The 57,563-nt window shown below is 48.2% G+C and overlaps 1 protein-coding gene and 1 long non-coding RNA gene across 3 annotated transcripts; both read right to left on the bottom strand.

Moving 5' to 3' along the window:
• Positions 1 to 6,386: 6,386 nt before the first annotated feature.
• LOC116984470 (uncharacterized oxidoreductase YjmC-like) lies at positions 6,387 to 24,114 on the bottom strand. 2 transcript variants are annotated; one of them, XM_033038597.1, is made up of 11 exons: positions 21,728 to 21,776; positions 20,025 to 20,173; positions 19,012 to 19,200; positions 18,541 to 18,602; positions 18,393 to 18,446; positions 17,247 to 17,345; positions 15,081 to 15,216; positions 11,518 to 11,636; positions 8,773 to 8,868; positions 8,126 to 8,236; positions 6,387 to 7,628 (listed from the first exon to the last, which is right to left on the bottom strand). In XM_033038597.1, the coding sequence occupies exons 1-11, from the start codon at positions 21,733 to 21,735 to the stop codon at positions 7,566 to 7,568; spliced, it is 1,086 nt and encodes a 361-aa protein (XP_032894488.1). In that variant the 5' UTR covers positions 21,736 to 21,776; the 3' UTR covers positions 6,387 to 7,565. The 2 variants fall into 2 exon arrangements, with proteins under 2 accessions (XP_032894488.1, XP_032894487.1); XM_033038596.1 differs by lacking the exon at positions 21,728 to 21,776 and adding an exon at positions 23,943 to 24,114 and having other exon boundaries at positions 7,256 to 7,628.
• Positions 24,115 to 47,738: 23,624 nt separating this feature from the next.
• LOC116984476 lies at positions 47,739 to 51,971 on the bottom strand. The gene is made up of 3 exons (XR_004415040.1): positions 51,961 to 51,971; positions 50,927 to 50,931; positions 47,739 to 47,775 (listed from the first exon to the last, which is right to left on the bottom strand). It is a non-coding gene; the product is annotated as an uncharacterized LOC116984476 (long non-coding RNA).
• Between the last annotated feature and the right edge of the window lie 5,592 nt (positions 51,972 to 57,563).

The following is a 57,563-nucleotide window of genomic DNA, read 5'->3' as shown; positions in this document are numbered from 1 at the left end:
CCCAGCTGTGGTCCTCTTGCAACCATGTCTCTGTAATTCCCACATCATACTTGCCAATTTCTAACTGAGCCTTAAGCTCATCCACTTTATTTCCCATACTCTGTGCATTCATATATACTTTTAATTCATTACTCCCCTCACCCTTCACATCAATTCCAATTTCATTTGGCCTCACTCTCCTATCCCTTCCTGAGCTTTCTGCCCCGTTAATTGTGGTATTTTTCTTAACTTTTCCTATATTCTCTTTCCTTTTAACTCCAGCCTTATATCTCGTTTGTCTCCTCTCCCACTATTTAGTATAAACCCACCCGTGTGGCAGTGGCAAACCTGCCAGAATGATGATCCCCCTCCTGTTAAGGTGCAACCTGTCCTTTTTGTACAATGTACCCTTCCCCACAAAACAGATGCCAGTGGTCTAAGAATCGAAATGCCTGCCTCCCGCACCAGCTCCTCAGCCACATATTCAGATCATCTATTAGTCTATCTCCCTGTTACTGCCCTCACCCGCTCGTGGAACTGGAAGCAAACCAGAGATAACCACCTTGGAGGTCCTGCTTTTCAGCCTTCCTCCGAGTTCTCTGAAGTCATGCTGCAGATTGTCTTCTCTTCCAACCAACGTCATTTGTGCCGACATGCACTACCACTTCCGGCTGCTCACCTTCACCCTTGAGGATGCTCTGCGTGACGTCCTGGATTCTGGTACCAGGGAGGCAACACACCATCCTTGACTCCCACTTGTTGCCGCATAAACCCGTCTGTACCTTTCACGATGGAGTCGACTTCCACGGCTCTGCCTGAAGTCTGTCTCTTTGGTTTTGACTCGCAGACCTGTCCCCTGCTCATAATGGCAGTGTCTTCTCTCCCGACAGCTTCCAAGAGGGTGAACTTGTTTTCAAGAGGTACATCCCCTGGGGTCTCCTGTACTCCAAGCTTCCTGCCCTTCCCCATCGTCACCCACATTCTCTCTTCCGGTATCTTCGGTGTAACAATCTTGCTGTAGGTCCTGTCCAGGAAGCTTGTTTTCCGAGGTCATCAAGTGGCATCTCCAGTATCCCCACACGGTCCTTCAGGAGCTGAACCTGGACACATTTTCCACAGTTGTAGCAGCCAGAGGCATCATCAGTGTCCCTGACCTCCCACATCCTGCAAGTCTCATACTGAATCAGCTGACCCATCATATCTTCACTGCGTCCCGTCCTCCAACTTTTGGCAGTCTCCTCGCCGAAGGCTCGAGCCAAAGACTCACACTTTTCTCACAAGGCACTTCCCTCATGGGAGTAAACAGCTGGAGTGAGGGTTGACACCCGCATGGAAAACAGCTGTCTGTGAACAGCTGGAGGAAGCCCTGCTGCCTCATCCCGGAACGACTGTGACTCTCACCATCCCCGTCAGATGCTCTTTGCCGACATTGGATACGATCCTGGCGGCTGGGACACGCTGTTGGAGCGGCGGCAGCAACAGCCGCAGGGCCCGGGCAACAGGGCGCCTCACTCGCCACATCTCCCGCACAATGGGCCGGACTGGCGGGCGGGCAGGGACCAAGGTCGGTCGGCTCAAGGTCAGCGGCAAAGGCACAGACTTTCCCCGTACCAGCTGGAGCGGGTATTACCGTGACTGGCTGGTTATTACCGTGTAAGGGCAGTAACTGGCTCCGGTCTGATTGGAGGGACGGACTGTCTGGGCAGCTGTCGACATGACCTCGTGTTTGGTGACGAGCCGATACTCGCGTTACAGTTCCGCTCCTGAACTGCTCCGGGTTTAACGCATGTTCAATATACACCCCATAACGGGTTTAGTGCAACACCACTTTATTCCCAGGCTCCTTTCCCGCCATTGACAGAACTAGATTGTTCAGCCCCTCCACGTCTCCCAGTCTCTGGAACCCTGTTTGTCCCGACCAAGGAGAGTTGCTGCAAATGTTGGCAATTCTCCCCAAGTCTAAGTCACACCTAAGGTACACAAAATTGCTGGGGAAACTCAGCGGGTGCAGCAGCATCTATGGAGCGAAGGAAATAGGCGACGTTTGGAGGGAGTACAGGAGAAACCCTTCTTCAGACTGATGGGGGTGGGAGAAAGAAGGAAAAGGGGAGGAGCCCGAGGGCGGGCGGATGGGAGGGTGGGAGGAGACAGCTGGAGGGTTAAGGAAGGGGAGGAGACAGCAAGGGCTAGCAAAATTGGGAGAATTCAATGTTAATGCCATAAGGACGCAAGGTCCCCAGACGGAATATGAGGTGCTGTTCCTCCAATTTCCGCTGTTGCTCACTCTGGCAATGGAGGAGACCCAGGACAGAGAGGTCGGATTGGGAATGGGAGGGGGAGTTGAAGTGCTGAGCCACCGGGAGTTCAGGTAGGTTTTTGCGGACTGAGCGGAGGTGTTCGGCGAAACGATCGCCCAACCTACGCTTGGTCTCCCCGATGTAAATCAGCTGACATCTAGAGCAGCGGATGCAATAGATGAGGTTGGAGGAGATACAGGTGAACCTTTGTCGCACCTGGAACAACTGCTTGGGTCCTTGAATGGAGTCGAGGGGGGAGGTGATGGGACAAGTGTTGCATTTCTTGCGGTTGCAACGGAAAGTGCCCGGGGAGGGGGTGGGAAGGGAAGAATTGATGAGGGAGTTGCGGAGGGAGCGGTCTTTGCGGAAGGCAGACATGGGGGGAGATGCGAAGATGTGGCGAGTGGTGGGGTCACGTTGGAGGTGGCGGAAAATTATGTGTTGTATTTGGCGGCTAGTGGGGTGAAAGGTGAGGACCAGAGGGACTCTGCCCTTGTTGCGAGTGCGGGGATGGGGAGAGAGAGCAGTGTTACGGGGTATGGATGAGACCCTGGTGTGAGCCTCATCTATGGTGGCGGAGGGGAATCCCCGTTCCCTGAAGAACGAGGACATTTCCGATGCCCTGGTGTGGAATGTCTCATCCTGGGAACAGATGCGGCGTAGGCGGAGGAATTGGGAGTAGGGGATGGAGTCTTTACAGGGGGCAGGGTGGGAAGACGTGTAGTCCAGATAGCCATGTGAGTCAGTGGGTTTGTAATGTATGTCGGTCAGGAGTCTGTCCCCTGCGATGGAGATGGTGAGGTCAAGGAATGGTAGGGAAGTGTCGGAAATCGTCCAGGTGTATTGGAGTGCCGGATGGAAGTTGGTGGTGAAGTGGATGAAGTCAGTCAGTTGTGTGTAGGTGCAGGAGGTGGCCCCAAAGCAGTCGTCAATGTAACGGAGGTAGAGGTCGGGGATGGGGCCCTGGTACGTCTCGAACAAGGATTGTTCAACGTACCCGACAAAGAGGCAGGCGTAGCTGGGGCCCATGCGTGTGCCCATAGCTACGCCTTGTGTTTGGAGGAAATGGGAGGAGTCAAATGTGAAGTTGTTGAGGGTGAGGACCAACTCCGCTAAGCGGAGGAGAGTGTCAGTGGCTGGGTATAGGTTGCTCCTCTGGTCGAGGAAGAACCGGAGGGCTCCGAGGCCATCCTGGTGGGGGATGGAGGTGTAGAGTGACCGGACATCCATGGTGAAGATGAGGGGGTGAGGGCCCAGAGAGTGGAATGCGTGGAGGCGGCGGAGAGTGTCTGAGGTGTCTAGAACATAGGTGGGGAGGGATTTGACCAAGGGGGATAGGATGGAGTCAAGGTATGTGGAGATGAGTTCGGTGGGGCACGAACACGCAGAGACAATGGGTCTGCCGGGAGAACCGGGTTTGTGGATTTTGGGGAGAAGGTAAAAACGGGCCGTGCGGGGCTGGGGAACGATGAGGTTGGAAGCTTGGTCGGGCAGGGCGTGGGAATTGATGAAGTCGGTGATGGTGCTAGAAATGGTGGCCTGGTGCTTGTCAGTGGGGTCATGGTCCAAGGGTAAGTAGGAGGAGGTGTCCGAGAGTTGGCGCGTGGCCTCAGCTTTATAGAGATCGACGCGCCAGACTACCACGGCACCTCCCTTGTCGGCTGGTTTGATGACCCAATCTGGGTTTTTGCGGAGTGATTCAATGGCAGTGCGTTCAGCGGGGGAAAGATTAGAGTGAGACAGGGGAGTGGAGAAGTTGAGGCGGTTGACGTGGCTGCGGCAGTTCTGGATAAAGAGTTCCAGAGCCGGGACTTTATGAGGGGGGTTCCACGAGGAGGGGGTGCGTTGGAGACGGGAAAAGGGGTCATCATTGGGGGGCGAGGACTCCTTCCCATGGAAGTGCGCTGTGAGGCGGAGACGGCGGTAGAAGCGCTCCAAGTCATGGTGGGCGCGGAACTCATTGAGATGGGGACGGAGGGGGACAAAGGTAAGACCTCTGCGGAGGACAGACCGTTGGGTGGTGGAGAGGGGGAGGTCGGGGGGGATGGTGAACACCCGGCAGGGGTGGTAGTTGGGGCCAGAGGAAGGCAGGTGGGTAGACTTGGGACGGGGCGAAGTGTGGGGGGGGTTGTGGGTGTTGGAGGAGTGGTGGGTGGTCAGGGGGTGGGGGGGAGAGAGGGCTGTAATGTGGGTGGGGAAGAGCGGGGGTGACATGGTTGGGGGGGACAGTGGAGCAGCCACTGAGGTTAGCAAGGCTGGGCAGACGGGCGCTAGGAACCGGTGGAGTTAAGTCCAGGAGAGTGGGAGTGAGCAGCGTGAAGGCTCCAGGCCCAGTGCAGAGTCCAGGCTCCAGGTCAGGCGACGGCTGTGGGTTGCTGGAGGGGGGTGGAGTGGCGACGGTCACCGGACCCGATGGTCGGAGTCCAGTGGTGGTTGAGTCGGGGTCCGCGGGCGATGCGTGGGTGGTCCCGGTGGGCGGAAGGTCGGCGGCGGATGAATCGGGTGCGTTGCGGCGGCCTTGTTGAGAGAGCCCCGGTTCGGCGGCGATGTCGGGTGGGTCGGGTATGTTGCCCTGATCTTCCGGGAATCACTCTAACAGAGCCCCGCTCAGGCATCGAGCTTTCTCTCGCTGCCGAGAGGCCGAGCCCCCTGCGGCCATTAGGTAGGTATGTTGCAAAGCCTACCTGAAGCGTCGCTGGAAATCTGTCCGCAATGTGAACGTTCTAAACCAGCGCGTTCCACAGGGACCCACTGGAAAGCTGATTTAAATGGGCATTTATTTACAGCAATTGAACACTAAATTCCTTCCATTTGGCCTATAAATTAATGTAAATGAGATTTAAAAATCATGTTTTAATGTGAATTATTTGTGAATATTATTTGGACATTTAGGCTATTTAAAAATGTTAATCATTTATTAAGAAATGGATAGATGTTTAGATCTAGTAATTGAAGTCTGAAATTCGCTACAATTAGGTAACTAACTAATTATATGCTTTAATTTAAGGTCATCCAAGTAAGATTATTTTATATTTGTTTCAGAATGCTTCAATCTATGATAACTGAAAATTTCATTCAGTTCTCTTAATTTTTAAGAAAGTTATGGGCTTTTGACTGTTCACGATCACAGCTTTTTTGTTATGTCCATAGAAAATCAATAGGGAACAAGATGCTCATTTCCCAGTATGAAAATGGCCATAACTTTTTAAATGCTTGAGATATGAAAGTGAATTAGGTGTCAAATTAAACTTATTTTTATGCTTTATCTGATGGGATAAATTACAGACTTGATTTTTAAAATCTCAAAATTTTGTAACATTGCTACATTAGGTTTCTGCAAAGGCACGGGTTCGGCCCTAACCCTATTTCACGTTGGTGTGAGGCCTCTCTCGCCCTGGGCTTTGTTCAAACTCCGGCACAGTCAGGAGATGCAGCGGAGCTGCGGCCAACCCGTTACACCCTCGCCCGCTCCAACACGCCCCAATGGCGGTGCTGGCTCGAAGGGCAGAATGGCCTACCTCTGCACCTATTGTGTATTGTCTAACACAGCTGAGGTGCAAGAATGAGGTAACAGGTGGAAACTACCTCCAACCTGACACCCCGGACAACGGGGACGGAATGTATTTCCCAAGGGGTGGCGCAGCGGTCAGAGACACGGGTTCAATTCTGACTAAGGGCGCTGTCTGTACGGAGTTTGTACGTTCTCGCCGTGACCGTGTGGGTTTCCTCCGGGTACTCCGGTTTCTCCCCACATTCCAAAGACGCGCAGGTTCGTAGGGTAATTGGCTTCGGTAAATTGTCCCTAGTGTGTGTGGGATAGAATTAGTGTGCGGGGATCGCTGTTCGGCATAGATTCGGAGGGACAAAGGGCCTGTTTCCGCACTAGCTCTAAACTAAATTGAAGAATCTCCCAAATAAATATGGGCGATGTGATTTAAATTAATGCCGTATTCCGAAGCACAAACCACAATGAAAACAGCTGGATGGGGAGAAAAGTGGAAGCAATGGAGCCAACATCTGCAGCGCTCATTCTGGCCACAGGGAGATGACTAATCACCTCCCCTCCCTCCCTCCACTACCCAGTCCACTGACACCCCCCTTTATCCCCACTATCTCCCCCACCGGCAGTGGCAATAAAGGGGTCTGTTTCTGGTTGGCTTCCAGGGACTAGCGGAACTCTGGGGCTCGGTGCTGGGGCCGCTGCTCTTCACGTTGTATATTAATGATTTGGACGAGGGGATTGAAGACTTTGTGGCCAAGTTTGCGGATGATACGACAATAGGTAGAGGGCCAGGTGGTGTAGTGAAAGCAGGGACTCTGCAGAAGGAGTTGGACAGGTTGGGAGAGTGGGCAGAGACGTGGCAGGTGGAATATAGTGTAACAACGTGTGGAGTCATGTATTTTGGTCGTAGGAATCAAGGCGTAGACTTTTTTCAAAATGGGGAGAAAATACAGAAATCGGAGGTGCAAAGAGACTTGGGAGTGTTGAGGCAGGATTCCCAAAAAGTGAATCTGCAAGTTGAATCGTTAGTAAGGAAGTCAAACGTAATGCCAGCATTTATTTTAAGAGGTCTAGAATACAAAAACAGGGATGTAATGCTGAGGCTCTATAAGGCGCTGGTCAGGCCACATTTGGAGTATTGTAAGCAATTTTGGGCACCATATCTGAGGAAGGATGTGCTGGATCTGGAGAGGATTCCGAGGAGGTTTACAAGAATGATCCCAGGAATGAGTAGGTTAACCTATGATGAGCGTTTGACGGCACTGTGCCTGTACTCACTGGAGTTTAGAAGAGTGAGGGGGGACCTCATTGAAACTTACAGAATAGTGAAAGGCTTGGATAGAGTGGGAGAGGATGTTTTCACTAGTGGGAGAGTCTACGACCAGAGGTCACAGCCTAAGAATTAAAGGATGTTCCTATAGGAAGAAGATGAGGAGGAATTTTACTCGGAGGGTGGTGAATCTGTGGGATTCTTTGCCAGTCGGCTGTGAAGGCCAAGTCAGTGAATATTTTTAAGCGTGGAGATAGATAGATAATTGATTAGTACAGGTGTCAGAGGTTATGGGGAGAAGGCAGGAGAATGGGGTTAGGAGATAGGTCCGCCATGGTTGAATGGCAGAGTAGACTTGATGGGCCAAATGGCCTGATTCTGCTCCTATCACTTATGACCTAACTAGAAACATGCGCTGGACACCGAGGCACCGGCAGGAGCACGTGAGGATGTGGACCTGGTCCTGCCCCACCGCCACTCTCTGGGAGAGCGAGGTGGTCGTGCCAGCGGCTGCAGACTAGGGGTCAATAGTGCGGGTTGTCGGCAGCGGCTCAACCCCCAGCTCCCTCGCCATCGAGTTCTGCAAAACACCATGACAGAAATGTCCCGATTATAGCGGCTCTATACTCTGCCCTACTCCACACCTCCCCCATTACCCCATTTCCCCTCCCTCACACTCCTCTACACTTACCCTCTATTTCCACTCTCCCCTCCCCCACTCACTCACCCTCACTTCGTCCCCTCCGTGTACACTCTCCCCATCCCTTGTGTACTCAGAGATACCTTCTCTCCCCACCCTCTACTCTCCCTCAACTCTCCTCTCCCCATTTCATTCTCCCCAACATCTCCCCCTTTCCCAATCCTCTTCCTGGAGTCTCAATGCCGGATCCCATGTTTCCGATACTGACACACAAGGCTCTGCACCCGCTTCCCGCCCATCTCCCCCTGGGGCCGTGAGCTAACCTATGGCCGGGCCGAGGGCTGGGAGCCGAGTTAGGGGCCGTGTCTAGGCCGGGGCTGGGAGTCGGGGCCAGGGACCGAGTCTGGGGCCCCAGGCTGGGGGAGAGCTGCTCTCACCATGTGGTCCACCACGTTGACATGGTATGGAATGGCGCCGTGACGATCACACTCGGCCATGTGCTGCTGCTCCGGGTCTCCGGGCACGAGGACACCCAGCCCCGGCTCGCTCTGTAGGAAAAACACAGGCTGCCTTAGCTCAGTGTCCGTCCCCAACCCACCAACGATGGAGGAACAGTGATTTACTTCCAGAATGGTGCAAGGCCTGGGGGGGCCACAGAAACCCCAGTCCCCACCCCCCTTACAATAAAATGTTCTACCATTATCACTCCCACTCCCTGGGGGAAGAGCATCTTGTGGATTCACAACCCTCTGTTCTAAAGGTTCTTGAGCTCAGCCCTCCTGGTGAACTGTTTGTTGAGACCATGTTGTTTCTGGTCAATGCCAGGTCATCTGGTTCTTGGCTTTGCCTTGGCGATCTCTCCCTCAGTTTCTGAGCACTATTAATATTAAACTCATGGGCTGCTGAGTTGTGAGAAACATCTGCAACCAGGTTGTTCTGGGTGATCTCAAAAAGCATTGATCAGATAAAGAGTGATATCTGTTAGTATTAAAATGGTAAATCTGATGATGGTTATCTTACTTTAGCCACCACAAGTATGTCTGCATGGTTAATACAATATGTAAGAGTTGCTGATAAAACTGACCGGTTCCAGGTTTCTGTGCAGTTTGAGCAGATCTGACATCCTCGACTCGAAACCTGGAGCGAAACATTCTGGATCCAAGGCAAAGAAACTCTGTCCCTGGAGAATGTGAGCACAGGAGTGGGATTAGTGAGTGCATCAACACTACCCAGCTAAGCTGCAGTGACGAGTGATCACAGGAACACCACCAGGCACTAAAGGGAAAGTTCCAGAAATCTCCCAGGGGTGGCCGTGTGGGATCTTGCTGTGCTGTGATCGTTCATGATGTGTATGTGCTGCTAGCTTCTGGTGCAGTCCAAGCCTACATGACCACATGAGGGGTTTGCTCTTTTGGGGAATAGTGCCTTACATCTTCAGCTACCTCTGGACACTGGTGGACACAGAGCACTGGAGTAACTCAGCGGGTCAGGCAGGTATCTCAGTAGAACGGGTGATGTTTTGGGTTGGGACTTTTCCACAGACTGGTGTTGGGTGAGGTTGGATCCAGCATTAGCCTCTCCCTCCACCCCTGCTCACTGTTCTCTGACAGCCTCCAGTGCCAAGGCATGGAGATCTGCTGACCAAACTTGTTCTGGCAAAGTGCAACTTCAGACATAGCACTGAACTCGGGGCAACAAGGGCAGAGAATAAACTGTGGCCAGTAAACACTCTGCATGAATGAGGAAACTGAAACTTTAAAACTTAACTAATTGCACAAACTCTGGTCTGGGTGATCAAATTCCAAACCTTTGTTTACCAACATCTAGTGCTGGCAACCCTCAGAGTTGGTGTCAAGTTACCTGGGTTGGGGGTAGTGCGTAAGTGGGTAGAGATGGTGGACTTTGAAGGTGGTGTCTGGTGAGTGTTGGAGAGTTGCTACAGTACATCCTGTAAATGCTACACACTTCTGCTACTGTGCATTGCTTGTGGAGAGAGTTAATGTTGTGATGGTATCCGGCTGTTATGTCCTGTAGGGGGTTGTGCTGTTTAAGTCTTGTTGACGCTGCACTCATCCTGTGTACCTTCACATTTCTGACCTAGACCTTTAGTTGGTGGGTGGGTATAGGGGTGTTAGGAGAGTTACGTCCGTACCACCCCTAGCCTGTGACCAGCTCCAGTGGCCACATAGAGAAGCAAAGGAATGGGGATCTAGAGATCAGGGGTACATAGCAGCACACAGGGTGGGTAAAAGGTGTCAGGGTGCTGGTATCCAAGGGCAAGGATATAAGGGAGTGAACCTTATGTGTAGTTAGGGGAAGGGGCATGGGAACACGGTGTTCGGGTGCAGGGAGCAGTGGGTACAGGAAGTTCATAAAGTGGCAGTGCGGAGAGAGGGGGCAAGCCTTCTATGTCATTGAGATATGAAAAATAAACCTGAAGATATTTCATTAAAAATTCAACATTACTTATAATTAAACAGCAGAGGGAGCGAGCGTACAGGATGGAGGGGGATGTGGTGCAAGCAGGGAGAGGGTGAGGGACGGGGGCAGGGAGAGAGGTGCAGGGTGTTGGTGAGGGGTGCAGGGTGTGGGTGAGGGGTGCAGGGTGGGGGTGAGGGGTGCAGGGTGGGGATGAGGGGTGCAGGGTGGGGATGAGAGGTGCAGGGTGTTGGTGAGGGGTGCAGGGTGTGGGTGCAGGGTGTGGGTGAGGGGTGCAGGGTGTGGGTGAGGGGTGGGGGTGCAGGGTGTGGGTGGGGGTGAGGGGTGTGGTTGAGGATGGGGGTGAGGGGTGCAGGGTGGGGATGAGGGGTGCAGGGTGTGGGTGGGGGTGAGGGGTGTGGTTGAGGATGGGGGTGAGGGGTGCAGGGTGGGGATGAGGGGTGCAGGGTGGGGATGAGGGGTGCAGGGTGTGGGTGAGGGGTGTTGGGTGAGGGTGGGGATGAGGGGTGCAGGGTGGGGGTGAGAGGTGCAGGGTGGGGGTGAGGGGCGCAGGGAGAGGATGAGGGCGCAGGGAGAGGGTGCAGGGAGAGAGGTGCAGGGTGTGGGTGAGTGGTGCAGGGTGGGGGTGTAGGGAGAAGGTGTGGGTGTGGGGTGCAGGGTGTGGGTGAGGGGTGCAGGTGCAGGGAGAGGAAGCAGAGAGAGGAGAGGGTGAGCAAGAAGGGATGGGGTAAAGAGAGCAGGGAGATGGGTACGGATGCAGGGAGCTAGGGAAGAGGATACAGGGAGCAGGAATATAGTGGCAAGCATGGAGAATGCAACAACTGGCAGCGATGCAGGGGTGGGCTGAAGGTCAGGGTTTTCTTTGAAATTAGAGAATTCAATGTTCATGCCATTGCATTGTAAGCTATCCAAGCAAAACATTATGTGCTGTTCCTCCAGTTTGCGCGTGGCCTCATACTGACAGTGGAGGAAGCTAAGGAGAGAAAGGTATGTATGGCAATGGGAAAATAAGTTAAAATAACTTGCTCCCAGTGGCTAGCCATTATAACTACCCTTCCCATTCCCTTAGCGCCTGCTTCGAAGCTATGCTGTGTCACATAGGGCAGGAGTCAGAGGGCCACGATACTTTGGAGGGGTGTGAGACAAGTGAGCAGTATAGCAGGGCAGTGACACAGGAATGGTATTGGGGATAAGGGTGTATGTAGTGAAGGAGAGGGATCAGATCACACTTTCATGTAACTACAGAGAGGGGGTACTTGGCAAAGATGCACATGATGAAGGTGAAGACACAGGGTAGGTAAGCAGAGGGAGAGGATACAGTAGCTGAGTTTACATAGGATGAGGGTACACAAGGTGGGGGGTAGGTACGGGGGGAGAGCCATGAGCTTACCAAGTCAGCCACCGAGTCTGTCTCCTTCCAGCGGCGGACGTTTTTACTGTAATGACCTCCCGCTAGAATTCCACAAAATATCTCCACCATCATACTCAATCCATAGCCTTTGTATCCACCTGGGAAACACAGCATAGACAATAGACAATAGGTGCAGGAGTAAGCCATTCGGCCCTTCGAGTCAGCACCGCCATTCACTGTGATCATGGCTGATCATCCATGTGCTGGTCAGATGGACAACAGTGGGCAAAGATATACTGCTCTTCCATGGGCAATACCTGGACTCAGGCCAGTGTATAACATCAACTGGACAAAGCTACACTCAGGCAGGGAAGGTCAGTGTCCATCTATGCTTTCCCTATACAAGTACCCGTCCAAACACCTTTTGAACTTTGTATTTGTATCTGCCTTCACTACCTCCTCAGGCAGTTTGTTCTAGATATTCCCTTCCCTATTTGTGAAAAACCTATCCCTCAGATATCCGTGAAATGTCTTAACAATTCTGGGAACTGAATATCCAAGGGTATTCCTCCTATCGAAAAGACAGACAGGTGGACAGAGGGGGTGGGGTAGCTCTGTTGGTGAGGAATGAAATTCAGTCCCTTGCAAGGGGTGACAATGAAACAGGAGATGTGGAGTCAGTATGGATAGAACTAAGGAATTGTAAGGGTAAAAATACCCTAATGGGACATCTACAGGCCCCCAAACAGTAGCCTGGACACAGGGTGCAAGTTGAATCAGGAGTTAAAATTGGCATGTAGCAAAGGTAATGCTGTGGTTGTGGGAGATTTCAACATGTAGGTAGACTGGGGAAATCAGGTTGGTACTGGACCCCAAGAAAGGGACTTTGTAGAGTGCCTTCGTGATGGATTCTTAGAACAGCTTGTATTGGAGCCTACCAGGGAGAAGGTAATTCTGGATTTAGTGTTATGTAATGAGCTGGATTTGATAAAGGACCTTGAGGTTAATGAGCCATTAGGAGGTAGTGACCATAACATGGTCAGGTTTAATCTACAATTGGAGAGGGAGAAGAGTAGATCGGAGGTGTCAGTATACAGTTGAATAAAGAGGACTATGGGGCCATGAGGGAGGAGTTGGCCAAAGATGACTGGAAAGATACCCTAGCAAGGGTGACAGTGGAACAACAATGGCAGGTATTTCTAGGAATAATACAGAAGGTGCAGGATCAGTTCATTCCTAGGAGGAATAAAGATTCCAAGGGGAGTAAGGGGTGACCGTGGCTGACAAGGGATGTCAGGGACAGTATAAAAATAATGAGCAGGAAGAAGAGGATTGGGTAATATTTAAAGAGCAGCAGAAGATAACTAAAAGACAATACGGGGAGAAAAGATGAGGTACGAAGGTAAGCTAGCCAAGAATATAAAGGAGGATAGTAAAAGCTTCTTTAGGTATGTGAAGAGAAAAAAATTAGTTAAGACCAAAGTTGGACCCTTGAAGACCAAAAATTTGAATTTATTATGGGGAACAAGGAAATGGTAGATGAGATGAACAGGTTGTTTGGATCCTTATTCACTAAGTCGGACACAAACAATCTTCCTGATATAGTAGTGGCCAGAGGATCTGGGGCGACGGAGGAACTGAATGAAATCTACATGGCAGGAAATGGTGTTGGGTAGACTGATGGGACTGAAGGCTGATAAATCCCCAGGGCCTGATGGTCTGCATCCCAGGGTACCTAAGGAAGTGGCTCTAGAAATCGTGGATGCATTGGTGATAATTTTCCAATGTTCTATAGACTCAGGATCAGTTCCTGTGGACTGGAGGGTAGCTAATGTTATCCCACTTTTTAAGAAATGCGGGAGAGAGAAAACGGAATTATAGACCAGTTAGTCTGACATCGGTGGTGGGGAAGATGCTGGAGTCAATTATAAAAGATGAAATAGCCGCACATTTGGATAACAGTAACAGGGTCGGTCCGAGTCAGCATGGATTTACGAAGGGGAAATCATGCTTGACTAATATTCTGGATTTTTTTTAAGATGTAACTAGGAAAATGGACAAGGGAGAGCCAGTGGATGTAGTGTACCTGGACTTTCAGAAAGCATTTGATTAGGTCCCACATAGGAGATTAGTGGGCAAAATTAGGGCACATGGTATTGGGGGTAGAGTGCTGACATGGATAGAAAATTGGTTGACAGACAGGAAACAAAGAGTTGGCATTAACGGGTCCCTTTCAGAATGGCAGGCAGAGACCAGTGGGGTATCACAAGGCTCTGTGGTGGGACCGCAGCTATTTACAATATACATCAATGATTTGGATGAAGGGATTCAAAGTAACATTAGCAAATTTGCAGATGACACAAAGCTGGGTGGCAATGTGAACTAGAGGAGGATGCTATGAGAATGCAGGGTGACCTGGACAGGTTGGAGGAGTGGGCAGATGCATGGCAGTTGAAGTTTAATGTGGATAAATGTGAGGTTATCCACTTTGGTATCAAAAACAGGAAGGCAGATTACTATCTAAATGGCGTCAAGTTGGGAAAAGGGGAAGTACAATGGGATCTGGGGGTCCTTGTTCATCAGTCTATGAAAGTAAGCATGCAGGTACAGCAGGCAGTGAAGAAAACGAATGGCATGTTGGACTTTATAACAAGTGGAGTTGAGTATAGGACAAAGAGGTCCTTCTGCAGTTGTACAGAACCTTAGTGAGACCACACCTGGAGTATTGTGTGCAGATTTGCTCCTAATTTGAGGAAGGACATTCTTGCTATTGAGAGAGTACAGCGTAGGTTTACAAGGTTAATTCCCGGGATGGCGGGACTGTCATATGCTGAGAGAATGGAGTGGCTGGGCTTGTACACTCTGGAGTTTAGAAAGATGAGAGGGGATCTTATTGAAACATATAAGATTGTTAAGGGTTTGGACACGCTAGAGGCAGGAAACATGTTCCCGATGTTGGGGGAGTCCAGTACCAGGGGCCACATTTTAAGAATAAGGGGGTAAGCCATTTAGAACATTTAGAGCCGAGGAAACACTTTTTCTCACAGTGAGTTGTGAGTCTGTGGAATTCTCCGCCTCAGAGGGCGGTGGAGGCCGGTTCTCTGGATGCTTTCGAGAGAGAGCTAGATAGCTATCTTAAAGATAGCGGAGTCAGGGGATATGGGGAGAAGGCAGGAACGGGGTACTGATTGTGGATGATCAGCTGTGATCACATTGAAAGGCGGTGCTGGCTCGAAGGGCCGAATGGCCTACCCCTGCACCTATTGTCTATAATTCAGCCTTGTATGTGGAAGGATGACATATAAATTGGTGGTACACAAAAATGCTGGAGAAACTCAGCGGGTGCAGAAGCATCTATGGAGCGAAGGAAATAGGCAACGTTTTGGGCCAAAACCCTTCTTCAGACTGATGGAGGGTGGGGGGGGGGGGGGGGAGAAGAAAGGAAAAAGGTGGAGGAGCCCGGAGGCTGAGGGATAGTGAGGAATATTAATCCTTTAAAGCAAACTTAAATCATTAAAGTGAGAAGTGATCCAACAAAGGGAGAGATGAGGGTTGGAATCTCCCTCATAAACACCCGTACAAAAGGTAAATACAATTCTTACTTGTAGCCTCGTTTCCTCCCAGAGGCAGCAGACCCCCTCCACTCAAAATTTTTGCTGGATCAGTGGTGTCCTTGCCATCAGGATCACAGCCCCATCCTACCGGAACCTCCTCTCCACGTCTGTGTTGAAATTCTATCTAAAGAGAGGCAGGAGAATGGGGTTGAGAGGGAAAGATAGATTGTTGATCAGTAACATCTCATGTTCATGTTACAGGATGTTACAGATCGATAAGCAGGCCTTGGTAGCAGTGGGCTTCCACCCACCTTGCATTTCTGAAGTACCTTTATCCCAGTAAAACCTCACAGAAGCTTCATTAAAACCAAACTGACATCAGACCTTATGAAGATGAAGGGTGACTAAATTCTTGCCTAAAAGGACAGGTTTTAAGAAGGATTTAACAGGAGGAAAGAAAGGTTGAGTGTTTTACAAACCATTGGAGTTATAGATCTTGAAAGCTCAGCATTACGATACGATAGAATATTTATCCCAGGAGGTAAATTAATTTGCCAACAGTCATAAAAAAACACAAAATACATGAAACATAAAAATAAAGTGACGAGTGGTAAGGTTTTGGGGAAGTGCAAAGATTGAGGAGGTGGGGGGGGGGGGGAGGGATGTCAGTCTCAGTCTCAGTCTACCCCACAACAGAAGGGGGAGGAGTTGTAAAGTTTGATAGCCACAGGGAATAAGGATCTCCTGTGGCGTTCTGTCCTGACGAAGATGTCTCGTTAGCCTTGTTCCATTTGTCTACTTTTAGCCCATATCCCTGTAAACTTTCCCTATCCATGTACCAAATGATAATTTAAATGTTGCAATTGTATCAGCCGTAGCTGCTTCCTCTGGCGACTCATTCACTATATCTACCACCTAATCTACCACCTACATTATTGACAATTGGTCGTTAAAAATTGACTGTCATATGCTGAGAGAATGGAGCGGCTGGGCTTGTACACTCTGGAGTTTAGAAGGATGAGAGGGGATCTCATTGAAACATATAAGATTGTTAAGGGTTTGGACACGCTAGAGGCAGGAAACATGTTCCCGATGTTGGGGGACTCAGGGGCACCAGTTTAAGAATAAGGAGTAAGCCATTTAAAATGGAGACGAGGAAACACTTTCTCTCACAGAGAGTGGTGAGTCTGTGGAATTCTTTGCCTCAGAGGGCGGTGGAGGCAGGTTCTCTGGATGCTTTCAAGAGAGAGCTGGATAGGGCTCTTATAAATAGCGGAGTCAGGGGATATGGGGAGAAGGCAGGAACGGGGTACTGATTGTGGATGATCAGCCGTGATCACATTGAATGGCAGTGCTGGCTCGAAGGGCCGAATGGCATTCTCCTGCACATGTTGCCTATTGTCTAAAACCAAGTCGGACTTAAAGACGTCAGAGATACAGAATGGAAACAGGCCCTTCGACCGAACAAATCTGCGCCAACCAGTGATCACTACGTACACTAGTACTATTCTACGCACTAGGAACAATTTGCAATTTACAGAAGCCAATTAACATGTAATTTACATGTTTACAATTTGTAATTTACTGAAGCCAATTAAATACAAACATGTACATGTTTGGAGTGTGGAAGAACCTGTTTCTACGCGATGTAACTATGAAATTAAATCCCTTCAGCCTGCACTGGTTTCTCAGCCACTAATCTCTCCTATTTCTGCCCTCATTAACACATGACACAGGGAATAATACAGAGGTTACAATCCTAGAGGTCCTGCTGCTTGCATCCCCATATTAATTCTGCAGGATCTCATCGATCTTCCTACCCAAGTCTGAAAACAAGGACTCTGCAAAGTGGGCATCCAATGAGCACTTGCTTTTCCAATGTAGAGATCACACCACAAACACTGCATGCAGAATTCTAAAGTCAAAGAAGTGCAAGTGAATCACAACACATCTGTAAAGACTGTCTGAGTTCTGGAAAGGTGGGAAGGGAAAAGGTGAAAGCAAAATGTTGTATCTCCTGCAGTTGCAGAGGGGGCTGCCGCAGACAGGGGACTGTTTGGTGCAGATGAAAGAGCTGACCAGGGGGTTGTGAAAGAATCTATTCCTTTGGATTGGGAAAAAGGAGGGAGTGTAAAATATATCTGGTGATTACACCTTGTCCAAATGTAATTATACTACTTACATCGAAATGCACATGGTGAAAGTATGCCTTACCTTTCCCAAAGCCACTGCTGATGTGGCCATATCCAATACAAAGCTATCTCCATCCAGGGCTGGAGCTGCCACACTGATAGGATTGGTTCCCAGAGTACACTGGAAAATAGATAGAGGTAGTTGAATGGTTATCTTAAAGTGTGCCGAACAGAACAACCAAGTATTTCACGGTACCTTGGTACACGTGAGAATAAATAAACCATACAACCAGTGAGGATGCACGCAATTAAACCACAAAAGTCGAGGATGGTCAGTCTTTTTTTCCAGTATAGAAGTGTCAAATTCTAGATGACGCACGTTTAAAGTGTGAGGGAGATGTCCAAAGCAAGTTTTGTTTTACAGAGAGTGGTAGATGCCAGGAAACGCAAGAGGCAGGAAACATGTTCCCGATGTCGGGGGAGTCGAGAACCAGGGGCCACAGTTTAAGTATAAGGAGTAAGCCATTTAGAACGGAGACGAGGAAACACTTTTTCTCACAGAGAGTGGCGAGTCTGTGGAATTCTCTGCCTCAGAGGGCGGTGGAGGCAGGTTCTCTGGATGCTTTCAAGAGACAGCTAGATAGGGCTCTTAAAAATAACAGTCAGGGGATATGGGGAGAAGGCAGGAACGGGGTACTGATTGGGGATGATCAGCCATGATCACATTGAATGGCTCAAAGGGCCGAATGGCCTACTCCTGCACCTATTGTCTATTGAAAGCACTGTCAGGGGAGGTTGTGGAAGCAGATAGCATAATAGTGTTTGAGTTGCATTCTCAGTCAGTTCAGGAAGATGGAATTAGATTAGTTTGGCATCTTTGTCATCTCAGACATGGTGTTCTGAAGGGCCTGTTCCTGTGCTGTTCTGTTTTCTGGGGAACAGGCAGAAAGTCGGAAATAAGAAAATCAAATTGTTTGGATTAATGTCAATAGATGATTGGCAAATGCTCGGTGGGTCGAAGGGCCTGATCCTGTGCTATTCTTATATGATTCAGGTCAGCCATGAACTTACTGAATGGCAGATCAACTCCCGCTCTTATTTATTACATATTCTATTAATCCCTTGAACAAGAGGCATTCTTTGTGACACCATGTGAGCAGAATGCCCTGTGCACTAAATGCTGGATAATGAACATCGTCATAGGAATGTTGGTTTGCAAATACTTTACCTCCTTTCCTCGGGTTGGCACCACCAGTGGAGAGGTGTTGGTACAAGACATCCCCTATTGGTTACAAATACAAAATATTATCACAAACTGTGTGTGTGTGTGTAACGGATTAAAGTACTAAATCAATTTTGATGCAAATGTTACTCACAATGAGACCACATTTCAGAGCTTGCATGGAATAAAATCCAGCAATGCCAAAGTGGTTAGAACCTGTAATGAGATTCAGACACATTAAACAACTGAGGCCATTAAATATATTGCTGACGGCAGCATGGTGGATGCATTTCCAATGACATTGAAGTGGGTGGTATCATAGATAACAAAGGTAATTATAAAAAATTGCAGCAGGATTTTGTTCGGTTGGATAGGTGAGCTGAGAAATAATTAGTGGAGTTTAATGCAGATAAGTGCAAGGTGTAGGATTTTGGGATCTATACATAGATGGTGAGAAGAGGTGAAAGGACAAAGGTTGTGATTGGATGGGAAACTATGGTAAAAAGGAGGATGGTTGGGGAATAGTGGACCAGGCAATCACAAAATGGAATAGTCTTGAAAGGAGGTGTTGGGGCAGATTTTGTCCCTCGCTGTATTTCTTTTTGCATGTAGCTCAGTCACTCACCGTAAGCTGACACCCAGCCTATTCCCACTTGCTTGGCCTTTTTGATGGCAAGTTCCATGCAGAAGTTCCCAACAATGGGTCCAATCAGGTTATTGCCATTCACCAGTGCAGTGGCTGCCGTGCACTTTACAATTGTTGGGTCTCCATCCTTTGCGCAGATTCCAGTTTTCAGATCCTTCACGTACATATCTGTGATGTTGACAGAGTGACAATGAGATGCATATGCCTGTCTCTCACTGCAAACCTGATATTAACCCTGACTCTTGGCCTACATTGCCCAATCCCAAATGTAGGCACAGGCCCTTTGGCTCCTCAAACCTATGCTGACCATGGTGAAATCTAACTATTCCCATGAGTCTTGAGGTCTGAATCCCGTTCCTCCCTGCTTGTTCAGGAGTACAAAAGCCTCTTAAATGTTGTTATCCATTCTGCATCCACCACCTCCCTTGGCAGTGCCAACTAGCCCCCACCCACTCTGTAAAACCTAAATTGTCTTATGGATCCTCCTTACATGTTTTCCTTCTTTCATTAAATTTATGCCCAGGTATTCTGACATCTCCACACTGGGGGAAAAATTATCTCTACTTTATCTGTGCCACTCATCATTTTATACATTTTGATCCAAATGGAAGCATACCCCGTATCTATTACTGTGGGGGAGAAGCGGTCTCTTTACAGTTGTGGAGAAAGAGGGAGCAGATTCGGGAATTGCCGGAGATGGAAGCTGAGGAAAGGAGGAAGGTGAGGGATGGCAAGGGGCGAGTTGGATGCTGTAGTGGAGAGGTGTTGTGAAGGTAGTAGGGATGAGTTGAGAAAACATGAATGAAGATTAATTCAACAACTCGCCAATAACCTCAACCACTCAGTCCTTTCTCTAAACTTCATCCTATGTTTTGCATATGTACCTGTAAATGGTATTTAATATTTCAAGTGTGAGACAGTGGAGAGTTGCCTCATTACCACTGGGCTAACAGCTACACCCCAACCTGTCACTGGAAATTCCATGCACACACCAAGTCTGTTGAGTCCGTGGCTGTAATGTCCTCGATAATCTCCCTCCACCAGCACATCGGCCAGTGCTGCCCCATGACAGCTCCTGGCACCGACTGCACTCATACAGCACTCGATGAACTGATGCAAATCATGCCGTGTCACCAAATACCTGCAACACAAAGCACCACAACCTCAGAGCCCAGCCAGATAGGCCAAGGGAAGGTGGATAGATAGAGGCGCGTATTGGAGTAAGAAACAGAAGCCCGAGGCTACTCGACCCCTTGTTCGTTCTCAATACCATACTTGATCTTTTCCCTCGTTATTAATTTCCTACACTAAATTAATATCCTTTATCATTTCTATCGAATATATTCAGCAACAACATTGAGAAAATCTTTGTGGAAGAGAATTTCTGAGATTCTGCGCCATCCAGATGTAGAGATTTCTTCTCGTATCTTCCAGATTGCTCATCCCTTTATTCTGTGAATGGGAGCTCCTCGGTCTGGTGGAATGGTAGATTTGTGATATGAGATTTCAGCAGACTTGGTCTGTACGCTTCATTTGAAAATTGAGATGAATCTTGTTCAATGGAAGAATTCTCAGGTGTGAGCACATGTAGAGTTGACTCCCTTTAGGTGGGTTACAAAATAACTGAATGGGAAATAGAGGGACTGCAAATATTGGAGTGGGTGCTTCTGTATCAGCATGAACCATGTAATCTCAACTCCTTATTCCACGCTTTCTACTTGCCAAGTAACTCTCTGTCTGCCTTTTGACTCAAATCTCTGGGAAATAAATTTGCGTCATATCTGTCTTGAGTGGTTCCAGAATTTCCTACAACAAAACGTTCGCACATCCACTGTGGTAAGAGCCTGCAGGATGCTACACGTCTGCCTCTGGTGGGAGGGAAAAGGTGGATGGAGGGGGTGGGCAGCAGCATAGGAGGCCTGTAAATATGATACACATGGATAATATACAATATACAAAAATTCAATAAATTAATGACACCAATACGAATTCACAACACGACATCGGTCCATCGACGGTCTAAAGAGCGTCCATGGTAGCAAATGGAGGGAGGAGAATAAGAGGGAGGAACCACAAACATGTGTGTGTGTGTGTAGATGGGGAAATGAGGTTCATGCAGGTAAAGGGACAGTACAGAGATGGATGGAGAGGCCTGAGATGAGAATGATGGTGGGAGGAACTGTGGGCAGAGGGAGCGGTGATGGTAGTGGAGGGACTGAGCGCGGAACTGGGGGGTCACCGGGCATTGGGAATGTGGGCAGAGGGGGAGGTGATGGAGGGTCAGTGGGCAGGGGGAGAGGGATTGTGGGTGGAGGGTGTGTGGGAAGATGATGGGAGTGTGGATGGGGGGGGGAGTGAGGGGGCAGGAGGAGAGCACAGACCCTGGGGGTGGAGGGTGTGAGGCGGCCCGGACTGATGTGGGGGGGGGGGGGGGGAGTGAGGGAGGGGGGGGGGGCGGTAGGAGGGGAGCACAGACCCTGGGGCTGAGACAATTTTCCACAGACGAGGCCCGGGATCAGTGAGGGGGCGGGGGAGGGTGTGAGGCGGCCGGGAGTGAAGGGGGGGGGGGGGAGGGGGGTGTGAAGTGAAGGGAGGGGTGGGGGGAGTGGGGGAGGGGTGAAGGGGGGGGGGAGTTGGGGGGAGGGGGGGGGGGAGTGGGGGAGGGGTGGGGGAGTTGGGGGAGTCGACGCCTCACCGAACCATTTCCCGCCCTTTTATGCCTCACGAGCGCGACGGCGGGGAGGATGATGGGAAACCCGCGGCCCCGCCCCCTCACTGATCCCGGGCCTCGTCTGTGGAAAGTTGTCTCAGCCCCAGGGTCTGTACTCCCCCCTGCCGCCCCCCCCCTTCACCCCCCCCCCTCACTCCCTCCCTTCACTCCCCCCCTCACTCCCTCCCTTCACCCCCCCTTCACTCCCCCCCCCTCACTCCCCCCTTCATTCACCCCCCCCCCTCACTCCCCCCCTTCACCCCCCCCCTTCCCCCCCCCCCCTCCACTCCCCCCCTCACTCCCCCCCTTCACTCCCTCCCTTCACTCCCCCCCTTCACTCCCTCCCTTCACTCCCCCCCCTCACTCCCTCCCTACACTCCCCCCCTCACTCCCTCCATTCACTCCCCCCTTCACTCCCCCCCCTCACTCCCCCCTTCACTCTCCCCCCTCACTCTCCCCCTTCACTCCCCCCTTCACCCCCCCTTCACACTCCCCCCTTCACCCCCCCTCACTCTGTCCCTTTACCCCCCTCCCATCATCTTCCCACACACCCTCCATCCACAATCCCTCTCCCCCTGTCCACTGACCCTCTATGGACCCAATTTCCTCATGTACACACACACGTGTCTGCGGCTCCCCTCCCCCTCCTCGCCCCCATCCCCCCCTCGCCCCCACCCCCCCCCTCGCCACCACCTCTCCCCTCCTCCGCCCCCATCCCCCCCTCGCCCCCATCCCCCCTCGCCCCCACCCCCCCCTCGCCACCACCTCTCCCCTCCTCGCCCCCACCTCCTCCCCGCGCCCCCCACCTCCTCCCCGCGCCCTCATCCCCCCATCCCCCCCCCTCGCCCCCCCCCCCCCCTCGCCACCACCTCTCCCCCCCTCGCCCCCACCTCCTCCCCGCGCCCTCATCCCCCCACCCCCCCCTCTCGCCCCCATCCCCCTCTCGCCCTCATTCCCCCCTCGCCCTCATCCCCCCCTCGCCCTCATCCCCCATCCCCCCTCGCCCTCATCCCCCCCTTCGCCCCATCCCCCCCTCGCCCCCATCCCCTCCTCGCCCTCATCCCCCATCCCCCCTCGCCCTCATCCCCCCCTTCGCCCCATCCCCCCCTCGCCCCCATCCCCCCCTCGCCCTCATCCCCCTCGCCACCATCCTCACCCTCATCCCCCCCTCGCCCCCATCTCCTCCCCCCCTTGACCCCGTCCCCCCCCTCGCCCCCATTCCCCCCCTCGCCCTCATCCCCTCCTCGCCCCCCTTGCCCCCATCCCCCCCCTCGCCTTCATCCCCCCCCCCACCCATCGCCCCCATCCCCTCCCCTGCCGAGAGCCAGCACTTCCTGGTCTTGCCAGCCACACCCACCCCGTTCGCTGTCTGAATTCCTGTACAGTCAATGTCACCTTGAGCAATAACACTCTACCTTACAACTGGCATGTGGCAGCTTGCAGGATTCAACATCAGCTAACATCCCACGCTGAGCCCAATGGCCATTTCTGCTGCCGGTCGTCAATGTTTTATTTTAGCTCAATATCTCTCTCTCGCTTCGTTCAGTCTGACCTGTCTTGCTAATTCCAACATGCAACAACAGCAAAGCATTAATGCCATCTAATTGACCCGTTAACCCACCTCACCCTGTCCCACCCTATCACCCCTTTGTTCAATCCACCATGTTCCAGCTTCCTCTGCAACATAAAATTAATTAATTTTACTTCCCAGTTTTGGTGAGGGGCATATTGCTGAATCTCTACAGAGACTGCCTGACCTGCTGTGTTTTGTTTGATGTACAATGAATAACTACTCATACCGTACATCAATGTCAAACTCCCTCAGTGAAGAGTTACAGCTTGAAAACCAATTTTGAAGTCGACATCAGGCTTTACAAATGTTAATTCAGTCTCGGATCAATTGAAACTCGCAGGGACTACAGTGTTTTGAGGCCCAGGGCTTGACAAGGCTTGCCAAATATGTGCAGGAGTTCAGGTTTATGAAAGTATAAATTGAAAATACTGGAAACTCTTAGCAGACCAGGCAGTGTCTGTGGAGAGATAACCATGATTTTTCTCTCCAAAAAGAAACAAATGTGAACTCCCCACATTGCCTGCTCCTGATACACTGGTCTGGATCCCACCCTGAGGCAGCACAGGGAAGACCCCCATAGTGGAGGGAACTTTATATTTTCACTTCACGGCAGAAGCTGAAACTTACCTCATGATGGCTCCGTACGGGTCGGTGTTCGTGAGTTTTCGAGGTCCCTGTACGTTCTCTAATTGGCCAGGGGGGTATTGACACCTCATACCAGCTGATGTTTTGCTTTGAAGCCAATTTGGTTGTTCCCAACAGGTAACTCCCAAAGCCTGCTCCGTACAATCAGCCTGGCAACTAGCTCAGCAGCTTCAACCGGTTTTAAATTAAAATTAACACGTAATGATAGGTTGATTCTGGATTTGAATGAACCCTGTGACTTAATGTATTCAAATTTGAAATCGCTTCTTTAATATAAACTGCATCTCATATAGGTCCGCGGGAGAATGAAGAAAGATTATTGCCTTCCATCACAGTGGAGAATGGGAAGGAGCCCCTGTGGAGGATGTTCATGTCAAATTTTTATGTAGTTATGTATCTTGTTGCTTTTTAGGTATGACTTGACAAACCAAATTCCTCATATGTTGCAAAACATACTTGGCTAATAAATTATGATTATGAGAAGAAAGTCCATCAGGACAGAATGTGTGGCCTTTCTGAAAGCTTTGTCAAAATCCTGTGTGTTGAGATTTGCAGAAGATGAAAAGGAAATGGAGAGGTCTGTGGAGAAAGGGTAGGTGTGTAAGTCTGTTAAAGTTCACTAAAAGACAACAGAACACATTAGTCATATATCATCAGAAGTATTGATTCTTTATTACAGGGGCCACAGAGTGTTTTTGAAAGTGGGAGGTTGAGCGATCACTACCCACCGTCTTGAGGGAGGGTGTGTGAGGGGGACAACCCCCTCCCCCCCCTCCCACGGTAGGAACCTTTTTGAAATATAATGTTTTAAAATTATGTTTTAGTTCATTATATGATTTGAATGTTTATTGTTTGAAGTATTTTTAAGATAATGTAGGGCCTACATGAGAGATAGGAGCAGGTGATCCAGAGATCCATGTTCTCTGGAGATGCTGCTGGAACTCAGCAGGTGTGTCCTTTGGTGTATTAACCAGCAGCTGCAGTTCTTTGTTTCTTCTCTTTCCCTCTGTTTGACTATAATCTGCAGAATTGGCAGGGCAACAACTTTTATATTAAAAACGTCCACGAACTTCTATGTGTTCATAACTGGAAAACCCCATCAGAGATAGACACAGACTGAAGGGTCTCGACCCGAAACGTCACCCATTCCTTTTCTCCAGAGATGCTGCCTGTCCTGCTGAGTTCCAACCATAGGATCACCAGCAGTTTAGGGCACAGGAAGAGGCCAATCGGCCCATCAAATCCCTACTGGTGAATTAGTTATAAGGCAGAAGGTGTGTTTTCATTCTGATTCCTGGTAATCGGGAGTGTAAACCATGCCTTTTGCATCAGGACATGTCATCTCCAGGGCAAGACTTAGTGGGAGTGGGAGTGGGGGGGGGGGGGGGGGGTGGGGTGGGGGGGGGGGGGGTTGGGGTGGTTGACCAGGAGACAATGGGCCAACAAGTTCCTTATGGGACCAGTTACTGACTGGGGACCTTTGGCAGTTAAATGAAGTGCTTTGAGAGGTTGATCATGGCGCAAATCAACTCGTACCTCAACAAAAACCTGGACCCACTGCAGTTCGCTTACCGCCACAACAGATCAACGGTGGATGCGATCTCACTGGCTCTCCACTCTGCTCTGGACCACTTGGACAACAAAAACTCATATGTCAGGCTGTTATTCATTGATTACAGCTCGGCATTTAATACAATCATCCCCTCCAAGCTGGTTACAAAATTCGCAGAACTGGGTTTCTGCGCATCCCTCTGCAATTGGATCCTAGACTTCCTCATTCACAGACCACAGTCTGTTTGTATTGGTGGAAATGTGTCAGCCTCGATAACAATCAGCATGGGAGCATCTCAAGGCTGCGTGCTCAGCCCCCTGCTGTACTGACTCTATACTCATGACTGCGTAGCCGGTCATAGTGCGAACTCCATCATCAAGTTCGCTGACGACACCACTGTTGTGGGACGTATCACTGATGGGGATGTCAGAGTATAGAAGAGAGATTGAGCAACTGTCCATATGGTGCCAGCACAATAACCTGGCCCTCAACACCAGCAAAACCAAGGAACTGATTGTGGATTTTGGACGGAGTAGGATGGGGACCCACGGTCCCGTCTACATCAAAGGGTCAATGGTTGAAAGGGTCAAGAGCTTCAAATTCCTGGGCGTGCACCTCTCTGAAGATCTTTCCTGGACCGAGAACACTGATGCAATTATTAAGAAAGCATATCAGCGCCTCTACTTCCTGAGAAGATTACGGAGAGTCGGTTTGTCAAGAAGGAGTCTCTCTAACTTCTACAGGTGCACAGTAGAGAGCATGCTGACCGGTTGCATCGTGGCTTGGTTCGGCAACTTGAGCGCCCCGGAGCGGAAAAGACTTCAAAAAGTAGTAAACACTGCCCAGTCCATCATCGGCTCCGACCTCCCCACCATCGAGGGGATCGATCGCAGTATCATCAATGACCCACACCATCCTGGCCACACACTCATCTCCCCGCTACCTTCAGGTAGAAGGTACAGGAGCCTGAAGACTGCAACGACCAGGTTCAGGAATAGCTACTTCCCCACAGCCATCAGGCTATTAATCTTGGCTCGGACAAAACTCTGAACATTAATAGCCCATTATCTGTTTATTTGCACTTTATGAGTTTATTTATTCATGTGTGTATATATTTATATAATGGTATATGGACACACTGATCTGTTCTGTAGTCATGCCTACTATGTTCTGTTGTGCTGAAGCAAAGCAAGAATTTCATTGTCCTATCAGGGACACATGACAATAAACTCTTGAATCTTGAATCTTGAATTGCATCTTTGCCTTGCCCATTCCTTTTTCTTGTTTTCTAACCTCTGTTAACCCCCGCCCTTGACCCTTGCTCTCCTCAGCTCTTCTTCTTTCTTGGTGTCCCCATTTTGTGAACATGTTGCGAATTCACAGCCGTGCTGGTGAGATTTTCCTGTCGCGTTTGCTTTCCCGAGCTGCGCCTTGCTCCTCTTGATTGTTGATTCACTGTCTGAACAGGAGGGGGAGCTCTAGACTCACCGACACTATAGGATCCTGGCCACACCTGGAGCCAAACTCCACACCACGGTCTTAAGTAGAGGGACACAAAATGCTGGAGTAACTCAGCGGGACAGGCCTAAGTAGAGAGACACAAAATGCTAGAGTAACTCAGCGGGACAGGCCTAAGTAGACAGACACAAAATGCTGGAGTAACTCAGCGGGACAGGCCTAAGTAGAGAGACACAAAATGCTGGAGTAACTCAGCGGGACAGGCCTAAGTAGACAGACACAAAATGCTGGAGTAACTCAGCAGGACAGGCCTAAGTAGCATCTCCTTTGTTCAAGACGACAATGAGAAAGTAACAAGATAGGCAGAAAAGCTGTGGTGCAGTTTACCGATGAAAGCCTCCAAAACTCAGTCCCTACAGGCGAGGGGTGATGGGTGGGAGAATTTTTTTTAAACTCTGATCTAAACTGATGTAATCTGATTAAAATTTGAGGGCAGAAGTTTCCAGGCAATAATCCAGCCCTTGGGCTGTATAGGCATTTGTAAGTTACAGTTCAGGCTTCACTGGGAGGAATGCCAAGAGAACCTGCCAGCTGCACAGCACTGAATTCCAGCAAAGAGTGAAAGGTCAACTCATGGGGCCCTGGAAGGGGCTGTTTGCTGTTTGCTGCCTCAAACATTCAATAGATTTTCACTCCCTAAAAGATTTGATGGATATTGAATGCAGGAAGGCAGAATGAAGTAGGAAGAACAAGAATCTAGACATTGCCCATAATGTCTGTGTCGATCTAATGGAAACAAGGAACTGCAGATGCTGGTTTACAAAACAAAGTGACTCAGCGGGTCAGGCTGTATCTTTGGAGACCATGGAAAGGTAATGTTTTGAGTCGGGACCTTCTTCATATCCTCTGGAATCTGCAGAAGGGTCCTGACCCGAAATGTCACCTATCCATGTTCTCCAGAGATGCTGCTTGACATGCTGAGTTACTCCACTACTTTGTATCTCTTTCTTTGGAAACCAACATCTGCAGTTCCTTGTTTTGACATTCTGGTGAACCTGTTCTGCACACTACAGGGCTGCCAACTCTCACGCTTTGAGAGTGAGACTCACGCCCTCAAGCAAACTCTCACGCTCATCAGACATTTCTCACGCTCAGTGGTGAGAAATTTTGTGATCAACGAAAATGTCAAAACTCGGATAAACTGCATGGTCCGGGGGATGGGAGCAGAACCAGCGACCGGAACAGATGCGGGGAGCTGGGACGGACGAGTGTTTTCCGGGGCCGGCGTGTCGCTCGCTGCAGCTCAGGCCATGGAGCACTCCGGACAGTGCATGTCCCGGGCGTCGGAGGCGTCGGAAACGTTGCGCCGCTGCCGCTGCCGCGAGAGTCTCTGTGCCGAAGGGACAGACTCTCAAAGGGAGGTGGAGAGAGAGAGAGGGGAAGGAGACAGGGGGGAGAGCGAGAGGGGGGTGAGAGGAGAGAGAGTGGAGAGACAGAGGGGGCGTGAATGGAGAGAGAGAAGAGGGAGGGGGGGGGGAGGGGGGAGAGTGAGGTGGGAGAGGGGGGGGGGAAGTGAGAGAGGGGTGAGAGGGAAGAAAGAGGGAAGAGAGAGGGGGTGGAGAGGGAGGAGAGAATGGGAGAGAGAAGGGGAAGAGAGAGGGGTGGTAAAAGAGAGAGGGGGAGAGGGGGAAAGAGAAACGGGGGAAAGAGAGAGATAGGGGGGGCAAAGAAAAAGAGATAGAGACAGAGGAGAAAGAGAGGGCAAGGGGAAGAGTGAGGTAGGAGGGAGAAATGGGGAAGAGAGGAAGAGAGAGGAGGGAAGAGAGAGGTGAGAGGAGAGACAGAGAGAGAGGGGAAAGAGAGAGGGGAGAGTGTGTGGAGAGGGAGAGAGAGGGGGCGATAGAGAGGGAGGGAGAAAGCGGTTGGGGGGAAGCGAGGCGGAAAGAGAGAAGAGAGGGGGGAGAGAGAAAAGAAAGAGAGGGGGAGAGAGAGTTAGGGGAAAGAGGGGAGAGAGAGAGGGAGCGAGAGGAGAGGGGACAAGAGAGGGGGAAGAGTAAGGTGGGAAGGAGAGAGGGGGGAAAGAGAGGGGAAGAGAGGGGGGAGAGAGAGAGGGGGGAGAGAAAGAGATGGAAGGGGAGAGTGAGGGGGAGACAGGGGAGAGAGAGGGGGTGAGAGGAGAGACAGAGAGGGAGAGAGGAGAGAAAGAGGGGAAAGAGAGGGGGAGGGGAGAGATAGAGGGGGGGGGGGGTTGAGAGGAGAGAGAGCGGAAGAGAGGGGGGAGAGAGAGAGAGTCTCTGTCGAATTTGCCCAGGTGACCGGCATGGATCAGGCTGTGGCTCGGTGTATCCTGGAGGACAACCAGTGGCTGCTGGAAGTAAGAACCAAGCACTGGGTAGATACGGTGGAAGGTAGTGGACCTTCAAATAGGGGTGGTTGGAGAAAGCATCCTGCTTGCCTGCTAGATTTTCACTTACTGTAACTGCAGGAAAAATGTTCCCGATGTTGGGGGCATTCAGAACCATGGGTCACAGTTTAAGAATAAAGGGGGGGGGGGGGCAGTTAGGACTGAGATGAGGACAAACTTTCTTCACGTAGAGAGTTGTGAATCTGTGGAATTCTCTGCCACAGAAGGCAGTGCAGGCCAATTCACTGGATGTTTTCAAGAGAGAGTTACATTTAGTTCTTGGGGCTAACGACATCAAGGGATATGGGGAAAAAACAGGAAAGAGGTACTGATTTTAGATGAATAGCCATGATCATATTGAATGGCAGTGCTGGCTCAAAGGGCCGAATGGCCTATTCCTGCACCTATTTTCTATGTTTCTATGCTTGAGTATATGGCAATAAAACTCGATCACTTGATTTTGAAGCATTCATGCATGGTGGAGGTATAATGTAGTCATAGAGTGATACAGTGTGAAAACAGGCCCTTCGGCGCAACTTGCCCACACCCGCCAACATGTCCCAGCTACGCTACCTGCTTTTGGTCCATACCTCCAAACTTGTCCTATCCATGTATCAGTCTAACTTTTTCTTAAATGTTGGGATGGTCCCTGCCTCAACTACCTCCTCTGGCAGCTTGTTCCATACACCCATCACCCTTTGTGTGGATAAAGTTACCCCTTAAAAAGTTACCTCTTAAAAATACTTCATACAAAAAACATTTAAAACATACTTCTACAGTGCACTAAAACATGATTTTAATACATCAAATTTTTAAAAGTTCCTACCCTTCTTCCACACCCTCTCCCCACTCGGTTGCTCCACTCCCTCACCGGGCACCCCCAAGGCCAGTGATCAGTGATCGCACAGCCTCCCCCCTTTCAAAAACGCTCCAATGCAATTTAAAGCATATATATTGCATTCAAGTGTAAGTTATAAGACTCGCTACAGTATGCACCATATTGAACAATTTCAAACTGAAAAATGCAAATCTTCCGTACCAATGGGAGGGGGCACCCTCCTCCTCCCCCCCCCCCCCCCCCCCCCCCCCCGGTCGCGATGCTAAGCACTCACGTCTGTCACTGAAAGATTGTTGGAATCCTTTGATAAAGGAGTGAAAAGAGAACATATCTTAGGACAATCACACAGATTTATGAAAGGGAAATCCTGTTTTCAACTTGCTGCTGTTGTTTCAGGATGTGTAATGGTGACTGTGGCTGAAGATAGCACATGCACTTTCTCTGGCTTGTTTTTAAAAAGGGAGGGAGAGAGAAAACAGGAAATTACAGACCAGTTAGTCTAACGTCGGTAGTGGGGAAACTGCTAGAATCAGTTATTAAAGATGGGATAGCAGCACATTTGGAAAGTGGTGAAATCATTCGACAAAGTCAGCATGGATTTATGAAAGGTAAATCATGTCTGACGAATCTTATAGAATTTTTCGAGGATGTAACTAGTAGAGTGGATAAGGGAGAACCAGTGGATGTGTTATATATTAATGATTTGGACGAGGGAATTGAATGCAACATCTCCAAGTTTGCGGATGACACGAAGCTGGGGGGCAGTGTTAGCTGTGAGGAGGATGCTAGGAGGATGAAAGGTGACTTGGCTAGGCTGGGTGAGTGAGCAAATGCATGGCAGATGCAGTATAATGTGGATAAATGTGAGGTTATCCACTTTGGTGGCAAAAACAGGAAAGTAGACTATTATCTGAATGGTGGCCGATTAGGAAAAGGGGAGATGCAACGAGACCTGTGTGTCATGGTACACCAGTCATTAAAAGTAGGCATGCAGGTGCAGCAGGCAGTGAAGAAAGCGAATGGTATGTTAGCATTCATAGCAAAAGGGTTTGAGTATAGGAGCAGGGAGGTTCTACTGCAGTTGTACAGGGTCTTGGTGAGACCACACCTGGAGTATTGCGTACAGTTTTGGTCTCCTAATCTGAGGAAAGACATTCTTGCCATAGAGGGAGTACAGAGAAGGTTCACCAGACTGATTCCTGGGATGTCAGGACTTTCATATGAAGAAAGACTGGATAGACTCGGCTTGTACTCATTAGAATTTAGAAGATTGAGGGGGGATCTTATAGAAACTTACAAAATTCTTAAGAGGTTGGACAGGCTAGATGCAGGAAGATTGGTCCCGATGTTGGGGAAGTGCAGAACAAGGGGTCACAGTTTAAGGATAAGGGGGAAATCTTTTAGGACCGAGATGAGGAAAACATTTTTCACACAGTGGTGAATCTCTGGAATTCTCTGCCACAGAAGGTAGTTGAGGCCAGTTCATTGGCTATATTTAAGAGGGAGTTAGATGTGGCCCTTGTGGCTAAAGGGATCAGGGGGTATGGAGAGAAGGCAGGTACAGGATACTGAGTTGGATGATCAGCCATGATCATATTGAATGGCGGTGCAGGCTCGAAGGGCCGAATAGCCTACTCCTGCACCTATTTTCTATGTTTCTATGTTTGATAGCACCTTTCAAACCTGCCAACTCTGCTGCCAAGGACAAGGGCAGCACTGACAGGGGAATGTGTAAGAAGAAACAGCAGATGCTGATTTACACCAAAGATAGACACAAAGTTCTGGCCCTTCATCAGACTAAGTCAGGGAGGGTCTAAAGAAGAGTTTGAACCCAAAACATCATCTACTCCTTTTCTCCAGGGATCCTGCCTGTCCTGCTAAATTACTCCAGCATTTTGTGTCTATTTCAGGTACAGGGGAATGCCAGCACCAGTTCAAGAGGAGAGATGTCCCTAACCAGTCTGAAGAAGGGTCCAGACCTGAAACATCACCCATTCCTTCTCTCCAGAGATGCTGTCTGTTCCACTGAGTTACTCCAGCTTTTTGCGTCTATTTTTGGTTATGATACAAATCCACTCTTGCCTCGGTTATGTTATAGACAATAGACAATAGGTGCAGGAGAAGGCCATTCGGCCCTTCGAGCCAGCACCGCCATTCAATGTGATCATGGCTGATCATCCCCAATCAGTACCCCGTTCCTGCCTTCTCCCCATATCCCCTGACTCCACTATCTTTTAAGAGCCCTATCCAGCAAAGATTATAGAGGAGCAAGATAGACCACTCCTCCGAAATCCAATGGACTCGTTATGACCTGGACTCACTTCAGTTCTCATACTGCCACAACCAACATCAGTGGAGGATGTGATCTAGCTGGCATCCTGGTCTGCGCTGGACCTCTTGTTTAATGGCTACAGCTTGGTGTTCCACCCTAAATCTTCAATCTCCCTCAAGAAGCCTCTCATCTCGCTGCTACCATCATGAAAACACTACAGGAGCCTAATAACTGTGACCACCACATTCAGGAGCAGCTTCTTCCCAACAACCACCAGGCTCCTGAACCAGTTTCAACTGAGTTCAAGCCCACCAAACACTGCAGCCAAACACTGCGACTGCTCACCACTGCGATTGCATTATCGTTACAAAAACCTTAAAAATAACTTACTTTACTTAGAATAACAGAGAATGTATTGGATATTTGTTGTTGTTGTATCCGATGTGTCTGTAAAACTGATGCGAGCTCGACATTCATTGTTTTGGGACATACCCAGTGCAAATGACAAATATGAGTTTTGAATCTTGAATCTCTCGAAGGGATAGAGCAAAATATTTCGAGAGGAAACACAGAATTGCAGATGAGTAAATGTCATGATTAAAGGAGCAATGATTGGTAAATCTACACTGAACATTGGTGATATTCGTAGGGAGAGTGAAGTCAGGTGACAGGAAGAAATTGATCCGTTGGTAAACGGCAGGATGGTGGCAGGTGGAATTTAAACTGGATAAATGCAAGAATGTCGAATGACGCTTGGACATAGACAATGAAAGGAGTGTGGAGGAACAGAGGGACATTGGGGTATATGTCCAACAAGCCCTGAAGGTGGCAGCAAAGCTAGACAGATGGTGAAGAAGGCTACAGGTGAGGACCAGGGTATCAGATATAAAAATAGAAGGTTGTGGTACAACTATATGTGGCCCTGTTGGAGTGGGTACAGTTATGGTCACTGCAACACAGGAGGGTCATCATTACAAGAGGGTGCAGAGGAGCTTCAGCTGGGTGTTGGCTGGGATGGAGTGATGCGTATGAGGAGAGCCCGCGTCTGTTTTGCGTGGAGAACAGGAACTTTCTTTCATTTGTCTGATTCTTTCTTTACCACAGGATGTAAGAATTATCCAGAGAAGTACCTGAGCCACTGAAGGTTACGGAGGAAGTCCTGGTCAGCGTAGCTAGTACTTCATGGTTGACATAGACATGGAGGGCCATTGCTGTGCTGCATGGCAGCGACTCTATGCCTTTCTGCAGTTTGCCAGGCCGTGGAGGGACCTCAGCTGCAGTAATGCAGCTTTCGTGTCCTTACCTGACAAAGAGAGGAATCCCCGCAGAGGGAGTGCAGCAGTTGTCCAACAGATGGAGGTTTACCAGAGGAGGAAGATCCAGAGACAAGAGTCACCTTTTCTGGTGTTTGAATGAATGACGGATAATCTCATTGCAACTTGTAAAATTCTGACCGGTCTTGACAAAATAAATGTGGGCAGATGTTTGCTGGGCCGAGGAGTCTCGAACCAAGGGTCAGTCTGAGAAATAAAAAGCAGATCGTTCAAAGGAGAAGAGAAGAAACGTTTTCTATTGAGGAGGTGAGTCTTTGGACTTTTCTGAACTGTTGATTGAAAAGATTGGTAGATGTCTGATATTGAGGAAATTGGGTGCAACGGGAATAGTGGTGAAAACGGGACTGTAAAGGCAGATTCAGCATGTTAATGTACAAACAAGGAACTGCAGAGGCAGGTGGGGACTAGTGTAGCTGGGACATGTTGGCCGGTGTAGGCAAGTTGAGCTGAAAGACCTGTTTCCACACTGTATCACTCTATGACTAGTGTAGCTGGGACATGTTGGTTGGTGTGGGCAAGTTGGGCTGAAGGGCCTGTTTCCACACTGTATCACTCTGTGACTCCATGACGGTTGTAGCTGCACTCATCGAGGCAGGTGGAGTGGACCCATCACATCATCTATCTGCCTGGTAGTTGGAAAGGCTCTGCAGGTCTGTGTTTGAGTGTGCTGGTCCCCAGGGAACACCAGTGCCTGCTCCCTGCAGTGATAAACAAATGTTCTCCACCATGCTGGTTTAGTCAACAGGTTGAGCTGGTCATCTCTAGAGACCGTGTCCTCTGGAGACATGTCAGCTCCGTGGAATGTTGCAGGGAGTTGGACAGGCTCATTCCAGTGAGAGACCAAACACTTTAAATAAAAACAATGATGTCGTTTTAAGGATGATGTGGCTGAGTAGATTGGAAAATTGGTTATGAGATTCAACAGTAGATAGACAATAGCCAATATTAATATAAATCCTTTGTGTTATTGTCAACAGTATTTGTGGTGGTCTGTATGATTAAAGTGTACCCTCCCTACTTTTAAATTCATTCTCATAGAACATAGAACTGTGCAGCCCAAGAACAACTCTTTGGCCCACAACATGTGTTCTCAACATGATGCTATGACCAACTCTCATCTGCCTGTGCATGACCCATATCCCTCCATATCCATGTGCCTGCCCAGTCTCTTAAAAGCCATTATTGTAGCTGCCTCCACTACCCCTAGCAGTATATGCAGGAAGGAACTGCAGTCGCTGGTTTATACCCAAGATACTCCAGCATTTTGTGTGTAACTCAGCGGGTCAGGCAGCATCTCTGAAGAAAAGGAATAGGTGACATTTTGGGTCGGAACCCTTCAGACCAGCAGCATGTTCCAGGCACCCACCACTTTCTGTGTAAAGTAGTTACCTGCGTATCTCCTTTAAACTTTACCCCTCTTACCTTAAAGCTATGCCCTCTAGTCTCTGATCTTTCCTTCCTGGCTGGCTTCCCTATCTCGAATAGTTGTTTCCCAGATGAGCTGGACAAACATGCTCAAGTCAGTGGGTGAATTTAGATGAAGTCAATCAATCAAATCATCAATCCAAAGTTGGGGCAGTCATGATCAGCTTTCTGGTGAAAGCCCATCTCATTCGCCAGGAACAATGACAGGCTGCTCGGGAAGATCAGAGCCCATGGTATTGAAGGGAAGATACTAGCATGGATTGCCAGTTGGCTGGATGGCAGAAGCCAAAGAGTTGAAATAAAAGGTGCTTTTTCAGGTTGGCTGCCAGTGACTAGTGGAGTTCTACAGGGCTCGGTGCTAGGTCCATTTCTCTTCACGTTGTATATTAATGATTTGGACAAGGGGATTGAAGGCTTTGTTATCTAGTTTGCAGGTGATGCTAAGATACGTGTTGGGGCCGGCAGTGTAGAAGCGAGGACTCTGCAGCAGGACTCGGACAGGTTAGGAGAGTGGGCAGAGAAGTGGCAGATGAAATTCAGTATTGCAAAGTGCAGTCATGCATTTCAGTAATAAGAATAAAGGCATAGATTATTTTCTAAATGTAGAGAGAATCCAGAAATTGATGGTGCAAGGGGACTTGGGAGTGTTTGTGCAGAACTCCCATAAAGTTAATTTGCAAGTCCAATCGGTAGTAAGGAAGGCAAATTCAATGCTAGCATTTACATCAAGTGCACTTGTATACAAACACAGGGACGTAATGCTGAGGCTCTATAAGGCACTGGTCAGGCCGCATTTGGAATACTGTGAGCAAATTGGGCCCCAAATTGGTTATACACTTTGGTATCAAAAACAGGAAGGCAGATTACTATCTAAATGGCGTCAAGTTGGGAAAAGGAGAAGTACAACGGGATCTGGGGGTCCTTGTTCATCAGTCTATGAAAGTAAGCATGCAGGTACAGCAGGCAGTGAAGAAAGCGAATGGCATGTTGGCCTTGAAAACAAGAGGAGTCGAGTATGGGAGCAAAGAGGCCCTTCTGCAGTTGTACAGGGTCCCAGTGAGACCACACCTGGAGTATTGTGTGCAGTTTTGGTCCCATAATTTGAGGAAGGACATTCTTGCTATTGAGGGAGTGCAGCGTAGGTTTAAGGGCCTGTCCTAATTTCACATCCTAATTCACGACCTCTGCCGAGTTTGCCCTTGACTCATACTCGCAGCATGGTCGTCACAAGGTCGTAGCAGACCGTGATGTTAGTCGTAGGTACTCGTGGCATCAAGTAGGTCGGGGCGTTTTTCTAGCCTGATGAAAAATGTCCATGAGTAAATAAGTCGTGAATTAGGTCGTGAAAGTGAGACAGGCCCTTAACAAGGTTAATTCACGGGATGACGGGACTGTCATATGCTGAGAATGGAGCAGCTGGGCTTGTACACTCTGGAGTTTAGAAGTATGAGTGGGGATCTTATTGAAACATATAAGATTGTTAAGGGTTTGGACACGAGGCAGGAAACATGTTCCCGATATTGGGGGAGTCCAGAACCAGGAGCCGCAGTTTAAGAATAAGGGGTAAGCCATTTAGAACGGAGACAAGGAAACACTTTTTCTCACAGAGAGTTGTGAGTCTGTGGAATTCTCTGCCCTCAGAGGGCAGTGGAGGCTGATTCTCTGGATACTTTCAAGAGAGAGCTAGATAGGGCTCTTAAAGATAGTGGAGTCAGGGGATATGGGGAGAAGCCAGGAATGGGGTACTGATTGGGGATGATCAGCCATGATCACATTGAATGGCAGTGCTGGCTCGAAGGGCTGAATGGCCTACTCCTGCACCTCGTGTCTATTGTCTATTGTCATATCTGAAGAAGGATGTGCTGGCTCTGGAGAGGGTCCAGAGGAGCTTTACAAGAATGATTCCAGGAATTAGTGGGTTAGCATTTGATGAGCTTTTGTCAGCATTGGGCCTGTACTGGCTGGAGTTTACAAGGTTGAGGGGGGGACCATTTTGGAAAGTCAAACAAGAACAGGACCTTCACAGTGAATGACTGGGCTCAGTCATTCCCCAGAGTGTTGAGGAGCAAAAGGATCCAGTAGTGCAGGATCATAGTTCCCTGAAAATGGTGTCACTGGTTGATAGGGTGGCCAAGAAGGCTTTCAGTACATTCTTGGTTCCTGGTTTCTTGGTCCTCCAAAATATTCCAAATGGAATTTGAACTGGAGGTGGTGGAGGGAGGACTTAAGCCAGAAAGGGTTTTTGGGAAGAAAGAGCTACCTTAAATTTAGTTGCATCTGGTTGGGTAACTATGGTAGGGTGAAGACTATTCCATGCTTTAATTGTGCAGGGGAAGAACGAATTGCTGTACACATCTTGGTAGCTGGAATCTCAAATTGGATCGAATGCACCCGTCTGCTCCTAATTGGTTTGGGTTTGGTGTAGGTCTTGTAATCTGTGTCGAGCTGACCATTTAACATTTTGTAAAAACAGGTCAAACGGTGAGCTTCACGTCTGTCTTGGAGAAGCTTGCACCCCAGAGAATTCAGAAGTTTGGTGAGACTCGCTTCTCTCTCATAAGTGTTAGTAACAATTCGAGCTGCCTGCCTTTGAAGACGTTCGATGGAAGAAATGTTTTTATTTGTGTATGGGTCCCATGCTGCAACTGCGTAGTCCAAATGAGGTCTAACGAGGGTGAAGTATAGCTTCTCCTTGACAGAAGCTGAACAATGATGAAAGTTGCGCCTCAGAAAGTTTAGGACACCTGTTGCTTTCACCGTTGCATGATGAGTCTGACCATTCCAACGCAGATCATTCTGCAATTTGATGCCAAGATACTTGGTTTGTTTGGATTCTTCAAGGGTGGCACCAAGTATATTGTAAGATGTTTCGCCTGGATTCCTCTTTCTGGTGACACGCATGGTTTCACATTTGGAAGGGTTGAACTGCATGCCCCATTGTTGTGACCACTCAACCATAGTATCGAGATCCTTTAGGAGAGCATCTTCATCATCAGCTGACTTAATTGGATGGTACAGCAAACAATCATCAGCGAATAGCCTGGTCGTACTTGCGACTTTTTCATGGATGTCATTTATGTAAAGCAAAAACAGATGTGGGCCAAGTACTGTGCCCTGAGGTGTACCACTCAACACTGGATGCCAATTGGAGCTCTTTCTGTTCACACACACGTGCTGAAGACGTTTTGTCAGGAAACTGGAAATCCATTGTTTCGTGTTGGAACGAATACCATAGAAGTCAAGTTTGCGAAGCAGTCTCTGGTGTGGGATGACATCAAATGCTTTAGAAAAGTCCAGCACTACTAAATCCGTGATAACGTTACTATCAAGGTGCTTGGCCAGGTCATTTGTCATCAGGATAAGCTGAGACTCACATGATCTATGCTTCCTAAATGCATGTTGGTTGTCAGCAAGAATGTTATGTTTGCTCACGTGTCTCATCAGATTACTATCAATTAAATGCTCCAGCAATTTGCAGCAAGTACTTGTTAATGAAACAGGACGATAATTCACTGGGTTGGTGGTTGAACCCTTCTTAAAGAGAGGAGTGATGTTAGCCTTCCTCCAATCCAGCGGGACATCACCTGAGTCAAGCGATTGTTGGAAAATGAACTGCAAAACTGGAGCCAGTTCTTCGGCTGCGATCTTGAGGGCTTGATTCTGTATCTGATCTGGTCCAATTGCTTTTGTGGTATTGATGTTGAGCAATAACTTCTTGACACCTTCAACCTCAATTTTAATAGCAGGCATATCAGCAAACGGGCTGGGCGGTAGATCTGGAAATGATGAAGGCTCCACATTTTCCCGGGTGAAAACGTGTTGAAATTGGTTTGCAAGAGCTTCTGCTTTTGCCTGGTCCTCAGTGATCAGACAGTTGTTCATTTTAAGCATCTGGACACCAGTGTTGTCTGTCCGTCTGGAATTTACATATCTCCAAAAAGCCTTGGGCAGCTCTCCCCCAAGAATAGAAGAAACATGTTGTCTATGACACTGGCCTTCATCAGTCAGGGTATTGAGTACAGAAGTTGGTGAAACGTCTTACAGTTGTACAACTGTCTGCATTTGGAGTATTGTGTTCAGTTTTGGTCACCCTGTTATAGGAAGGATGTCATTAAGCTGGAAAGAGTGCAGAGAAGATTTAGAGAACATTGCCAGGTCTCGAGGGCTTGAGCTATAGGGAAAGGTAGACTTGGATTTCCCTGCAATGTAGGAGGTTGTGGGAAGACCTGATAGAAGTCTATAAAATTATGAGAGGCATAGATAGGGTAGACAGTCAGAACCATTTTCCCAGGGTGTAAATGTCAAATACTAGAGGGCATAGCTTTAAGGTGAGATCCCGCACATATTAATCTTCTGGATCAGCCTGCCAAGGGGGACTTTATCAAATGCTTGACTAAAATCCGTCCTTTCCCCATCGGTCACCTCCTGTAAAAGCCCGATTAAGTTAGTAAGACATGACCTGCTGGGCCTACATGATCCTTGTCAGTTCAGTTCAGTTTAGTTTATTGTCCAGTGTACTGAGGTACAGTGAAAAGCTTTTGTTGCATGCTAACCAGTCAGCAGAAAGACGATGCATGATTACAATCGATCCAGTTCCAGTGTACAGATACATGATAAGGGAATAACATTTAGTGCAAGGTAAAGCCAGCAAAGTACGATCAAAGATAGTCCAAGGGTCCCGCCATTCCATGCATATCCATGTGCCTTTCTAAAGGACACTATTGTAACTGCCTCCACCACCACCCCTCTTTAAACTTTGCACTCTAGTGTTGGACATCTCCACCCCGGGAAAATGGTTCTGACTGTCTACCCTATCTACGCCTCTCATCATTGTACGAATGCTATTAGCACTTACTCACCATCTCTATTGCATTTCAGCAAAGACCCTGCCACCTTGGCAAAGTGCTTTGTTATTGATGTGTCGGGATGGGAGCAGGAAGATGTAATGTTAGCTCTGTGAAAATGTATTCCTGAAACTAATTAAACTAATGAACAGACCTTGTCCACAGGCCATTCCTCAGTAATCTCTGCAATGTGTAAATGTTAGTCTGTGCAAATCGGCTAGATTTCAGGTCCAATCTTTATTTCCAAATTTAATTGGAGAAAAATAAATTCAACATAATGGAACTTATTAGAAACGTTTTAGGGAACTGAGTTATCTGCAAACTTTGCTTCCCACAGTTAACTGACTATTTTAATACTTTGACTCATTCCACTCTGAATAGTTGTGTTGCATTGTGTGTTTATTGGCACCTCCTAGTTCCCTTCATGAGCTCGACCTTGGGATAAGTCTCTTACACAACTCTGCCTCACTGCCAGTAACTTCTCTGAAGTTCCTGTCTCAAGATAAATCTCAGTTTACTGGCAAGATCCGAGAGCGACTGTGTTCAGCTGTCTTTTATAAAAGGCGGGTGTAGATGCTGCTTGTGTATGTGAATGTGACTTCTGCTCTGTACATGCCCTGACTGTCAGGATGCTCAGAGACAGGACCTCTCTTTCTTGTGTGTGCGACCAATTGTTTCTGTAAAGAGACAATGTCCTGTGTGATGCGGGGATGGTTCTGGTCGGGTGGACGCAGATCCCCCAGCAGGTTAAACAATACAAGTGTTGTTGAACTGGGATAAAGCAACTTATAACGAGTCCTTGGCCAAGGAAATTAAACTGCACACCACACCTAGTAACAACATCTGGCTCTGGATGTTCTGTAACTTGACCTCAACATTGTTTTGGTCATCCTGCTGCAGGGAGAGTGTCATTAAGCTAGAATGAATGCGGAGAAGATTTGCGATGATTTTGCCAGGACTTGAGGACCCGAGCTATATGGAGAGGTTAGGCAGGGTATTATTCCTTGAAGCGCGGAGGCTCTATAAGGCTAACTTATAGAGGTGTATAAAGTCATGAGGTGAATACACAGACTCTTACCCAGCATAAGGCAATCAAGAACTCGAGTGCATTGATCTAAGGGGAGAGGGAAAAGATTCAATCTGAACTTTTTTGCACAGATGATGGTGGGTACATGGAACAAGCTGCCACAGGAGGTAGTTGAGGCAGGTACTATAACATCATTTAAAATACATTTTGATAGGAACATGGATAGTACATGGATAGGACAGGTTTAAAGGAATATGGGGCAAACGCAGGCGGGTGGGACTAGTGTAGATGGAGCATGTTGGTCAATAGACAATTGATGAAAAATGAATGAATAACAAACTCTGGTGGGAGCCCTTGTAGAATGTTCTAGATTGTCACATTGAGGGAGGTGTGATTGGCCCTGGGGACTGAGCAGCGCAGGTTCACTGAATGATTCCTGTACTCCAAGAGTTAAATTAGGAGGAGAGATGGATGATTTATTTTCCCTGACATTTAGATCAAAGGTGATGTTGACTGGCTGGATTGGGGAATTTCCACAGCTGAATAGAACAGGAACTATCAACCCCCACAAAGCCAATCGTATCTCAGCAACAGCACACAACACACCCCACCTCTGCTATCGACTTTTAGAAATGTGTTTTGCATTAAGGCTTGTTTTTTTTTGTATTCTTTTCATTTTCACTGTCTGGTAGAAAGCATCTGTCCCAGTTCCATGCTGAGACGTGAATGAACTGCGTGAGATTCCAGCATTGATTTTCTGTGAAACTAATCGGCAACCAAAATTAAAGATGGCCTTGACGTTAAAGTCAGAGGCAGATCTATTGCTTGTTGCCTGGGTCCTGGGTCCTGGGTCCTGGGGCCTGCCCCTGCAAAGTCTCTTTAGGCAATTACAAATATAACAGTTAATGATAAAAGAATGGTCATGTTGATGGAGCCTAAGAAATGTCCCAGAGTCTGGCAAAGGTTAGCAGCTTGTTTTGAATCCACTGACTTCCACAGAGAATAAAGGTACCCAATCCTGAGGGAACGTGTTGGAATTGTGTTGTGAGTGCTTTGTCATGGTACCTTGGTAAATAGAGGTAGGATTAACACAAATAAATATGGCATGTTGCTGCAGAAGGTAGTGCTGCTGCCTCACAACTGCAGGGACCCAGGTTCAATCCTGACCTTGGGTGCTGTCTGTGTGGCCTTTACACATTCCTCTCACAAGATTAGCTCCGGAGTTGAGAAGGTGAAGGGTCTGTGGGGGAAAGGGGGTGAAGGCCCCCTCGTGAGAACTATTGTTGCAGACAAAGCACAGGAACAGGCCCTTCTGCCCACAATGTCTGTGCTGAACTTGTTGTCAAGAGCATTACTTCAGTGCTTGCACACGATCTAGACCTGTCCATTCCCTACATATCCAGGTGCGTCTCCAAGACTCTCAGATTCATAGCACATGGAAACAGACCCTTCAACCAATCTTGCCCACACCGGCTGACATCTCAGTTACACATGTCTCACCTGCCCGCGTCTGGCCCATATCCCTCCAAACCTGTCTTATCCTATCTCTTAAATACTACTATCGTATCTGCCTCCACCAATACCCCTGGCAGCACGTTTATGGCACCCACTACCGTCTGTTTTAAAAATAATTTACCTGTACATTTCCTTTGAACTTTGACACTCTTACCTTAAACCTTCACCCTCTAGTATTTGATTATTCTGTTTTGGAGATCCTGACTGTCCTCCCTATTTATGCCTCTCTCAATCTTATAATGTTATTTACCTCTAACGGATCGCCTTCAACCTCCAGTGTTCCAGAGAAAACAATCCAAGTCTGTCGAACATTTCCCTGTAGCTAATCCCCTCTAATCCAGGCATAATTCTCGTAAACTTCCTCGGCACCCTCTCCAAAGCCTCCACATCTTGCAGTGGGGTGACCAAAACTGCAAGCAGTACTCCAAATGCAGCCTGACCAAAATCCTATAAAGCTGCATCATGACTTATTGACTCGTATACTAGATGTCTCAACAATGAAGGCAGCCATATTTAACACTCCATCCATTTGTGTTACCATCATAAAGTAACTGGAAAGTGCTTTGGAAATTTCTTCACCAACATTGCTCAGAGCCACATTTTTTGGGGAGTTCCAATAATTAAATCCAAGCACATTTGATTTATTCCTTTGAACATTTGTAGACTAATCGATTCAAATAGCACAGCGACAGGCCATTTGGCCCATTCACCAGTGCTATTGTCCAGGATCTTCTTCAACACACTTCAGATTCTAGCAAAGACAGACACAAAAAGCAGGAGTAACTCAGCGGGTCAGGCAACATCTGTGGAGAACATGGATGGGTGACGTTTCACAGAGTGCTGGAGTAACTCAGCGGGTCAGGCAGCATCTGTGGAGAACATGGATAGGTGATGGTTCACAGGGTGCTGGAGAGAGAAAGAGTGGGTGACGTTTTGGGTCGAGACCCTTCTTCAGGATTGTAACACCTACCCATAGACAAGGCACAATTTACGATGACCAATTAACCCACCAATGACTCTTCTGATTGAGCTCAACATAAATCGATAAACAACTGTTTCCTGTAAAATTGTCAGATCCTCCCACTTCCAAGTTTCGGTTTAATTGTTAGAGACCTGGTGACATGTCTCCAAAGCCCCCATGCTAATCATGGTGGATCCAATATCTTATCTTTCAGTGATGAGGACTGAAAGATGTCTTAAACCTTCTTTTGTTTTCTTTCCCTGATTTCACATTCTACCCCTAATTGCCGGCTGTGGGAGCTAAGCTCGTTAGAACATTCCTCCCAGATTTAATGAGTGATCTGGTCACCACATGCGTGGGTTGCAGCAGAACACAGCTTCCGCTTGTTAACTGGAGCTTTCACAGATGGCCAAATACAAACAGAACCCATCTGGTTCAGCTTCCCCACTACATTGTTTTGACTAAATTGACCTTCCTGCCTTGCCTCTGATAGAGTTGAGTTAATGCACGATTTACCAGTTAGTTTTACAATCTTTTAACTGTGAAGATGTTAAGGCACTAAGGCTAAAGATTAGATTTAAAAGGGACCTGTGGGGCAACCTTTTCACACGGAGGTGGTGAGTGTGTGGGAAGTTGCTAGAGGCAGGTACATCTATAATGTTTAAAAGACATTTGCACAGATGGATAGTAAAGGTTTTGAGGAACATGGGCCAAACGCAGGGAGGTGTGAGTGTCTTGGTCAGGCAACTTGGTTGGCATGGATGAGTGGGCTAAAGTGCCTGCTTCTGTGCTGTAGAGCTCTATGATTCTGTGCTGTAGAGCACTATGATTCTGTGACTCCTAAGATTGTTGAAAATATTTATTAAAAAAATTGAAGATTATTAATACAACAATAACATGTTTAAACTAAAAAATACTGGAGTTGCCAGAAAGCTGACTTCCCAAAAGAATTTGTTTCAGTGACTGACACTGGAGACAGATGTGTGGAATAGCTATGGATCAGCGAATGCTCCTGGATTTCATTCAACCCTGGAAATTAAATATTTATAATCCTCGTTCCCCTGGTCCGTCTCAACCCACTCACTCGCACGCAAGCACACACGCACACACACATATACACACACGCATATACAGACACATACACACACACGCATATACAGACATATACACACACGCACATAGACACATACACACACACGCATATACAGACACATACACACATATACACACACATATACACACACGCACACATATAGACACATACACATATACATGCAAGCACACACGCATATACAGACCCATACACACACACGCATATACAGACACATATACACGCGAGCACACACGCATATACAGACACATATACACGCAAGCACACACGCATATAGACACATATACACATATACACACACGCACACACATATACAGACATAAACTCGTACACGCCGCACACAGACACACACTGACACACGATCGATCGTAATTGCTTTCCCCACCACTCCGGGAAGCGTGTTCCAGACAACAACCACTCGTTGCAAAAACATTGCCTCAAACACTCCTTTAACTGTCACCCCTGGCCTTAAAGCTATGCCTCACTTCCACCCTGTGAAAAAGGCTCTGACTCTACCCTCTCATAGTCTTATCTACCTCCCTAAGTTCCTCCCTAAACTTCCAAAGCTTCAAAGAAAACAATCCAAGTCTACCCAACCTCTCCTTGTAGTTATTACCCTTTAACCCTGGCATATTCTGGTTAACCCCTTCTGCACCTACTCCAAAGCCTCCACATCCAACCTGTAATGTGACCAGAACTGCACACAATACACCAAATAGTATTGTCGTGTCACACAGACGCATTGTGTTCTCCTTATACTGTCCCATATTTCCATATGTCACAGGAGGCCATTTGACCCATTAAGTTTGTGCAATCCCATTCCCTCAGTATTTCCATTTAACATTCTTTCTCATACGCCCACTAACAACATGAGTGCTCGCCCCAGTCTCAGACCAGTCACCTGCGTGAGGAACAATTTACAGTGGACAATAAACACCCTGCACATGTTTGGGAAGTGGGAGGGAACCGGAGTAGCCGGGGGAAACCCATGTGGTCACAACGAGAACACGCAAACTCCACACAGACAGCACTGGAGCCGGGATCGAACATGAGTCGGTGGAGCTGTGTGCCAGTGGGATGACTGCTCCACGTGGGGTGCCTGATGCCGCAACGTGGGAGTGTCAGAATCCTCCACAGGTGGTGGGTTGGCGACCACCAGTCTATGTACTCAGTCCTGACACTCAGCTCTCACCTTACAGTCATAGACATAGACATAGACATAGAAAATAGGTGCAGGAGTAGGCCATTCAATATGATCATGGCTGATTATCCAAATCAATATCCCATACCTGCCTTCTCTCCATACCCCCTGATCCCTTTAGCTGCAAGGGCCACATCTAACTTCCTCTTAAATATAGCCAATGAATTGGCCTCAACTACCTTATGTGGCAGAGAATTCCACAGATTCACCACTCTCTGTGTAAAAAATGATTTTCTCATCTTGGTCCTAAAAGACTTCCCTCTTATCCTTAAACTGTGACCCTTTGTTCTGGACTTCCCCAACATCGGGAATAATCTTCCTGCATCTAGCCTGTCCAATCCCTTAAGAATTTTGTAAGTTTGTAATTTTGTAAGTCATCTTCTGGACCCTGACTGTCTCTCCCTCTCCTCAGTGACAGCTGGCAACAGAGTCCACCAGGGGTCTGATGCCGGGCATATGATAAATGGACTTGCCAGAGAGCTGAGGGAGTGTAACTGGGGAGAGAGCCCTGATGTTTTGTAGATGTTGGGTGTAAGACCCACCCCTCCCACAGTTCAGAGAACATGTCGACTTGACGCTCCCTCCTCACTCCTGTGACTTTGGGAGATTTTGGGAGTGATGGTGGTCTGTTTCTGCATCTTACGGTGGTTCAAGACAACGTGATCACTGCCACAGCATTTAGTCATGTTCACTGAGTCAGGCAGGGATTGTGGTGGGTACTGTACAGATGTGGATAAGAGCTGTGATGCCACCTTGGTTGAAAAATACAGCAAGGAAACAGGCCCTTCAGCCCATCAAGTTAATGCCAACCATTGATTACTTATTCACACTATGTTATCCCACTTTCTCACCCACTCCCTACATATTTGTGGCAATTCAGAGGGCCGCAGGGCTTTGGGATGTGGGAGGAAACTGGAGCACCCATAGGAAACATACACGGTCACGTGGAGAAAGCACAAACTCCTCACGGACAACACCTGAGGTCAGGATCGAACCCTGGTCTCTGGCGCTGTGAAGCAGCGGCTCTACCCGCTTGTGCCACTGTGTCTCCGTAGAGGTGACTTCTGAACTATGAGAAGTGGTCCACACTTTGCAGGGGCTGTCGTTGACATGTGTTGGTGTGTGACTGGGCTGGTCATGGGTGACCTTGGCTTTGTGAGTGCAAGGCCATCCTTTCAAATGCTTTAGTGAACAAATTGACCATGGAATGGACCTCGACATCCAGATGTGGACAAACACAAGGCTCATCTCAGTACAGGTATTCAGCTCCTGCAGCTGGGGTGACCTGGTTCTGATGGAGACAATTGAGGTTGAACTATTTCCTGTTAATCCCTGAGATTTGTTCCACTACATGAGGACGATGGTTCGAGGTGAGATGCCCGTGGGAGGAGAGAAAGACTGAACAAGTGTCTCGGCAATCTTGCTGATTACTTGCTCTAGATTGAGTGATTCTGGTCCCAAGAGCAGCCTTGGAGCTGTCCTGGAGTACAGCCTGGACCAGATGTAAAATGAAGATGAACTTTGGTTAATTTGGTCAATGTCCCTCCATTGTCAGAGTGTGAAAGCTTCAGTGAAGTTAGATGTGTCTATATACATTGGTCGCTGTTGTTCCCTGCATTTATATAGCAGCCTACTGTGCCTCGGCAATTCATGTGAACAAGGAGAAAACAGAACAGAACAGTACCGGACAGGCCCTCAGCCCACAAGGCTTGTGCCAAACATGATGCAAAGTTAAACTAATCTCATCTAATCTCCTCAACCTGCATGTGATCATAAGATCATACGTGATAGGCATAAATTTAGGCCATTCGACCCATCAAGTCTACTCCACCATTCAATCATGACTGATCTAGTTCTCCCTCCAGACCCCATTCTGCAGCCTTCTCCCCATAACCCCTGACACCCCTCAACCCTCCCTCAAGTCAAGACAAGTCTAGTCAAGAGAGTTTATTGTCATGTGTCCCAGATAGGACAATGAAAATCTTGCTTGCTGCAGCACAACAGAATATTGTAGGCATAAATACAGATCAGATCAGTGTGTCCATATACCATAGAATATATATATACACACATAAATAAACAGATAAAGTGCAATAGGCTGTTATAGTTCAGTTTGTTTAATTGTCTAATGGCTGTGGGGAAGAGCTATTTCTGAACCTGGATGTTACAGGTGTGGGTCCTTGATGATGTTGGCAGCCTACTTGAGGCAGCGACTGCGATAGATCCCCTTGATGGTCGGGAGGTCAGAGTCGGAGATGGACTGGGCAGTGTTACAACTTTTTGCAGCCATTTTCGCTCCTGGACGCTCAAGTTACCAAGTTCCTCTCAACCTCCAACATTACAGAGAAAACAATCCAAGTCTATCCAATGTCTCTCTCCCTGTAGTTGAAACCCTCTAATTCAGGCAGCATTCTGGTAAATCACCAAAGCCTCCACATCTTTCCTGTAATGGGGCAGCTGGAACTGTGCACAATACTCCAAATGTGGCCTAACCAACGTTCCATGGAGCTGTCTCATGACTTCCTGATTGTTATATTCAATGCCACTGGGCAAAGAAGCCTAGCAGACTACCTGCCCTTTGTACCACCCTATCTACTTGTGCCGTTCCACATCCTTCTATCCTCTCCATATCCATGTGCCTCTCTGAAACACTACTATTGTATCTGCTCCACCACCACCTCTGGCAGCTCGCTCCAGCCAACCACCACAGTGTAAATTTACCCCGCACATACCTTGAAACATCCCCTTTCTGACCTTAGATCTTTCTGGTTTTTCACATTTCCACCCTGGGAAAAAGCTTCTGACAACTTGTATAAATACTTCCTAATTCCCGTGAGGGTGTCTGCCTCAACCCCAGCCCCCCCCCCCCGCCCCTGCACCCCCCTCCCCCAGGCTCTTCATTCCACTTATGAAGATTGGCTTTAATATATTTCGACCCCATCGGAGTTAAAACTCTCTCTCTACTGCAAGTTATTAAGTTGGGTTACTTGGTGCATTCTCTGTACCAATAAAAGGACAGATAATGAGAGAGACATCATTCACTTCAGGTCAAGAGCTGATTAATGTGTTTCGTTCTTTGTTTTGAACCTCTGCGGAGAAGATTGAGCTCAAGATCATGGCCATTCAGTCAGTAAGTTTAACAATTCTAAGCAGTGACTCATTGACTACACATCTTGTGAAGAGAACATTATCACATGTGAAATATGTATATACAGTGACACATACATCTGGTCAGATCTGCATTAGTGTTTAACACCAGTCTCTAAACCAGCAAATACCACTTGAGTCATACAATGTGGAAACAGGCCCTTCGGCCCAACATCCATGCCGACCAAGATGCCCCATCTATGCTAGTCCCAGTTGTCCACATTTGGCCCATATCTTTCTAAATCTTTCCTATAAATGTACATGCCTAAGTGTCTTTGAAATGCTTTTATATTCCATACACCCATTACCTTCTGAGTGGAAAAAGTTGCCCCTCAAGTTCATATTAAATCTTTCCCCTCTCACCTTAAATCTATGCCCCCTAATTCCTTTATGCTGGGCAAAATACTCTGTGTATTTACTCCACCTATTCCCCTCTTGACTTTATACATCTCTATAAAATCAAATTACTTTTTGAAATAAGTTTCCGTTTAGATTCTCAGATGTCTGCCTTTCCAACTGTGTTTTAAGTCTCTTAACTGAGAATTTGTGATCTGGCAATTTTCCAAGTGCCTTTTTACAAACAAAATGCTTGTAACCATTTAAGGCCCTGTGCCAAGAGCTGGCATGGGCCGCTGGTATTCACTAACTACAGAACACGCTGAATTATTTCAAGCATTACCCGACATGGTATTGTGCGATGGTTTGAGTCACCGCTGTGCAAGATAACAAAACTAAATAACAACTTAATTGTGACCAGAATATTTGTTTGCCGTTCAGGATTTGTTAAGCAGAAAATTCTGGACTTTTCTGCCCAGAAGAAAGTTGTATTGGAAAAACAAAATAGGCTGGAATAACTCAGCGGGTCAGGCAGCATCTGTGGAGAACATGGATAGGTGACGTTTCACAGAGTGCTGGAATAACTCAGCGGGTCAGGCAGCATCTGTGGAGGACATGGATAGGTGACGTTTCACAGAGTGCTGGAGTAACTCAGCGGGTCAGGCAGCATCTGTGAAGAACATGCATAGGTGACCTTTCACAGAGTGCTGGAGTAACTCAGCGGGTCAGGCAGCATCTCTGGAGAACATGGATAGGTGATGCTTCACAGAGTGCTGGTGTAGCTCAGAGGGTCAGGCAGCATCTGTGGAGAACATGGATAGGTGATGCTTCACAGAGTGCTGGAGTAACTCAGAGGGTCAGGCAGCATCTCTGGAGGACATGGATAGGTGACCTTCAGACTAAATTTTACTCTTTCTCCTCTCTATAGCTGACACCCTTTTATCTCCTTTTCATCTCTAGCCTTTGTCATTTGTTCATTCCTCGGACAGCAAAGCAGCCAACATATATATCAGTAATTGCTCACACCACGGTCATTCCCTCCTTTCCACTATCCCAACAGGCAGAAGATACAAAAACTTGAAAGCACATATTACCAGATTCAGGAATAGCTTCTTCCTGTTGTTATCAGAATCTTGGATGGACCTCTTCCCAGCTAAGGATGTAGTCTTGATCTTCCAATCCACCTCGCTGTGGCCGTTACATTATTTTTGATCTGGCCTTCCTCTGCAAAGGTAATGCAGGCAGATGGGACCAGTGTAGATAGGACATAGGTCGGCGTGGGCATGTTGGGCCGAAGGACCTTTTCCACGCTGTATCTCTGTACGACTACAACTCTATCTAAAGATCTCTGTGACTGTCACTCTGTGTCTCTGTCTCTGTCACTCTGTGTCTGTGACTCTGTCACACTGTGACTCTGTGTCTCTGTCACTCTGTGTCTCTGTGTCTCTGTCACTCTGTGTATCTGTATCTCAGTCACTCTGTGTATCTGTATCTCTGTCACTGTGTGTCTCTGTATCTCTGTCACTCTGTGTCTCCATGACGGACTCTCTGATTCTATGACATACCATTGCTTGGTAGTTGCCATGGTGTGGGATGTCAGTAAACAATCGCCTCACCAGTGTCAGTGTCGATCTCTGGAGGCTTCACAAACCCTCAGTTTTCCACACGTATTGCACAGGAGCTGAGAGCCTTTGGGTTTAAGACAGGTCCGTGTGTGACAGTCCGTGTATGTGGCAGTCACTGTGTGTGTGACAGTCCGGGTGTGACAGTCTGTGTGTGACAGTCCGTGTGTGACAGTCTGTGTGTGTGACACTCCGTGTGTGACAGTACGTGCGTGTCAGTCCGTGTGTGAGTCCGTGCGTGACAGTCCGTGTGTCAGTCTGTGTGTGTGACACTCCGTGTGTGTGAGTCCGTGTGTGTGACAGTCCGTGTGTGTGACAGTCCGTGTGTGAGTCCGTGCGTGACAGTCCGTGTGTCAGTCCGTGTGTGACAGTCCGTGTGTGACAATCCGTGTGTGTGATAGTCCGTGTGTGACAGTCCGTGTGTGTGATAGTCCGTGTGTGTGACAGTCCGTGTGTGTGTCAGTCCGTGTGTGACAATCCGTGTGTGACAGTCCGTGTGTGACAGTCCGTGTGTGTGATAGTCCGTGTGTGACAGTCCGTGTGCGTGATCAGGTTCAACCTCTGACGTGAAGAAAAACATGGCAATCCCTCGGGGTTTGCAGTCGGTATTTGTCACAATGTTTTCTTGCTGCTCCTACTTATTATTGCATTAATTTGCTCCAATTCCTCACAAAACCCATTCAAGTGTTTTTGAGATGTTGAGCTCGACAATCATGCATTGCTGAGACCGGTGGGTGGGTCTGTTGTACAGGTGTTCATGGGACAGCTAGGGATGCAGTGAGGGGCAATGTTGGTTTAAAGTGAACAACTGCGAGAAAGTGGCGGTCTGTGTGTCAAAAGGTCCGTGTGTGTGGAGGTCCGTGTGTGTGGAGGTCCGTGTGTGTGGAGGTCCGTGTGTGGAGGTCCGTGTGTGTGGAGGTCCGTGTGTGTGGAGGTCATAGAAACATAAAAACATAGAAAATAGGTGCAGGAGTAGGCCATTCGGCCCTTCAAGCCTGCACCGCCATTCAATATGATCATGGCTGATCATCCAACTCAGTATCCTGTACCTGCCTTCTCTCCATACCCCCTGATCCCCTTAGCCACAAGGGCCACATCTAACTCCTTCTTAAATATAGCCAATGAACTGCCCTCAACTACCGGTCTGAAGAAGGGTTTCGGACCGAAACGTTGCCTATTTCCTTCGCTCCATAGATGCTACTGTACCCGCTGAGTTTCTCCAGCCTTTTGTGTACCTGCCCTCAACTACCTTCTGTGGCAGAGAATTCCACAGATTCACCACTCTCTGTGTGAAAAGTTTTTTCTCGTCTCGGTCCTAAAAGACTTCCCCCTTATCCTTAAACTGTGACCCCTTGTTCTGGACTTCCCCAACATCGGGAACAATCTTCCTGCATCTAGCCTGTCCAACCCCTTAAGAATTTTGTAAGTTTCTATAAGATTCCCCCCTCAATCTTCTAAATTCTAGCGAGTACAAGCCGAGTCTATCCAGTCTTTCTTCATATGAAAGTCCTGACATCCCAAGAATCAGTCTGGTGAACCTTCTCTGTACTCCCTCTATGGCAAGAATGTCTTTCCTCAGATTTGGAGACCAAAACTGTACGCAATACTCCAGGTGTGGTCTCACCAAGACCCTGTACAACTGCAGTAGAATCTCCCTGCTCCTATACTCAAATCCTTTTGCTATGAATGCTAACATACCATTCGCTTTCTGCACTGCCTGCTGCACCTGCATGCCTACTTTCAATGATTGGTGTACCATGACACCCAGGTCTCGTTGCATCTCCCCTTTTCCTAATCGGCCACCATTCAGATAATAGTCTACTTTCCTGTTTTTGCCACCAAAGTGGATAACCTCACATTTATCCACATTATACTGCATCTGCCATGCATTTGCCCACTCACCCAACCTATCCAAGTCATCTTGCAGCCTCCTAGCATCCTCCTCACAGCTAACACTGTCCCCCAGCTTCGTGTCATCCGCTGTGTGTGGAGGTCCTTGTGTGTGGCTGTCCGTGTGTGGAGGTCCGTGTGTGTGGCTGTCCGTGTGTGTGGCTGTCCGTGTGTGTAGAGGTCCGTGTGTGTGGCTGTCCGTGTGTGGAGGTCCGTGTGTGTGGCTGTCCATGTGTGTGGAGGTCCGTGTGTGTGGAGGTCCGTGCGTGTGGAGGTCCGTGTGTATCCCTTAGCCTCTCCATCCTATGAGGGGGTGCCATTGAGTATGGCTGCCCTGTCTGCAGCTTTGTCCTTTTCACCCCCTTTTCTTTGTTTTTAGTGTCTTAAAAGTGTTTGTTTTGGAGGTCTAGTCTTTTTGTGTGTGTGTGTGGGGGGGGGGGGGGACTGTATTTCTCGGTCCCTAACTGGTCGGAGATGCGGCTTTCCTACGACCACATCTTCGCCCCTTCCTCGTGGCTACCAACGGGACAGGAACGGCGTTTCCTGCCGGGACCTGCCAGAACCTCAGCTTTGGCGGCGGCGCAGCGCTGAAGCACCATCGCGGAGCGGGCGATCCCTTACCCGGGTCGCCGTGTGGTAAGCTCCGGTGTGCTGAGACCGCCGACTCCAACATCACAGAGGTGTGGGGTCTGCGGAGCGTCCAGCTGTGGGCAGCGCTGACTTTGAACATCGCGGAGCCTGGGATCTCTCGCTGAGATCGCCAGTGTCGGAGCTCTGACCAGCGTGGCCTGTGGACTTCGGGAGCTGCGGTCTCCAGGGAGGAAGCGGCCTTTCCAGACACTCCAAGCCGCTGAGAATGTTCTCCCGACGCCGGAGCTCCATCATCCGGCGAGAGGGCCTGTAACATCGGGCCGCCGTTGCGGCGACTGCGGAGGCCTCAATAGGCCCGACCATGGGTGAACAGTGAGGAAGAGGACTGGACTTTGTTGCCTTCCCTCACAGTGGGAACCAGTGTGGGGGGATGTCAAGCCAAGTCAAGTTTATTCATCACATACACATACGAGATGTGCAGTGAAATGAAAAGTGGCAATGCTCGTGGACTTTGTACAAAAAACAAACAAACAAATTACAAACAGATGTTTTTATGTTTAGTGTTAAATTCTTTGATGTTGTGTTTTGTTTTTCTTGGTGTGGTGCAGATGGCTCAGAAAACATGGCTGCTTGAGGTGAGAGTGAACGCTGGCGCGATTGGCTACCGCTGCTCTCCCTCCGAATTGTGTATTGTTGCTGTATATGTTGTTTTTGTTTTATGCTTGTTTTGACTGTAAGGTGTCCTTGAGTGTCCTGAAAGGCACCCATAAATAAAATGCATTATTATTATTATTATTACTGGCAGCACCTGTCCCTTCTGCTTCTTGGCCCTGGGTAATATAAAAGGACTGGACAATTATAAAATGACTAGACTAAGTGCGGACCCATTGGACCCGCTCCCCCAAACTGTGCAGGAGTGCTGATGAACCTGTATTGCCTACTAAAATTAAGTTAAAGTTAATAAAGTGAATAGAGGACATGTGGAGGTGCTTGTAAAGTAGAATGAAACTTACCCGAGGAGCTGTTAGGTCTCCGTTCTGAGGCCAGACAAGAACACGCAAAAAAAAAAACATTGCGATGTGAAAGTCGATTGCAAGATGGCGGCGGGCCAGTTGGGATCCCATTGTGACATCATTGTGATGTCGAATGCGGCTGATGGGCAGGACAAGCGGAAAAGCGTTTTTTGTAAAGTTTAAAATGTCAATAACCTGTAAAATATACTATCAATCGGAACGAAACTTGCTAGTTTACATTGCAGGACAATGGTGAGTAAGGTGGGCCATTGTAGTGCTATCGTGTAGTTTTGGGGACAAACCCACACACAAACATACAAGATGAGGGGGGTATGGATGGGAGAGGGGTTATGGAAGGAGGGAGGAAGTGACAGGGTAGGGGAAAGAAGAAGGAGGGTGAAGAGGATGGGGATGGAATGCTGGGGATGAGGGGAAATGGGCGCGCCTGCGCAGTTAGGGGCTATGTGTGAGTGGTGTAATATTGGGTTGGGGGAACGGGCTTGTATATTACTGAAACTCTCATATAACCATATAACCATATAACAATTACAGCACGGAAACAGGCCATCTCGGCCCTACAAGTCCGCGCCGAACAATTTTTTCCCCTTAGTCCCACCTGCCTGCACTCATACCATAACCCTCCATTCCCTTCTCATCCATATGCCTATCCAATTTATTCTTAAATGATACCAACGAACATGCCGCCACCACTTCCACTGGAAGCTCATTCCACTCAGAGAGTGGTAGCGGTGTGGAATGAGCTTCCAGTGGAAGTGGTGGCGGCAGGTTCGTTGGTATCATTTAAGAATAAATTGGATAGGCATATGGATGAGAAGGGAATGGAGGGTTATGGTATGAGTGCAGGCAGGTGGGACTAAGGGAAAAAAATTGTTCGGCGCGGACTTGTAGGGCCGAGATGGCCTGTTTCCGTGCTGTAATTGTTATATGGTTATATGGTTATATGAGAGTTTCAGTAATATACAAGCCCGTTCCCCCAACCCAATATTACACCACTCACACATAGCCCCTAACTGCGCAGGCGCGCCCATTTCCCCTCATCCCCAGCATTCCCTCCCCATCCTCTTCACCCTCCTTCTTCTTTCCCCTACCCTGTCACTTCCTCCCTCCTTCCATAACCCCTCTCCCATCCATACCCCCCTCCTCTCCCTCTATCTGTTTAAACAACAATCCTCTCCTCGTCCCCTGCCCCATTCCCTCCCTCTCCTTACAACAATGGAACAAATCTCTCATTGCACTGGGAGTCCTGTCATTATTAAATTGTAACTGAGTTATTTTGAAAAGAGCAATCTTTTATGTAAATGAGATTCGGGATCCCATTGTGATGTCATAAGCTGCTAACTGTCATTGCATGCATGTGAATTTTGTCAAAGTGAGGTTTTGTAAAGTTTAAAATGTGAATAACTGGTAAAATATACAATGAAACTGAACGAAACTTGATACAACGCACCACAGGAACATGGTGAGCAAGGTGGTCCAGAAATTGTAGCGCTATCGTGTACCGTTTTGGCAGAAATTTCTGGACATCACAAACAGACAGACAGACAGACAGACAGACAGACAGACAGACAGACAGACAGACAGACAGACAGACAGACAGACAGACAGACAGACAACAGACAGACAGACAGACAGACAGACATAGAAACAAACAAGATGATAATTTGATAGATAGAAGACAAAAGGTAAAAGGACTGTCAAGTCAAGTCACATTTATTTATATAGCACATTTAAAAAACAACTCTCGTTGGCCAAAGTGCTTTACATTTGTTATAAGAATAGTATAAACAAACAAACTACATACATATATACATGTAGCCCTCACTCAGTGGACGTCAGGAAAGGCTTGGGAGTATAGATAAGATTTTAGTCTTGACTTAAAGGAGTCAATGGAGGGGGCAGTTCTGATGGGAAGGGGGATGCTGTTCCACAGTCTAGGAGCTGCAACCGCAAAGGTGCGGTCGCCCCTAAGCTTATGCCTAGACCGCGGGATATTCAGCAGCCCCAAGTCGGCCGATCTGAGGGACCTGGAGGTGGAGTGGTGGTTGAGAACACTTTTAATGTAGGAGGGGGCAAGCCCATTGAGGGCTTTGTCGACATAGAGGAGGGTCTTGAAATGTATATGGAACCGCACAGGAAGCCAGTGGAGAGAGGCCAGGATCGGGGTGATGTGGTCCCTTTTTCGGGTGCCCGTCAGGAGTCTCGCTGTGGCAAGCTAGATGCAGGAAAAATGTTCCCAATGTTAGGGGAGTCCAGAACAAGAGTCCACAGTCTAAGAATAATGGGGAGGCCATTTAAAACTGAGATGAGGAAAAACGTTTTCACACAGAGAATTGTGAATTTGTTGAATTCTCTGCTTCGGAAGGCAGTGGAGGCCAATTCACTGGATGAATTTAAAAGGGAGTAAGATGGAGCTCTAGGGGCTAGCGGAATCAAATGGTATGGGGAAAAGGCAGGCAAGGGTTATGATTGTGGATGATCAGCCATGATCACAATGAATGCCCGTGCTGGTTCAAAGGGCCAAATGGCCTCCTCCTGCACCTATTCTCTATGTTTCGATGTAATGAGAACTGCTCCCCTCAGTCACTGGAGTCTTTCTCTCATGTGCATAATAATGCAGGACCTTGCAGAGCCGAGGCGCATGGCTCGACCCAAAATGTCTTTCTTTGTTAAATGTTGAGTGTAAATAATGTACATTTATTTCTAACTTGTTTGTGTATTGTCTGAGTCCGTGCCTGTGATGCTGCTGCAAGCAAGATTTTCCTTGTACCTGTAACTCACCATACTGTGGACATGCCAATAACTCAACCCTGCTTGACTGAACTCTGCCATTCCTTACGGTCTTGGGAAGAGCAGTGATGCATGCCAAGGAGATACTTTTTACAATGCATCTGTAGATGCATTGGGAGTAGAGCACCTGGAAAGCATCCTATTGGGACGACCTGAGCTGTTTCGCACAGGTAGAAAGCTGCCATTGACACAGCAACATGGCACATTGGAGGCTTTGGAGAAGGTGAGGAAGAAGTTTACCGGAATTTGGTCTG

This window comes from Amblyraja radiata, chromosome 20, assembly GCF_010909765.2.
Source record: "Amblyraja radiata isolate CabotCenter1 chromosome 20, sAmbRad1.1.pri, whole genome shotgun sequence".
NCBI classification, from domain to species: Eukaryota; Metazoa; Chordata; class Chondrichthyes; order Rajiformes; family Rajidae; genus Amblyraja; species Amblyraja radiata.
This window is presented reverse-complemented; position numbering and strand designations above follow the sequence as displayed.

Excerpts from the sequence above, each read along its gene's own strand:
- LOC116984470 (XM_033038596.1), bottom strand. The coding sequence starts at position 24,031 with ATGAGGTGTCAATACCCCCCTGGCCAATTAGAGAACGTACAGGGACCT. Across the intron at positions 20,174-23,942 it reads CCGTACGGAGCCATCATGAG|GTATTTGGTGACACGGCATG; the intron begins GTAAGTTTCAGC and ends TTTGTGTTGCAG. Across the intron at positions 18,603-19,011 it reads AGGCTGGGTGTCAGCTTACG|GTTCTAACCACTTTGGCATT; the intron begins GTGAGTGACTGA and ends ATCTCATTACAG.